The sequence below is a fragment of the Malania oleifera genome, chromosome 5 (assembly GCF_029873635.1).
Source record: "Malania oleifera isolate guangnan ecotype guangnan chromosome 5, ASM2987363v1, whole genome shotgun sequence".
NCBI classification, from domain to species: domain Eukaryota; kingdom Viridiplantae; phylum Streptophyta; class Magnoliopsida; order Santalales; family Ximeniaceae; genus Malania; species Malania oleifera.
Window position 1 is genome coordinate 62,581,150 of NC_080421.1, and position 72,089 is coordinate 62,653,238.

At 35.8% G+C, this 72,089-nt stretch overlaps 2 protein-coding genes across 3 annotated transcripts; both read left to right on the forward strand.

Annotated features, from left to right (window-relative positions):
- The first annotated feature begins 24,010 nt into the window (after positions 1-24,010).
- Positions 24,011-28,910, forward strand: LOC131156749 (peptidyl-prolyl cis-trans isomerase FKBP62-like). Of its 2 annotated transcripts, XM_058110670.1 has the most exons (13): positions 24,023-24,563; positions 24,677-24,763; positions 26,120-26,380; positions 26,480-26,554; positions 26,632-26,712; positions 26,808-27,002; positions 27,100-27,192; positions 27,293-27,468; positions 27,582-27,704; positions 27,799-27,945; positions 28,079-28,206; positions 28,288-28,408; positions 28,624-28,910. In XM_058110670.1, the coding sequence occupies exons 1-13, from the start codon at positions 24,380-24,382 to the stop codon at positions 28,672-28,674; spliced, it is 1,722 nt and encodes a 573-aa protein (XP_057966653.1). In that variant the 5' UTR covers positions 24,023-24,379; the 3' UTR covers positions 28,675-28,910. The 2 variants fall into 2 exon arrangements, with proteins under 2 accessions (XP_057966652.1, XP_057966653.1); XM_058110669.1 differs by having other exon boundaries at positions 24,011-24,563; positions 28,288-28,910.
- A 40,045-nt stretch (positions 28,911-68,955) lies between these two features.
- LOC131155988 (uncharacterized) lies at positions 68,956-70,751 on the forward strand. The gene is made up of 2 exons (XM_058109443.1): positions 68,956-69,110; positions 70,589-70,751. The coding sequence occupies exons 1-2, from the start codon at positions 68,956-68,958 to the stop codon at positions 70,749-70,751; spliced, it is 318 nt and encodes a 105-aa protein (XP_057965426.1).
- Positions 70,752-72,089: the final 1,338 nt, after the last annotated feature.

The window sequence follows — 72,089 nt, forward strand, 5'->3', positions numbered from 1 at the left end:
ACATCATCTCCTTACAGGGCAAGGAAAACCACAATTCAATTTCTAAGTTGAATTGAATCGGTCTCACTTACGGAACTAAGACTCCTCAGTTCAATTCCGGGCTGAACCCAACCGATAAAATAAAAATATTTTTGTACATGTAAATACTTATAAAAATATAAGCAGAAATGTACACATTTAAGCTCAAATGCACTCTCATATGATATGAAATTATATGCTCAATAGAGTAAGGGTGTTTTTCAAAATAAATATTCTAATCTTTGAAGAAAGATATGTATGATAAAATGCTTCAAAGATTTGTACCATAATAAAATATTTCTCCAAAAATATTTTCAATAAGAAGTAAGAGAACGTAGGATTTTGGTTTTTCAAATGACTTTTGCAACATAAAAATTTATCTATAAAAGCATAGATGCAAAAAGACATGCCCAAATGAAATACTCTCTTAAAATGATTTTCAAAGAAAGAATGAAAGAGAGTTGAAGAGATTAAAACATTTTGCCCCAAAGAAAAGATTTTTGCATTAAAAATGGTTTGGGTGAACTTTGATTAATAAAATAATTTGAGAGGATTTTAAAGCTAATCAAAGCTGCTACTCTTGGCTTATGAAGGGGTATATATGGAGTCTGGGAATTTTTTGACCATTGGGGACACGCTAGGTGTTATTAGAAAAGTTTAATTAAATTTTAAACCCATTTTAGCATTTTAAAATACCTCAACCAGAGAGTTTCAGTAGACCAAGCTATAGGTTCGATCGCTCGAACACTTACAAAACAAAAGGTGTGTTTTAAACATTTGGGTGCCTGAAAATATGTTCAGTTGGCTGAACTAGGCGATTTTCAAAATGTCCGAGATTCGGTCGCCCAGACTCAAGTTCAGTTTGCCGAACTTGGACAATCAGTCGCCCAGGGGTACTTTGAACGTGAAGTTCAGGCGCCCAAGTTGGTGGAAAAAGTAAGGGCTTAAGTTCGGTCGACCGTGGACGCTACGGTCATTTGAGTTCGGTAGCCCGAAGTTAGGTCAAATTTTTTACTAGTCAACAGTTCAGTTGACCGAAGTGTTTTCAACGCACAAGTTCAGTCGCCCAAAGCCCTGTCAACTTTGAACCTAGGTCTTGATTCTAAGGTCTATCTATGATATTGTCTGAGCATTCAAAACATATCATGTAGGATGCATGCATTTATTACAACCCAAAATATAAAAATTAAAATGCATATAAAAACATATCTTCTTCTTCTTCCATCTTCATGGAATATGCCAAATAATTTGTTCTTTGAGCTTTGTTTGGCTTCCATCTCAGACCTCTTATGTGTGTGTTAAATTATAACATATTCAACCACTAGAAACATACATAAGTAACTTGTGGTTTGTTATTATCAAAACTAGGGATCGGACTCAAAAAGCCAACAGTCATATTAGACCGAACCACGTAAATATAGTGTTCTTATTTTGGGTGCTTGTTTTTTTTTGTGTGTGTGATTATTGTTCCTAAATCCCTAACAATTGGTATCAGAACCAGATCGGAGCAAAGTCGCCAGATCAGAGCAAAATTTCTAGATTGGAGCAAAGTCACCAAATCGGAGGTCCTAAGAGCTATATTGTGCTCATTACGTGTCTTAGGAAAATTACGCCTGGGAAAATGGAACTTAACGGTCCATTGTAACCCCCCACTTCCCTGAAAATTTACCTGGTGTAATTTAGAACAATCATCACTAGGTCCCACTGTCACGTCATCAGTCAACCCACGCCAACGTGACATCACTATGTCGCGTCAGCAAAATTGAGTCAGCATCTTCATCAGCGCCACGTCAGCGCTGTGTTAGAGCCACATCAGCAGACACGTATCAGCCGCCACATCATCCCTAGGCAACTTGCCACGTCAACATCCACATCATCTCAGGACCCCACCTACCACGTCGAACCATTTGTAAGGTTTTCGACTGATTCAAATTCAACTGTGTTGTTCTTTTGAGCTGATTCCATCTCTAGATTGAAAAATCGAGATGTCGAACGAAAAGAGCTCAAAGATTGAGATGTTTAACAGTACCAACTTCGATTTCTGGAAGATGCAGATTGAGAACTACTTGTTTGGTAAGGAGTTGCACTTACCATTGAAGGGAAAACCAGATTTCATGACAAAGGAAAAGTGGGAGTTGCTTGACTGAAAAGCTCTTGGAGCTATTAGGATGATGCTGGCAAAGTCTGTTGTCTTCAATATCAAGCATATGACAATCACCATGTAGTGACCCAAAAAATAATAATATTTAAATAATAAGAGGGAGAGAAATAGAAACAGAAACAGAAGGAGGCCGTAGACTTAGTCGACGACATTGCATTTTGGGGGATAATAATAATTTCAAGGAAATTGCTAGGACTCGTCGACGATTACAGGGTTTCGTCGACAAGTGCATAAGGAAGTTCATTGACAAATACAGGATTTTGTCGACGAGAAAATACCGAGCGGGGTTTTTGGTTGCTCTGAATTTTGTCAACAAATACAGGATTTCGTCGACAAATTTAATGAAGGACTCGTCGACGAGGTAACGTGTCTCGTTGACGAATCTGGCCCTATAAATAGCTAAAAACCAGATTTTTATTCACTTTTAACGCTCCTCTCTCTCTCTCCTATGTCTCTCTCTCCCTTCTTTCTTCGATTTTGGCCTCGCTGGTCTCCAGATCAAAGATTTGAGGCTACCATGACGCTCCTAGCGAAGTTCTTTACAAGTCTGCCGGAACGGATCGTTGGGGAAACGAAGTTGGATTTCATCCAAATTTTAGGGTAAGACCTTTTAGTCCATTTTTGGCCTTATGATAGTTATAGGAAATGATGTAGCCGGAGAAATACTGATATTATGTTCTGAAAAATATTATTTTCAGGGTGTTTTGTAGGAGGCCCTGCGGGTATTGGGCTAGTATTCCATAAGGGCTTTCTAGTAGTCAGGTACGGGAAATATGCTATGCTAGGTATCTTTAAAATATTATACAGTTTATTAAATGATGGAAATTATGTATTACAATATCGTGGGACTTGTGAATATGAATATAGTACGGAGATATGTTTTACGATATTTCAGTATTCTGATTTTACAATATTTCAGTACCATGATTTCATGAACCTCAGTACCATGATAATACGAATATCAGTATTATGATCATCCAATTTCAGTAATATGATTATGCATATGTCAGTGTTATGATTATACAGTTCTCAGTATTACGTATGAACTCCAGTTACAGTTTATGCAGCATCATGGTTATTTCAGTATTTCAGAATCATGGTAAATTAGATAGATATATATATATATATATATATAGAAATATATTATCTGATATCAGACCCTATTGGACTATGCAGCTACAGAGCACGGTACCGTCACTACAGATATTACGTTACTTTTTGAGTGCAACCTCCTATTTAGATAATACGAGGTAAGGTTGATCACCTAGGCCCTTGAAGAGGTTAGGCTCCCCATCCAGATATGGGTTGAGGTGGGCAGATTGACTAATGGAGTATAGTGATTTATTCCTGGTTGGCCAGCCAGGGTAAATCCCGCCTACGGGCCGCACAACCCTATCATGAGTGGGTAAGTCATGACACACAGATATCCACAGAGAACATTTTCAGTTATTATTACATATGAATAGATTTGCAGAAACAGGGAACATACTTACTTACACTAGAAGTATTTTGAATAATAATCTCCAATACTGTCATGTTAAGCAATAGGGACAGAGGTGGTGGATTTTATCACTTATACTTTATTTATATATTCAGTTATACATGTTTATTTGAAAATAGATTTTTATGATAAAGTAGCTCATTTGCCACACACTAGTAATAGCATATTTCTTCTTACTGAGCATTGACTCACCCTAGTGTTGAATCATTTTTCAGGTGATCCAGGTAGGCGAGCAGACCAGGTTCATAGATAGAGAGGCTTCAACGGTGCCCTGTCAGAGAGTGAGTATGTTTGGGAGTGTTTTTGTATATCCCAACATAGTTGAGGGAATTTTTGGGAAACAGTGATATGTGTACAGTTTGGGAAACATGTAGCACTCTAGTATTATATGGTATGGTATTGTATATATTTACATATGGATATGTTTATTCAGTTTCTGCTTCTTACTGCTTAGGTTTATGGTTGAGTTTACCCCAGTATGGTATCAGAGCATGTAGATTGTGGTTATATATAAAAAAAATAATAAATAAATAAATAAATAAATAACTCAGTTTATTAAGCAGGTCATTACAGAAAGTCTCTTATGGATGCATTCTCCAACATGTATGAGTGATCATTAGCTGCCAATAAGGTACACTTAATGAAGAAGTTATTTACCATGAACATGTCCGCAGGTGAAAGTTTTAGTAGACATCTAAATAATTTTAACGAGCTGTCGGATCAACTCGCCGTTAGAGGAGAGAATTATATAAGCAAGTGTCGATACTAAAATTGCAAGGTTTTACTGAGCTGGTAGATAGGGCAGCTATGGTAGAAGCCGGAGAGCGGTTGAAGGCTGAGGAGCAAAAATAGAGAAAGTGATCCACGCCTTCGAGTTTTCAGCAGGGGTCCAATCGTGGTTTGTGGAAGAGAGGTGGCTACTATAGGGATCAGAGGCAGGAGTTAGAGAATTATGGGTTTCAGGGTATGCAATATTTTCTAGCTTGTCTGACTTGTGGGAAGAAACACTCGGGAGAGTGTCGTGCTTGGCGAGGTATCTGCTACCGATGTGAAGAGCCAAGGTACATGATAAGAGATTGTCAGGCTCAAATAGGAGCTGCTCCTGCTCCCAAACTTGCTTAGGGAGGTTTTCAGGCGCCCCGTGGAGGCCAGCAGAGGAATACAGCTCCAGTAAGAGTTTTCGCCCTAATGCCTGGTGATGCTAAGACAGCCAGTGACGTGGTGATAGGTATGGTTAACATGTTTTCATTTAAAGTTATTATATTATTTGATTCAGAAGCCACGCACTCGTCCATGTCTATCGAGTGTATTAAATTGTGTGGGGTAGAAACGCAGTTGTTAGACACTGAACTGTTAGTAACCACACCAACTGGGTCAGTAATGAGGTGTAGTAGGGTGCTCCGAGGTGTCCAGTTGATGTCTAGGGGAAAATCTTGTCTGCTGATCTAATAGTGCTAAACATGCACGAGTTTGATGTAATATTCGGCATGAATTGATTGACAGCTAACTTTGCCAGTATAGACTGTCATTCAATAGAAGTGATATTCAGACCTTTGGGAAGACCAGAACTTAGATTTATAGGGTCGCGAGTGTAATCCTCACCTTAGTTAGTTTCAGCTATTCAGGCGAGGAGACTACTCCTGAGTGGTTGTCAGGGATTCGTGGCCTTTGTGAAGAAAATGTTAGGGAATGTATTGAAGCTCACTAGTACACTAGTGGTAAAGGAGTTAATAGATGTTTTTTCAGATGAGCTATTAGGCTTGCCACCTGATCGTGAAGTAAATTTTCCTATTGATTTGCTTCCAAGGACAGTGTCAATCTCTAAAGTTCCTTACCGAATGGTGCTAGCAAAGTTGGCAGAATTAAAGAATCAGTTGCAAGATTTACTTGATAAGGGTTTTATACGGCCCAGTGTATTTCCGTGGGGAGCTCCAATGTTATTTGTGAAGAAGAAAGACGGAACCATGAGGATGTATATAGATTATAGGAAAATTAATATGGTGATAATCAAGAATAAGTATCCTCTACCCCATATAGACGACTTATTTGATCAGCTCCAGGGTACATGGATTTATTCTAAGATTGACCTCAGATCAGGTTACCATCAAGTGAAGGTTAGGGCGAAAAATGACTCGAAGATAACCTTTAGAACCAGGTATGGGCATTATGAGTTTCTTGTTAAGCCTTCTGGTCTGACGAATGCTCCTGCAATATTCATGGATTTGATGAATAGAATCTTCCACCAATATTTAGACTAGTTTGTTGTTGTTTTTATTGATGATGTATTGATCTATAGAGAAGCTATGAGGAGTATGAGATGCATTTGAGGCAGGTCTTACAGACGCTCAGGGAAAAGAAGTTGTATGCCAAATTCAGCAAATGTGAATTCTTGCTCGAGAAGGTTGCGTTTTTGTGGCATGTCATCTTAGGGGATGGAATTTCTGTGGATCCTAGTAAAATTGATGCAGTAGTGAATTGGGTTAGACCGAGGAACGTCCAGGAAATCAAAAGTTTCTTGGGGCTGGCTAGTTATCACCGTCATTTTTTTTAGGAATTCTCAACGTTATCAGGGCCTCTAACGCGATGGATTAGAAAGAACGTCATATTTGAATGGAACGATAGCTGTGAGCAAAGCTTCCAGGAATTGAAGCAAAGGCTCGTCACGACACCAATGTTGATCATCCCGTTAGGGGGTGAGGGTTATGTTATTTACAGTGATGCGTCCTTGAAGGGACTTGGCTGTGTATTGATGTAATGTGGTAGGGTGGTAGCATATGCTTCTAAGCAATTGAAAAAGTATGAAAAGAATTACCCTACCCATGATCTGGAATTGGCTGCAGTGGTTCATGCATTGAAGATTTGGAGGCATTACCTGTAAGGTAAGCGATACAAGATATTCTCTGACCACAAAAATTTAAAGTACTTTTTCACTCAGAAGGAACTGAATATGAAACAGAGAAGGTGGTTGGAGCTCATTTAGGATTTTGATTGTACTATCAGTTACCATCCGGGAAAAGCAAACGTGGTAGCTGATGTTCTAAGCAGGAAGTCTGTGAAGCTAGTGCTAGCAACTATGAAGATCTAGTATCCGATTTTGATGGATCTAGAGAGACTCGGCATAGAGTTGGTCAAGAGTGATCCTCAGGCATGTATTTCCAGTTTAGTGGTACAGCCTACTCTACAAGAAAGGATTAAAGCTGCTAAAAAAGAGGATCCAGAATTAGCAGAGGTAATGGTCAGAGTATAAGATAGTCAGGGAGAGGAGTTTAGTATTTCAGATGACGGAGCTTTGCGGTTCCATTCTAGATTATGTGTTCCTGCTGATGTTGATATCAAAAGGACCATCCTAGAAAAGGCTCACATATCTCTATACACAGTTCATCCCGACAGCACACAAATGTATAGAGATCTGCGGGAATTTTACTAGTGGAGAGTTATGAAGAAGGAGATTGCTGAGTATGTAGCACAGTATTTGATGTGCCAGCAGGTAAAGGATGAACACCAGAGGCCGACAAGCTAGTTACAGCCACTTTTTATCCCATAGTGGAAATGGGATCACATATCTATAGATTTTGTTTCAGGTCTGCCATCAGCATTGCATGGCTAGAATGCAATCTGGGTGATTGTAGATTGTTTGACCAAGACTGCCCATTTTCTTCCCATCAAAATCAGCTACCCTATTAACAGAATGGCAGATATTTATATTCAGGAGATAGTCCGTTCTCACAGTATGCCAGTGTCTATAGTGTTAGATCGAGACCCATGTTTCATATCATGATTTTGGAGGAGCATGCAGGAGACTTTAGGGTCTCAGTTATCTTTCAACATGACGTTCCATCCTCAGTCAGATGGCCAGACTGAGAGGACGATTCAAATATTAGAAGATATGCTTCAAGTATGCGTGTTGGATTTTGGGGGTAGTTTGTAATGACCTACTTATATACTCATGTAACAAAAGCAAAGTAAATAAAATAGTCAACCCGAACCCGTGGGTAGCGGGGACACCTGTCATACACAGAGAAACCTAGGCAGCAGTAAATGTAATTCACAAACACATAACCACAAAATATATAATACCAGAGTCAAGTATATCTCAAAATATTGTGTTTATATATAATCTCCCAAAAATACAAAACATCCGTAGGACCTCATACCAAAATCCCATGATCCTAGTCCAACTTACCCTCCTAGCAGGAAAGTACAATTGACTCAACGGCAGACACGCTCCACCGGTCTTTCTGGGTTTCCTAAAAATCATTTAATGTTCAGGGGTGAGACACCTTTCAATAAGGGAAAATAAACTAAATACAATTGTGTGGCAACATGAACATTTAATGCAATTATACATATACGGTACATTTCATATATCTGTAAACATTCATCATAACATACTAAATAATCATATACTTTCGTATTTTATAATAAATCAAACCGTTCATAAAATGTATGTTATAGCTAATAATACTGAAAACATACTAGGATGAATATCTAGTTGGTGTCATGTATTACCCAACATGACGGGTTGTGTAGCCCGAAGGCGGGACCTGACAATGGCTGACCGACCACTGCCGAGTTAAAAATGTTTGTAAGTACGATGGGCTTGCCACACCCTGGTCCGGACTGCCAGGTGGACGTCTACAACTCTACACTGAAAGTCACATCAACTATCCATCTCCCACCCCCTTGTGAGGTGGTTAGCACAAGTCTGAACATAGATATATGATCTATATAGTTACGGTATCGTGCTCTTGAAACTGAACTAAGCTAACATCTGGGTTTTGATAACATACATCTGGGTTCTGATAACATATAGTACATGATAATATAGCATTTAACATAAATGGATTGATAGCATTTCTATACTTTCATAAATACGGCTTTGGGTCGAACATTTTGTAAATATGGCCTTGCGTCGAACGTTTCATAAACACAACCTTGCGCCGAAAACATATAACATACACGGCCTTGCACCGGCTATCAATCCCAACCTTGCGCCGAATATCTCATACATATCATTATGAATAAATAAATCAATTATCATGTATTTTCAAAATCATAATGTATTGTATTATTTCATAATTCTTAAAAACATGCTTTACTCGTAAAATTGTCATATCATAATACTTTTCATGAAAAATAATATTCATGCTACACATAGCTGAGTAAATTCGTACATTTCATTCTAAAATCACATTTTCTCTATAACAGCAGTATTTTCCCAAATATGCATTTTCTCAATAATATTCAAATATAATACATGCTTCTCTGAAAATTAATTTGCTGATAAATAATAATAATACGCGTGGAAAATAACTACTTTAGTTTATTCCCTTACCTGACACTGGAAAGAAACCCCCTAAAAATTTCACTCGTCCTGCACCTGCAGGGTCTCCCGTTCAATACCCTAAATTCAACAACTCTCAAAACTAAATTTCAGTATTTTCACGTGAATATCATTTCCTATAACTATGAAAAGACCAAATTTGGCATAAAAAGTCTTACCTCAACTCAGGGATGAATTTCAACTCACTTCCACCAACGATCCACTCCGGCAGATTTGGAGAGAACTTCCCCAAAAGCGTCGTGGTGGCCTTAAATCGTCGATCTGGCGAACGATGGAGTCAAAATCAAAGAGAGAGGAGAGAGAAACCGTAGGGAGGGAAAGAGTGAAAATTTTCTAATTTTTTTGTGTTAAAATCCAAGTTTTAGGCTATTTATAAAGCCGGATTCATCAACAAGACACATCACCTCATCGATGAGTCTTGTGCAAAGTTCGTCGACAAAACAGTGTGCACTCTATCTATCACCTCTGCTAATTCTGGGTCTTCCTTCTGAGTAGCTCTAATTCTTTCCTACAGAGTAGGTTGTACCACTAAACTGGCGATACATACTAGAAGATCACTCTTTACAAACTCTATGCCGAGTTTCTCCAGATCCATCATAATCGGATACTAGATCTCCATAGCTACTAACACTGGTCTCGCATACTTTCTGCTTAACGCATCAGCTACCACCTTTGCTTTCCCTGGGTGGTAACTAATGGTACAATTAAAATCTTTAATTAGCTCCAACCATCTTCTCTGTCTCATATTCAATTCCTTTTGAGTAAAGAAATACTTCAAACTCTTATGGTCGAAGAAAATCTCACACCGCCCACCATACAGGTAATGCCTCCAAATCTTCAATGCATGTACCACTGAAACTAATTCAAGATCATGGGTAGGGTAGTTCTTCTCATACTCTTTCAACTGTCTGGGCACATACACCACCACTCTGCCATGCTGCATTAATACACAATCAAGTCCCTTCAAGGACGCATCACTGTAGATAGTATAACCCTCACCCCTTGATGGGATGATTAGTGCTGGTGTTGTGACTAGCATCTGCTTCAATTCCTGAAAATTCTGCTCACGGTTGTCGTCCCATTCAAATGTGTCATTCTGCCTAATTAGTTGTGTCAAAGGCCCTGATAAAGCTGAGAACCCCTCGACAAAACAATGGTAATATCCAACTAACCCCAAGAAACTCCTGATCTCCTGGACGTTCCTCGGTCTAGCCTAATTCACCACCGCCTTAATCTTACTAGGATCCACAGAAATTTCGTCTCTTAAGATAACATGCCCCAAAAACACAACTTTCTCGAGCTAGAAGTCACATTTACTGAATTTGGCATACAACTTATTCTCCTTAAGCATCTGCAAGACTTGCCTCAAATGTATCTCATGCTCCTCATAGCTCCTTGAATAGACCAGCACATCATCAATAAAAACAACAATAAACTGGTCTAAATATGGATGGAAGATCCTATTCATCAAATCCATAAATATAACAAGAGCATTCGTCAGATCAAACGGCATAACAAGAAACTCGTAATGCCCATACCTGGTCCTGAAAGTTGTTTTCGATACATCTTTTGCTTTTACCTTTACTTGATGGTAGCCTAACCTGAGATCGATCTTGGAATACACCCGGATACCCTGGAGCTGATTGAACAAGTCATCGATACGAGGTAGAGGATACTTGTTCTTAATTGTCATTTTATTAATCTCCCTGTAATCTATGCACATCCTCATAAACCCGCCCTTTTTCTTCACAAATAGTACTAGAGCTCCCCACAGAGATACACTAGGTCGTATGAAACTCTTATAAAGTAAATCCTGTAACTGATCTTTTAATTCTGTCAACTCTGTCGGTGCCATTCGATATAGTACTTTAGAGATCGGCGTTGTACCTGGAAGTAGATCAATGGAAAAATCTACCTCACGATCAGGTGGCAAACCTGGCAATTCATCTGGAAATACATCTATAAATTCTTTCACTACTGGCGTGTTAATAAGCTTTAATTCATTCTCCAACATTTCTTTCACGAAGACTACAAATCCCTGACAACCACACAAGAGTAGTCTCCTCGCCTGAACAGTTGAGACCATCTGAGGTAGAGATTGCACTCGTGACCCTGTAAATTTGAATTCTGGTCTTCCTGGTGGTCTGAATATCACTTCTCTTGGACGACAATCTATACTGGCAAAGTTAGCTACTAGCCAACTGGAAAAGTTAACTGCTAGCCAATCTATGCCGAAAATGATATCAAACCCATACATGTTTAGCACTACCAAATTAACAGATAGAATCCTCCCTTAAATATCAACTGGACAACCCCGGAGCATCCTGCTACATCTCACCGCTGACCGGTCAGTGTAGCCACTAGTAATTCAACATCTAGTGATTGTGTTTCAGCCCCACATAATTTAACACACCCCCCCAGAAACAAACGAGTGTGTGGCCCCTGAGTCAAAAAGTGCAATAACTTTAAATGAAATCATATTAACTGTACCTATCACCACGTTGCCGGCTGTCTCAGCATCACCCGGCGTCAGAGCAAAAACCCTAGTTGGAGCCATATTCCTCTATTGGCCTCCACGTGGCGCCTAGTAGCCTCTTCGAGTAGGTCTAGGAGTAGAAGCAGCACCAATCTAAGCCTGACAATCCCTCATAACATTCCTTGGCTCCCCACACTGGTAGCAAACACCTCACCCGACATGACACTCCCCCATGTGTCTCTTTCCATAAGTCGGGCAAGCTGGAAGTGGCTGCATACCCTAGAAACCACAAGTCCCTGTCTCCTGCCTTCGGTCTCTGTAATAGCCACCTCTCTTCCAAGAACCGCGACCGACTCCCTGCTGGGAACTAGAAGGTGCAGATTTCTTCTTCTGCCTCTGCTCCTCAGCCTCTAATCACTAATCTCTGCTACAGTGGCTCTATCCACCAGCTCAGAAAAGTCTTGCAACTTCAGTATCGATAACTACTTATATATTTCTCTCCTCATACCTCTTTCAAATTGTCGTACCTTTTTCACCTCATTTGGAATAATGTACGGGGTGAAGCGATATAATTTGATGAAGCTTGCCGCGTACTGTTGCACGGTCTGCTATCTGTAATGTCCCTCATTTTCTAAATATAAAATGTCACATAATAGATAAAATGATCAACCCGAACCCGTGGGTAGCGGGGATATCTGTCAAACACAGGGGAAAACCTAGCAGCAGTAAACATAAAATCTCAACATCCAATCATAAAACATAATACCAGAGTTTACTATATCTCCAAATACTGTACTTATATATACAACCATCAAAATATCAAAACGACCCTAGCATCATACAACAAAATCTACTGATCCTAGTACAAAGCTTACCCTTCTAGTAGGGAAGCTCCACTCACTTAACGGCGGCCTTGACCCACTAGTTTCTCTGGGTTTCCTAAAAAATTAAGTAAGTTTGGGGGTGAGACACTTCGCAGTGAGGGAAAATAAACTAAATACAGCTGTGTGGCAACATGAACATCTAATGCAATCATATATATACAGTACAATTCATATTTTCGTACACATTCATCGTCGTAAAATAAATCATTATATACTTTCATATTTACTAGTAAATCATATCATAAGTAATGCATCTGTTATACTGATAATACTGAAAATATTGAAAACTTACCCAGGATGAATAGTTAGCTAATGTCATGTATTACCCTCTATGACGGGTTGTGCAGCCCGAAGGCGGGACCCGACAATGGCTAGCCAACCACTACTGAATCAAATATGTTTGTAAGTACGATGGGTCCGCCACACCCTGCTTCGGACTTCCAGGTGGACGTCCATACTCTACTAAAAGCCACATCGACTATCCATCTCCCATCCCCTCGTGGGATGGTTAGCACAAGTCTGATGTAGATATTTGATCTACACATATAGCTACGGTACCGAGCCCTGAACTGAACTAAACTAACATCCTGGTTGTAATAACATATAATACATGAACATACATAACATCATCACGACCTCGTACCGAAAATATAGATACTGCCTCCCGCCGAAATCATAAATACGGTCTCGTGCCGATAGCATAAATACATGGCCTCACGCCAAAATCGTAAATACAGCCTCGTGCAGATAATATAAATACATGGCCTCGCGCCAACATCATAAATACGGCCTCGTGCCGATAATATAAATATGGCCTCGCTCCAGATACGTTTCAGGTATTTACATTCTGAAAATAACTCATTTATCATATATTCGTCAAACTCAATATATAGCATAACTCGTCTTTCAAAATACCTGAAAATATGCGTTGATCGTAAAATCCTTTATATCATGATTCACTTCACATAAAAATAATGTTCATGCCACACATATGCCATTTAAAGTCATGCTTCATATTCTAAAATCATCATTTCTGACATCTCATACATACATTTACATTTTCATCATAATAGCAGTATTTCCAAACATACATTTCATATGCAATATACGAAGATAGCATAGGCTTTTCTGAAAATAAATGTGCTTATAATTAATAATAACATGCATGGAAAATAACAGTTTTAGTTTATTCCCTTACCTGACTACTGAGAAATTCGTTAGGACCCAAATCCTATGCCCTTAGCGCCCGAAATTCAACTCATGAAATTTACATTTTCCCAAGATTAATTATTTATTTCTCCAAAATAATACTCATCTAGCCTTCCTTAGGCTCCATATACCTCAAATTAATATTTAAACTATTATTTAACATCCCCACTTAATTTTTCAAATTTTGCCTGCGGGTCCCAAAATTACACCTGCGGCGCTCACCCAGACTCTAAATTTCAGAAATCCTACTTCAGTCCCAGATGCTCAATATTTTAGCATTTCTAAATTAATGCTAATTAATTAAAAATAAGCCCCTTAATAACTGCCGCACCCCAAATTTGGAGTTTTGGGCCCGACACCCCCACAAGAATTTCGTCCCACTAGACTTGTAGAGAATCATTCCTAAATTCTCGTGGTGGTGTCCGTTCGTCAATTGGGCCTATATTTTGCAAGAAATTAAAGAAAAAGGAAAAAATGGCTTACCCCAGGGAATACGCCTACACCGCTCCTACCACCGATCCGCTCCGATAGAAATGACGGTAGTGGCGAATGGAGTCCAGTGGTATCTTCGGATTTTCGATCGGGCAAAAATCCGTCACAAAATCGAGGAGAGAGGGAGAGAGAACGTGAGGAGAGAGAGAGAGAGAGAGAGTTCACAGAGTTGCAGAGAAAAGAAAAGAAAAGAAATGAAATGAAGAAGAAGAAGAAGAAGAAGAATAAGGGGGGGGCGCCTGCCAATTTGGAATCTACCTGAAGCTTCAGGTAGTTTAATAATAATAATAATAATAATAATAATAATAATAATAATATATTTAATTACTAATAATAATATATTATTAATAAATATAAAAAATTAATTTTAATTAATTTTTTAATTTTTTTCTTTTTCTTTTTAATTCATTTAATTAATTAATATTTATTTATTTATTTATTATTTTATTTTATTTTATTTTTGGGAAATTAATCCACTAATCTTTTATATCTTTTTTTTTTTGGGGGGTTTTTACACTGTCCCTACTTCAGATTTAGGAACTCCTCTATCTTAACTTCCCTGGACAAAGCCGGAAAATACCTATCGAAGAATGTTTCCTTAAATCGCTCCCAAGTCATCTCCATAGGTACTGTCCTCTGCTGCTCTAAGAGTTTCACCGTCGTCCACCACCTTTCGGCCTCTCCAGCCAATCTGTAGGTAGCAAATAGCACCCTCTACTCTTCTGAACATTGCAACACTGCAAATATTTTCTCTATCTCCTATACCCAGTTTTCAGTGACTGCAGGATTTGTTCCCCTGAGAAAGCCAGAGGATTCATCTTTATGAATTTCTCTATCGAGCTACTGTGGCTTGCCGACGGACCACCCTGTTCCCTTGAACTCCTTGCAATTTCAGCCGTAACTTGTTGTGCCACGCTGTGTAAGACTACATCCAAATCATCACCCACAGCACCTGAGGGTCTAGCACTCTCATTCCCACTGGCATGGGCACTACTGCCACCAGGGTCCATCCTGAAAAACAAATAACTTAACTTAGAACCCCTTCACTATATATATCACCCAACCAATATAGTATATATTCCTAATTAATTCATCTCTCCTGGTCTCAATTCAAGGTTCAATCCTGCAACCTAGATACCCAACCCGATAATAGTTTACCATGACTTTCCTGAAATCGCCACCCCAGGAAAATCACACAAATCGTCACGGAAGTCCTACATCTAGACTACAAAATCAGACCTCAAATCCCCTTATCCTATACTGTAATGCCCCAAACCCTTAAACCCGGGTCCGGTGCATTATATCTGATAAAATCCCTGATAATCCATAAACTAATATATACACAGCGGAAAACATAAACATAATCTCCATATAACATAATACTAGAGTTCACTAATTCTAACTATAATCTATAATAAATCATCCATCACATGCATTTCCATAAATCTACATAACTCCCAAAACAATTTAGTATTTTCACAATCATTCCTTACTCAATAGCCTTAAAATATAAATATTTACATTTCCCAAAATTAACATAGAAATATACCATTTTCTTTTTCTATTTCCCAATAATGCTATGAAAACCTCAAGCTCTCAAAGCTCGACCTCAAGGATGTCCTGTAAAAGAAATACATTTATATTCGGGTGAGACACATTTCAGTAAGGGAAGAAACAATATATTAAACTCAGCGTATGGTCATCATGAGATTATACATATCATTTTATAATATTTGCAAATCATTAACATAATACTGAAAGTCATTTTTTGAACCTAACAATCACATGCAAAGGTTTACCCACGAGATTATCCAAAGATAGGGGTGATTACCCGCCTACACAAGTAACACCCCTCTGCTCTGATACTTAAATAACCCGAAGGTCACTACTCAAGCATACCAGAGCACTCACCTTACTCAGTAAGCCCTCAAGTGTTAACTTGATCTCGTACTCACGCATTCAACAACAGTTTACCGGGAAAGGCCCTAAGGATAGGAAATTCTACCAGGCCATACAAGTAGTTTCCCTTTGCCCTAGTGCATTATGCAGCTACTGCCACATCTGAAACTACTAGTGCACTCGTTTTACTCAGCAAGCCCTCAGGCAAGAGTGCGCCCCGCCCAAACGTAACATGTTCTACATACATAAATACTTCTAATATCATAATACATCATTCTTTCCATCATTATTCAATCATTCACATTCTTTCATGTTCATAACTTAACATTTCCTTATGTTTCACTTTAAATGACTTTTTCCCATTTATATCATTCACATTTCACATTTTATTTCATTGCATTGTCATTCCTTGTCATTTCATTTCATAACATTTTCATTTCATTCCTTTGTACTACAGCCGCTCTTTAGCCATCATCAGTTAGTCCACATAGAAATGCGTTAGAATCTGCTACAGTTAGTCCACATAGAAATGCGCTAGAATTTGCTGTAATTAGTCCACATAGAAATGCGCTAGAATCTACTAATTCGACTTTCAGCTGTCGTACCTTTACATGGTTGCATTTAACATACACAGGCAACATTGTCCATATCATATTTTATTCTCATTGCTTTACTTACTTAGCCTGCATCTTATACATTTAACATATAATTTGCACAGATTCTCATGCCATACAATCTAATAGTAAAATTCATACATATTTCTCATAAAATAAGCCAACCCACATTTAACATTTATATACCCAAAATACATTTCATTTCTTACATAATTCCTTAGAAAATTCCTTTCACTTTCGTTTGTTTACTTTCACACATACATAACTATATAAACAACCCTAGGCTCAGAAAACATGAATTTCATGGTTGGCATTTTAAATCCACATAAAAAAATATATACATAAATAATACATGATCTTTTTTAATTCATGAAAAACCTGATTTAATATATAATTTTCCTCCTTATCTGATTTCTTGAATTACGCCGACAGGGACTCCAAAAAAAATACCTGCGGCGCTCACCCGGACCCTGAATAAAAAATTCTAATTTTATGTAATTAATCTTGAATAAAATATTATTTTAATATTTCCTAAACTCATAAATTCTAAATAAATAAATATACCCTTAAATATAGTCAAATTACTAAATTTTCCAAATCCCACTCTTACTTAAGAATAGGGCTTAGAAAACCCCAATTGGAAGTTTACCTATGTCAAAATGACGACAACCGTGATTAGGACCACGTGATGGTGTCCGATAGTCGATTTAACCGCATATTTACAAAGAAATTAGGAATATAGGAAAAAATTACCTTTCCCTAGGAGCAGTGCCTAAGCTGATCCCACGACAAATCTGTTCCAGTAGAAATGTCGGCAGCGGAACTAGGAATCAAACGGCATCTTCCGTTTCTCGATCCGCTGCAAATCCACTGAGAAATTGAGAGAGAGAGAGACAGAGACGGAGCGAGCCAGAAGAAATTTCAAGGGGGGTTGGCTGCCTCTGTGTTCTTAAAAAAAAATTGACTTCTTCTTCTTCTTCAGTTACTTTATATATATAAACTTTAACTTATATTTATTATACATATACATATTTATTTATATATTATAATAACTTACCTATATATGTATATATATATATATATATCTCTTATTTCAATTAGTTTTTTTTTTAAATCCAATGTAAAAATGTTTAATTCAATAACTAATTATTTAATTATTTAATTTATCTTAATTTAATTTAATTTCTTTAATTTTAATTTTTTTTAAATTTTTTGTCTTATTTTTCCCACGCCATTCCTTTTATTTATTTATTTGTTATTTTATCTATTTTTTAATTATTTCAATCATTTTAATTTTTTGGCTCTTTACATATACTCTAGCATTATTACTGCTGCATTCTAGAGACTACACAACCTAGTATCCTAGGCTCTGATACTAAAATGTAACGACTTGCTTATATACTTATATAAGAAAAGCAAAATAAATAAAATAGTCAACCCGAACCCGTGGGTAACGGGGACACCTGTCATACACAGCGGAACCTAGGCAGTAGTAAATGTAATTCACAAACACATAACCACAAAATACATAATACCAGAGTCAAGTATATCTCAAAATATTGTGTTTATATACAATCTCCCAAAAATACAAAACATCCCTAGGACCTCATACCAAAATCCCCTGATCCTAGTCCAGCTTACCCTCCTAGCAGGGTAGTACAATCGACTCAACGACGGTCACGCTCCGCCGGTCTTTCTGGGTTTCCTAAAAATCATTTAATGTTCGGGGGTGAGATACCTTTCAGTAAAAGAAAATAAACTAAATACAGTTGTGTGGTAACATGAACATTTAATGCAATTATACATATACAGTACATTTCATGTATCTGTAAACATTCATCATAACATATTGAATAATTATATACTTTCGTATTTTCTAATAAATAATACTATTCATAAAATGTACATTATAGCTGATAATACTGAAAACATACTCAGGATGAATAGCTAGCTGGTGTCATGTATTACCCCACATGACGGGTTGTGCAGCCCGAAAGGAGGACCCGATAATGGCTGGCTGACCACTGCCGAGTCAAAAATATCTGTAAGTACGATGCGCCTGCCACACCCTAGTCCGGAATGCCAGGTGGACGTCTATAACTCTACATTGAAAGCCACATCGACTATCCATCTCCCACCCCCTTGTGAGGTGGTTAACACAAGTCTGAACATAGATATATGATCTATATAGCTACGGTACCGTACTCCTGAAACTGAACAAACTAACATCTGGGTTTTAATAACACATAGTACATGATAATATATCATTTAACATAAATAGATTGATGTAATTTCTATACTTTCATAAATACGGCCTTGCGCCGAACATTTCATAAATATGGCCTTGTGTTGAACGTTTCATAAATACGACCTTGCACCGAAAACATATAACATATACGGCCTTGCGCCGGCTATCGATCCCGGCCTTGCGCTAGCTATCAATCCCGGCCTTGCACCAAATGTCTCATACATTCATTTTGAATAAATAAATCAATTATCATGTATTTTCAAAATCATAATGTACTGTATTATTTCATAATTCCTGAAAACATGTTTTACTAGTAAAATTACCATATCATAATGCTTTTGATGAAAAATAATATTCATGTCACACATAACTGAGTAAATTCGTACATTTCATTCTAAAATCACATTTTCTGTATAACAACAGTATTTTCCCAAATATGCATTTTCTCAATAATATTCAAATATAATACATGCTTCCTTGAAAATTAATTTGCTGATAAATAATAATAATACTCGTGAAAAATAACTCTTTTAGTTTATTCCCTTACTTGACACTGGAAAGAAAGCCCCTAAAAATTTCACTCGTCCTACACCCGCAGGGTCCCCTGTTCAATACCCTGAATTCAACAACTTCCAGAACTAAACTTCAGTATTTTCATGTAAATATCATTTCCTATAACTATGAAAAGACCAAATTTGACATAAAAAGTCTTACCTTAACTCAAGGATGAATTTCAACTCACTTCCACTAACGATCCGTTCCGAAAGATTTGGAGAGAACTTCCCTAGGAGCGTCGTGGTGGCCTCAAATCGTCGATTTGGCGAACGACGAAGCCAAAATCGAAGAAAGAGGAGAGAGAAACCGTAGGGAGGAGTGAGAGTGAAAATTTTCTAATTTTTATGTGTTAAAGTTCGAGTTTTAGGCTATTTATAGAGATAGATTCGTTGACGAGACACATTACCTCGTCGACGAGTCCTTTGGAAAGTTCATCGACGAACCTGCACCCTCGTCAACGAGTTTCAATTTGCCTTAACTCTCTTTTGGTATCTTCTCATTGACGAGACAGGCCTTCGTCGACGAGACCCTAAAGAGCCCTCTTCGATGAAACCCCTGTGTTCGTCGACGAGTTCTGTAAGAATTTCTTGGGTCATTACATAGTTGGACCCAGTTTATGCCGCTGGTAGAATTTGTATACAATAACAATTATTAGGCTAGCATTGACATGACACCGTTTGAGGTGCTTTACGGTAGAAGGTGTCATTCTCTTCTATACTTGGATGAAATGGGAGAATGGCGAGTTGTGAGACTGGAGTTAGTACAACAAGTGTGTGATAAGGTTCAACTCATCAGAGAAATAATCAATGCAGCTCAGAGCCGGTAGAAGAGTTACGCTGATACCCGCCGCATGAAATTGGAGTTTGATATCGGCAATCATGTGTTTTTAAAAATAACTTCTTTAAAAAGGGTTATGAGATTTGGAGTGACAAGTAAACTTAGCCCTAGGTTTATTGGCCCATTCAAGATTCTAGAGAAGGTGGGGTCGGTTGCCTACAAGCTAACTTTACCACTTGTGTTGTCCAGGATACACGACGTATTCCATATCTCCATGTTGAGGAAATATGTCCCGAACCCTTCTCATGTAGTTAGTTATAGTGAATTAGAGTTTAATGATTCACTAGTTTATGAGGAGGTACTAGTACATATTTTGGACAGGAAAGAGTAGGAATTGTGTAATAAAAAGATTCCTCTTGTAAAAGTCCTGTGGAGAAATCAAGCAATAGAAGAAGCTTCTTGGGAGCTTGAGGAACAAATAAGGCATAAATATCCGCATTTGTTCGGTGGGGTTCATTTATAATCAAGAAAAGTGTGAGTGGTTATGAAATGTTTCTTTTGCAGATAGTACATGTAGTAGTTTAGTTAGTAAGTAGTATTTTAGTTTTGGGAGAAATTTATTTTTTATATGTAATCTCCTAAAACTCTGAATGTAACCACGGTATTCCTTCGCCACAAGTGAGGGTACGTAATAAAATAAGTAGACTGTTTGTCTTTAGGGGATGATGAATCATATGCATAGTAAATTTCAAGGACGAAAATTTTATAAGGAGGGAAGAATGTAGAGACCCGGTGAATTATATTAATTAAATAATAGGGGGAGGAGAGAAAAGGAAATTGTAAATTTGGAATTCAATAGGGTCTCATCGACGAGAAGTTACTAAGGGGTTATTTTCAGTTTTGAATTTCGTAGACGAGGAATAAGCGTTTGTCGATGAACTCCTTTTATGGCCTCATCGACGAGGTGATGTGTCTCGTCGACGAGTACAGTAGCCTAAACTCAGTTTTCATCGTAGAATTCACGCAAAGAACTTCTCTCCCTCTCTCCTCTTCTATTCTCCTTCTTTCTTTCTAAGATTTTGGGTTCGTTCTTTGTCGAATCGACGATCTGAAGCCGCCACGCTACTCTTGGGGAAGTTCTCTTCAAGTCTGCTGGAGTAGATCGTTGGTGAAGCTAACTTGGACTCCATTCCAGGTTCAGGGTAATGTTTTTTATTGAGTATTTTGACATTCTTACAATTGTAGAAAAGGTAGCATTTGAAGAAATACTGAAGTTTTTTTTGGGGTAATGTTGTTTTCAGGGTGTTGAGCGGGAAACCCTGCGGGTGCAGGACTAGTCGTTTTAGGGGTTTTCCAATAGTCAGGTAAGGGAGTAAACTAAAGTAGTAATTTTTCATGAAAATTATTATTATTTAATAGCAGATTAATTTTCAGAAAACATGTATTATGTATGAGTATATTTGGGAAAATACTGTTGTACACAGGAATATGTTTTTAGTGTAAAAATGTCGAGAAATGTAATTTCAGAATAGAATTCATGATTTTATTCGGTTTGTATGGCATGAATATTATTTCGTGTATATTGTATTATGTTAAGTTAGATTTACATAAAAGACATGTTTACAGTTATTTTCAGGAATAACATGGATAATACAGGAAATTATGTTTCAGAATATATGATAAACAGTACATATGCTCAGTTCAGTATCTATGATATGTTCGGCGCAAGGTCGTGATTGATAACCGACACAAGGCCGCAGTTATATATGTTATCCGGCGCAAGGCCGTGATTATTTATGTTATGACAAAATTCAGAAAATACTATCAATATATTTATGTTAAAATAGTATATAATCATGTACCATATGTTATTAGAACCCGAATGATAGTTGAGTTCAGTTTTCAGGAGCACGGTACCGTAGTTGTACAGTTTAGTTCAGTTCAAACTTGTGCTAACTACCCCTGCCAATAGAGGGGGTGGGAGATGGATAGTTGATGTAACTTTCAGTATAGAGTTGTAGACGTCCCCCTAACAGTCCAGACCAAGGTGTGGTGGGCCCATCGTACTTACAGATATTTTTGACTCAACAGTGGTTAGCCAGCCATTGTCGGGTCTCGCCTTCAGGCTGCACAACTCGTCATAGGGGGTAATACATGACACCAGCTAGCTATTTCCGTACTACTATTTATAGAAGATGATTTTATGAGCATTGAGATATAGTATGATTTAGTATAACTATGAAATTGTATGTTTATTCAGTTATGATATAATCAGTGTTTTCAGACATGTAATATGTACTATATATTTATTTTAGCATGTAAATATTCATGTTGTCACACAACTGTATTTAGTTTATTTCTCTTATTGAGAGGCGTCTCACCCCAGCTTAAAATTATTTCAGGAAACCTAGAAAGACATGCAGACCGAGCTCCGCTCCATTGAGGCAGTTGTTCTACCTTGTTAATAGGGTGAATTTTGAACTAGGATCAGTAGGTTTTTGATATAAGATCTTAATTTTATCTTTTTCTATTTTTGAGGATTGTATATATACATCTACAGAAATATGGTGGAATGTAAGTAACTCTCGTATTATGTTTTATGGTTGGATGAATGAAATTTATATTTACCGCTGCTTATGTGTCCGTTGCATACGACAGGTATGTCCTCGTTACCCATGAGTTGGTTGACTTTGTTACGTTATAAGTTATTTAATGTAGTTGATTATATAGTAAAATAAGCAGGTCGTTACAACCTTTGTCCTCAAAGATTTAGTGATGCTAACGATGATAAGTAAAGGGGCATCCTCGTAGGGGGGACATTTGCTTGGGGATGGTTATCTTGCTAGAATTAGCAAGTAGTGAGTGATGACATGGGAAACATTGTTTGACCAAACCCTTTTGTTGAAGTTCATGGAGTTGGAAGAAAAAAAATAATTTGAAGAAAATTGAAATGACATTAGTGCCAAAGTACAATTGTTTAATAACCAAGTTATATCTATCTAATTTTGAAATCTTCACATTTCAGTAGGCTAAAGGTGCAGAGGATGATGACCCTTTACACCCCATATAGGAAACGAGTCATGTCTAAGGAGAAGAAAGGAAAATAAAAAAGAAATGTATTTTTTATTGTATTTTCTCTCTACATCAAATAATATTAAAAATAAAAATGTATTCTAACATGATTAAGACTTAATCAAAGTCAAATGTTAATCATGCGCAAAATCAAAATTTTATTTATTAAATTGTGCATATTTTATTTTCCTTCTCACTTTTCTTGATAACCAAACATGAAAATTAGATTTTTTTTATATTTTCCTTTCATTTCTCTCTTATTTTTAAAATTTTGAATAAAGTCTTAGGACGTGTTTGAATTGAAGATTTTATTTGTGGAAAAAAAGAAAAAAAAGGAAATTTATCTTGTATTATATATATTTTTTCTTTATATCAAATATACTATAAAAGGTAAAAATTTTGTTCTAATATTATTAGATATTAAGAAAAATCAAATGTTGATAATATATTAAATCAAGTTTTTGTTCGTTCATATATTTTATATTTTTAAAATTTTTTATAACCAAATATAAAAAAGTATAATTTTAATATATTTTTATTTAAAATTTTTCAAATTTCAAATGTTACTTCATTACAAATTACAAAAAATATTTACACAAACATATCCTGTCTTCAAAATTTTAAAAAATGAAAATGTTATCACAGCCTCTTTGGAAATTTGAAAAACTTTACGATCTAATATCAGCCGTCCGATTGAATGAACTGCGCGAACGAGGAGTTGACAATCTTCTGCTTTACGACGTCGTGAGAAGTACCAAATCAGGTACTACCTGATACGATCTTAACCCGTCAACGCGATCTCTCTAGAACCATCCTGCCCCTCCGCTCACTCTCTCGCCTCTCTCCCCGCTCTAACCTCCAGCCCAGCCTCTTTCTCCCTCAAAACCCTTTTTTAGAACTCTCTGGAATCCCACCTCTCCCTCTCCCTCTCCCCATATAAACCCTCATTCTATCTGCGTTTTCAGTGTACCAAGCCTGCGAAAGCTACCATCTCAGTTTCCTTCCAAGACAGCCCTGTTTCCTTCGCTTTATCGTCTCCATAGATTCTTCTTCTGCCTTTCGCTGTTTCTCTCGCTAAGCTTCGCCGGCTTAGTCTGTAGGTTGTCTTCGTTGTAGAATTTAGAGGAAGATGGAAGAGGATTTTGATATGCCGCCACCTGAGGAGATGATGAATGAAGACTTGGATCTCCCGGACGAGAGCCCGATCTTGAAGGTTGGTGAGGAAAAGGAGATCGGGAAGCAGGGGCTGAAGAAGAAGCTGGTAAAGGAAGGTGAAGGCTGGGACTTCCCTGAAAATGGAGATGAAGTTGAAGGTTAGGGTCGTATTTCTTTTTCGTTTTTTTTTTTTTTTTTTTTTGTTTGTCTGCGTTCAAAATTTTCGATATCTTTGGTTCTGTTCTGATTCCGCTGATGGTTCGGCTTCCAGTGCATTATACTGGGACTTTGCTTGATGGAACTCAGTTCGATTCAAGCCGGGACCGAGGTACTCCGTTCAAGTTCACGCTTGGACAAGGTAAGATTTTTGTTTATATATATATAGTTCTTTTTTTCTTTCGCGACCTATTTTGGCATTGTATGATTCGTGGAAAGGATGTTATTAAATCATTTATGTTTGTTTATTTTTGGTGTGGCCCCATCGGGAATCGCCAGATATTTAGCTTATTTTAAAATGATCAATATCGTATGACCCGTATTTAATGACAACCTTCATGTTCAACCTGATTTTAGCACAAATGTATGAGAGAGTTCTTTCATAACTTTTAACTATTTTTAAAGCTTAAGCTCAAAGATTGTTGGTCAACAGTGAAAATCAAATTGTATTTATTTCGTTCATTTCAGAACTGTGGTTTTAAGATTTTAGTATTGCTTTGGGGGGAAGCTATGGAGTCTATGCTGCTGCAGGGAATGTTGTCTTAAGCTTTCAAAAGATTGTAATGCTGTTCATTTCTTCAATGATTACACAGCCATGTATTTCATTATTAAGTAATGGTGACGTTCATGTGCAACATTATTTAGGCATGAATTTTGTAGCTTTTCTGTGAAGGTCTATAAAATTTTTTAGATCACGTATTAACAAATAATTTTTATACGTCTTGTGTCTGCTTTGCACTGTTACATGGTTCCTAGGGAATAAGGTGTTAAAAGTTTTAGATGCTCTTGGAGAAAATTGAATGGTAAATGCTCTTGGAGAGCCTCCGTGTGACAGTGGGTTTAATATCATGCCTAGTCATTCTTGGAGCCCAAAGATTTATGTTGCTGTATTGTTAGCCAACAATGTAAAATAATGGCTTTGATTTCATATTAAGTTGATTGTCAAGGCCCGAAAATTTTTGAGTTACATGGTAAGTCAACGATGTAAATTAAGTACTGAATCTATAATTTCTTTCATTGAACTCTTTGCTCTGAAGCATGCTGCAATGTGGAATGAAATTTTAAATACAATGGAACTTTTGGACAGCTGTTTGCTGTAGACACTTGTAGTACGTTTCTTTCTTTTAACATGTTGGGCATTTTGGCAATCTGCTAGTTAATGAAGAATTTTAGCATTTCGTTTTGCTAAGATGCTAGCTTGTTGCTTTTTATGGCGAGGATGAAGCTTCGAATATGTGGAAATCTAGTGACTGCTGGTGTAATAGATGATTCAATGTGTTATTTCACAGTATATGGAATTTTCAGGCATATGAAAAGATTGTCTGTTTTGTGATGATCTGCTTAAGAAAAGAACCATAAAGAAGTTCTAGGTTCTTGGAGTATGTTTGGAAAATAATAAGTTGATTGAAGCAGTAGTATATGTGCCGTGAGGATATGTTCTGTGTTTGTGGCATATGTGTTATCTGCTAGTGACAATCTATTTCTGTTGTGATAATAGGGCAAGTAATCAAGGGATGGGACCAAGGTATCAAAACAATGAAGAAGGGTGAAAATGCCATTTTCACCATTCCTCCTGAGCTGGCATATGGGGAGAATGGTTCCTCTCCAACAATTCCACCCAGTGCCACTCTCCAGTTCGATGTTGAATTGCTATCTTGGACCAGTGTCAAGGACATCTGTAAGGATGGTGGAATATTTAAGAAGATAATTAAAGAAGGTGAAAAATGGGAAAATCCAAAAGACCTTGATGAAGTATTAGGTATGTTACTTGCTATCATTTGCATTATAATTTTTATTTGTGTTGGTAATTGATGATTTATGTGCATCAAGTGCATTCCTTGTTTTACTGTGTATGCAGTCAAGTATGAGGCTCAACTTGAGGATGGAACAGTGGTAGCAAAATCTGATGGGGTGGAGTTTACTGTTAAAGAAGGTTGGTTTCTGGGAGTCTCTTGCAATTAAATGTTCAGTGTTGTCCAAATTGAGGATCTGATATCTGTTTTTGAACAGGCTGTTTCTGCCCTGCACTGTCGAAAGCTGTTAAAACAATGAAGAAGGGAGAAAAAGTTATTCTAACCGTGAAGCCACATTGTGAGTGGTTTACTAATAAACTTGTGTGCTTTAAAATTTTAAAGCAATGCCCTCAATGGTGCATTCACTTGCATGCTGTTTATTTTTGGATGCAGACGGATTTGGGGAGAAGGGCAAGCCTGCCTCTGGTGATGAAGATGCAGTTCCACCAAATGCTACTCTTCAGATAACTCTTGAATTGGTTTCGTGGAAAACTGTAACAGAGGTGACAGATGATAAGAAGGTTGTCAAGAAGGTTTTGAAGGAAGGCGAGGGATATGAACGCCCAAATGAGGGAGCTGTTGTTAGATGTTAGTAGTGAACACAGAATTGTGCTATAGACTTGGCTATTCTCCAAAATATGGCCAAATTTTGACAATTTGTGCTTTTTAAATTTTTTTTTGGCAGTGAAATTGGTTGGAAAACTTCAAGATGGTACATTTTTCGTGAAGAAAGGCCATGATGAAGGGGAGGATCTTTTTGAGTTCAAGACCGACGAGGGTAATGTTGCTTTTGTAGGTCTGGTTTGTGGTTTGACATGTTGCATTGCACTTTGTAAGTTGATTGAACTGAGGATCTGTTCATACTTATTGTTGACCAGAGCAAGTTATTTGTGGGCTTGATAGAGCTGTTATGAACATGAAGAAGGGTGAAGTGGCCCTTTTGACCATTGCACCGGAGTATGCTTTTGGTTCGTCTGAGTCCCAACAAGAGTTGGCTGTGGTTCCCCCCAACTCAACTGTGTACTATGAAGTTGAGCTTGTATCATTCGACAAGGTAGGCAAATAAGTGTTTACTTTTTTTCCCCCTCTTGTGGCGTATTCTCCTTTGCTTGAGCGAGGGCAAATGGAAATTGTGATCTCAAGTATTTGATTTTTATTTGTCTTTAGGAGAAGGAGTCTTGGGATATGAGCACTCAGGAGAAGATTGAAGCTGCTGGTAGAAAAAAAGAAGAGGGAAATGCATTGTTTAAGGCTGGTAAATATCTTAGAGCTTCAAAGCGATATGAAAAGGTATGTTTGCCCAACTGAATTTCATGAGGATGAAGATGATATTTAGTCATTCTGGTAATGTTCTAACTTCATTTGGAAATTTTCTGAAATGCAGGCTGCCAAGTTCATTGAGTACGATACCTCATTTGATGAGGAACAGAAGAAACAGTCCAAAACACTAAAGGTTACTTGCAATCTTAACAATGCAGCTTGTAAATTGAAGCTGAAGGATTATAAGGAGGCAGAGAAGTTGTGCACTAAGGTCTTGTCCGATGAATTGAAATTTTCTTTGATTCTTCCTTTTAATGTTTTTTCTCCTCTTGGGGACTCAATGAGGTGTCATTATGAGCTGAAGCATGGGGTTTCTTTTTTGGTGGTTCAAAATGCTTATGCAGGTGTTAGATATTGAAGGTAAAAATGTGAAGGCACTTTACAGAAGAGCTCAAGCATATATTCAGTTAGTAGATCTTGATTTGGCGGAGCTAGATATTAAGAAAGCTCTTGAAATCGATCCTGACAACAGGTATTTGCTGTGTTGCCAGAGTTAAAAAGCTTTATCTAAGGAAATATAATTGTTTGTTGTTTTGCTGTTGATTGAAAATAGGGATGTAAAGCTGGAGTACAGAACCTTGAAGGAAAAGGTCAGAGAGTACAACAAGAAGGATGCCAAATTTTATGGCAACATGTTTGCGAAGATGAATAAGATTGAGGTGGTCGAGTCCAAGGTAAGTAACCAACGGCCATCAACTTGTGTTGACATTGGACTAATGATGTGGCAGCTCCTTAGCAAAATTCTTGGGTTAATTTTAAGAATTGAAATGTGGAAGTGGGCGCTCACGTCCCATGAACTCTGTTGTCCCTCTTATATGTTGTTTAGAACGGATTACAATTTTGTTGGCTCTCTGATGAGATTTTGGGACTTGTGTTTTGGTGCCTGCAGAAGGATTTGGTGAAGGAGGCAGAGCCAATGAGCATTGACAGCAAGGCCTAAGAGGCTGGTTACAGTCTACAAAAAGAGCCTTCCGAGCGTAGAAGAGTTTTTATCTTTGTACGTTGTCTACTTCAATGGTATTTGCCCCTGGTTTCTGTTTTTGATTGTCGGACTTGTGGTCTTTGGCAAAGGAAGAAATTGTGATGGATCTTTCTGTTGGGGATTGACGGCATGAAAACAATAATTTTTATAGACAAAATTTGTCCCAAATCAATGCTAGTGTTCCTTTCCTATTACAGGCTCGACGTTCTGATGTATTCCATGAAATATGAATTTGCTTTGGCTCCTCCGCCCCCACTCGCCCCTCGTATTTTTTAAAATCTTTAAATTGGTATTTACTAAGCTGGGGGTCCGCTCTCTTTCCTGCTTGCATGGTAGGTAATTAAGGTTACCTGTCTGACATGGACTCTAAAATTAACTGGGGCCGCCCTGTGAAAGAGGCAAGTATGCAGAGATCCATCCCTGCCAATTGGTCTAAGGATCTCGCCCTCTATCGTTTCAATGATGCATCTGTTCATTGTTCCATGTTCATTAACGTGGGTGTGTGCATGCATTTGTAATGTTCATCCTTTAGGTGGATGTTGATATAGGAACGGCTCCGGCTCTTCATTTAAACAAGAATTCTTAATATTTTTTTTAATTTTTATTATTATTTAAAAATAATTTTTTTAAATATAAAATTAATAATTAAAGTTTTATATTTAAGATTATTAAGTATTTTTTTTTTTATTGATAATATAGCCGATCTATTTAATTTTTCTTATGACATAGTTGATCATAAATAATTTTTTATTAGTTTAAGTTTTGAAAATTTTTTTTCTGCAGAAGTTATTGTCACAGGTATCGTTAATAAAATTTTATAAGCAATAAATGTATTAGGAAAACAATCTATCTTTTTTATAAAGTTTAATATTTCAATTGGTATACTTCTTTTGAACTTTTTTTAAAAATTCTTAATTTTGAAAATAAATTAAAATTATTAATATTTGAATATGTTCCACATTTATATTCTCAAGTGTCAAATATTATTCTCATATAATGATTTTAATATTTTTAAATCATGTAAAAAATTAAAAATATTCTCGTATGTTTAAAATTGTTCAAATGTACTTTCAAATGAAATAATAGTTTGATTTATTATGTATAAGAAAAAATTAATCTTAAAAGATTCTTCAGTTAAGTGTATTGTATCATCATTAGCATTCTCATCAAATTGTTTTTTTTTTATTAATTACATATTTTTTACGAAATATAGGTTCAATATTCATTTCAAGTGCAATTTCTTTTGCTGAAATCATAGAAGATATAAATTTATTCTCCTTATAATTTTTTTAGAAAAATAACAAGACCTTTTAATTGATTAATGGCGACATCAATACACATATATTTTGATTGTAAATTTTTACTAAAACAATTAACAGCAAATAGTAAGTCATACCAAATAATTATTCCTAATAAGAATTCAAAATTTTTCATTTCATAAGTTGTTATACAATAAAATTCACTTTTTGTTTTTGGATTATTACTAGTTTTTTCTAATTGAAGTAAAGCATCTCTAATTTGAGAAACTTGAAATCTTATTGCTTTAACACTATCTATTTGACTTTTCCAACGTGTTTGTGATAATAATTTTACAGTTAAATTTGGTACATATTCGGTTAAAATTTTTCATTGTTTCGTAGAAGAAGAAAATAATGTATTATATTGGTTGTACTACTCCAAAAAAAGTTATAACTTTAAAACAACAATTGGCCATATCACAAAATACTAAATTAAGATTATGACAACCACAACGAGTATAAAATGCTCTAGGATTTATATCTAATAGTCTCTTTTGTACACCTTATTGTTTTCCTTTCATATTAGATCCATTATCATATCCTTGCCCTCTTATATTTTCAATACCAAGTTCAAATTTTTGTATGACATTTATTAATTCATTAAAGAGTCCTTCTCCTGACGTAACATCTACTTTTAAAAATTCTATAAAATGTTCTTCTATTTTAATTAGACTTGTAGAAAGATTCAAATATCGTATTATTAAAGACATTTGTTCTTGATGACTTACATGCGGAGTGCAATCGAGTATGATTGAATAATATTTTGTTTCATTGATTTGCTTTATAATTTTTTTTTAATATTAAAAGTTAATAAATTTATCAATTCATTTTGCATATTATGACCAAGATAATGATTATGAATTTCATCATGTTGAAAACGTCGAATGTGTTCTTTCATTATTGGATCAAATTCTGCAATCATTTCAATTAAATTTAAAAAAATTTCATTATTCTCTTGATAAATTCGTTCATTTTTCCCACGAAATGTCAAATTATTTTTAGCAAGAGTTTTCACAATAGAAATATTTCTCAATAATACTTTTTTCCAGTGTTCTTTTTCTTTGTTAATTTGTTCTTCTATATTTTTATCAATTGTTGTATTTTTTAACAATCTTAACTCTAAATCAGTTCATTTACTCATATTGAAAATATGTTTTTCACTAATTTCATAACTTTTAAGTTTAGTACTAAGATTTTTCCAATTTTTACACTCTTCATTAGCTAGTTGTTGATTATTTAATTTTAGGCCAAATAACTTACAACAAAAACAAAATACTTTATCTAAATCTTTAGAATATATAAGCCATTTTCTATCATGTTTCTCTCCATTTAATAATTTTCGAATATAATATATATTTGAAAAATGTCTTGAATTTTCATCTTTTGGAAAAATTAAAATCATTATCCCTAATAGGACCTTTTTCAACTAGTAAATTTCGCAATTTGGTATCTATATTTTCCTAATATTTTGGATCATAAATATTATCATCATTATTTATTTATTTTTCTTCTATATTATTAAAATGTCTTTCAAAAGAAATATCAGTAGTGAACATTTCCTATATATCAATGTTATCTTTATCACTATTATTATTATTATTATTATTATTATTATTATTATTATATTCTAATTCCATCTCTGGAATTGATTGCTCGTTTCTTGGAGGATTTTCATCTTACTCATTTATATTTTATTTAGAATTAAAAATAAATTTATCAAGAGATCCCTTTTGAGATGATACTAATTCTTATATATATTTTTTTCTTTGTTTTTCATATCCGGATTCATATTTTCTCGTTGACATAGTTAATTTTTAAAATTAACACTATAAATTGACAAATTATGTAAACGAATAAAAATAAATTTAATAAATCTATAAAACTAGAAGATTGAAACAATATAATCTGATTATTATTATTATTGCAAATCGATCGGCGAGCAAGACTTTAAAGATATCGGATTCTTGTCGGATACAACGCTCTAACCTCAAAGCTTCCAAAATCTAAGAAAAAATAGAAAAAAAAAATTCAGAGTGAAAATAATAGAAAAATAATATACGAACATTGAAATCAAAATTAGAGTTAAAAAAAATTACAGAGAATCGGAGGCTCGAAAATGATGAACACAATAGTTGGAGCAAAAATCATAGAGAGACCAGGAGATGAGAGTGAGAGAATGTGAGAGATGAAAATTTTTTTTAGAGAGACTAAGAGAGAGAGATGAGAGTAATAGATAATTTGAAATACAATAAAGTTGTTAGTTGAGAAGTATAAGACTTGAAAAAAAAAAGAATTAAATTGTATTGATTTTATATTTTAAAATATAATTTCATTTATTTGTTAGTTGGGAAGTCAATTATGGGAATAGATCATAATAAATAATAATAAAAAATTTTGAGGCCCAAAAAGTATATTATTATATTAAAAAAAATGAAGAGCCCAACAATTTTGAGGCCCTAAGCGGGTGCCTTAATGGCCTAAAGGCAGAGCCGCCTCTGCGTTCATATGCTTATTTTATGCATCAAGTTTGAGGACAGGCTTGTGAGTGTCAATTCTTTTGGATGGATTATGGGGATGGAGGATGACAATGATAATGATCACCATGTGAGAGGTGTCTTTCATTATATGTTTTTAGATTCCTTATACTATTATTTGGGTGCTAAGTAGGGGTGTTTTCGGATACGAATTGAGAAGGAAGGGATACTGCTAAGAGAGGGGAGGGTGAATTGAGATTTTAAATATTTTTTTATAATTTTATAATTATTTTTTTCAAATTTTTATTTTTTCATTAATCACATAAGTATAGTTAATTTGAATTTCAATCACAAGTTTAGTTGCTAATTAATTCAGTTATAAATTTTTATGAATGAGAGTACCAAATTGAATATTTGGAAGGTTCTTCAAGATTTTATCCACTATTTTATATTATATCAATTTCAGCAACGATTCCAGCCTTTGAATATAACAACCCACTCAATAAGTTGGAAAGAAATAAAAAATTTCCCAAACTTTCAAAACTCAAAAATTAAATAAATCACTTTCAATATTAATGAGCTTTGATATTTATCAAATTACAGATTAATGAGTCTTAGGTGTTAATCAATCAATGTATTCTCTTACGGTTTTCGTAATATGTATAGATCAACTAATGTATTCTTTTTTGGTTTCTACAATTTTCAAAAGCAAATTAATTTTCAGCAATTTAATATTCAATCCACGCAATTTAAGTGTGCAGAAAATTAAATAGAGTAGGGAAGAGAGTGACATCGATAGTTTATGAGGTTCGACTATCTCCGCTTACGTCATTGCCTTAGGTTACACACCTAAGGATTTCAGTATACCACTCTTTTATGGGTGGAGTAAACCTTTACAAACACTCCTTCAATAGGATAGAGTTTTCCTCTCCAAGCGACCCCACGCTCAATGTAACGATTCAACAATCCCGAACCATTAACAAAAACAACAAGAGAATTTGTGTACAAAGAAATCAAAATATCAAATATAGATAATTTGAAACTTTAGATATCTATCACCGTGAACTTCTTTCTTTGATTGAAAGATTTAGAATATGTGCGCAAAGATCGGTGAGAAAATATCAACAAGACTTAGTAGGAACTTCAGCAAGTATGTGAGTAAGAGAGCTTTTGAAAATTGTGTGCAGTAAGACTTGATTGCTGATTTTAATTCTTGGTGTTTGAAATCCTTCGTCTTGGTGGGTATTTATAGAGTTTAGAAAGTATATTTTGTATTTTCCAAGCGACTTGGAGTGTTTCCCAAGTTTTCATAACGTTTAGAATTCAAAATTTTGGAAATTTTCCGTTACTTTTAAAAATTTGAATTTCGAAGGGTTAGTCAACTGGACTTGAGATGTCAGCTGCGTGGGTTTTTAAAATTAGTGAAATTTCAAAGTCAGTGTAGGGTCATTCGACTGGGCTCACTAGGGTCAGTCGATTGGGCCTTTACTGTATGCCCATTTTATTTTGCATGAAAGTTCAGTCGACTGGGTGAACAAGGATCAGTCACCTGAATAGTTAAAAAAACTGTCTTTCAAATTGTTTCCAAAATCTTTTGTGTTCTCTTATACTTGTCAAAATATTTTGAGACTCTTGAAAATGTTTTCCAGGATTTTTCAAAATATGGTCTCTAAGTCAATGATTTATCCTAATAAGCTTCAAAGAATCCATATTGACTTTTGAATGAAGTACTTACATAAATACTTTCTTAAGACTTAAAAATGTTCTAAGTTTGGAGTTTTTATGTTTGTCATTTGTTGAGCCCATCTTCACTTTGACCTTCAATACTCTTTTAAGCTTTTATCTTTCAACTTTGAATCCATGCTTTCATACTCTTTAAGCTTTCATTTTTTCAACTTTTCCTTGGAATGTAATCTTTCAATAAGGCTTATGATTACTTAATCTTGAAGTCATATGCTTGATTCCTGAAATATCATCACTTTAACCAAAACATGTTAAATACCCTTGATTTGTTATCATCAAAATAAGATTCGTAAGCCATGTTAAGCCAATAATCTCCCATTTTTTGATGATGACAAATAAGGAGTAAAAAAAATCGAGTGAACCTTAATAAGGCTTACTCTTACAATAAGCATACTTTTAACAATATTTGGAAAGTACGACAATTCTGTTGCAAACTTCATGTAAGTTCATTTTTCAAGGTCAAACAACATTATGTGTCTTAGTTGTGCCATATTCATATATCTCACTTTTGCTCAATAATTCTCCCCTTTTTGACATCAATCAAAAAGAAATGAAGCAATAAGCATAGGCATACTAAGACAAAGATGAGAATTAAGCATAGAAATAGAGAATACCATGTGCTATGTAAGAGTCACTACATCCTAAATATAACAACATGACATATCAATAACATGCTTCAAAGATTTACGCAATACGAGCGATAAGCATAGAAAAACAAAATAAGTCACAAAGCTGTTTTTAATACAAATTCACAATAGTCAAATAAATCTAAGCATTCCCAGCATCATCATCAGACTCATCATCTTCTCCTTCTTCTTCATCTCCTTTTTCACTTTCATCAGAATCAGCTTCAATTGGAGCCTTTTTGCGTGAAGAGGAAGTGTCGGTCATATGCTGCTCAATCCGGCCAAGTCTCTAGTTTAGAGAAGCATAGTTTGCCTGAAAAGTGTTGTAGTTAGCATACATTTCTGTACTAAAGGATGTGAACTGCTGATGATAAGACATAAACCACGAAGGCGCATCAAGTAAAGGAGTTAGTTGCTGAACATGAGGTGGAACTGGTTCAACAGCTAGTCTCGGTGGTGTCCTTCCTCTCAGAAACCAACCTTGCTCGTGTTTCTTGTATCCCATTTGTTTTAGAGTTGTGGAGCCAAAAAGATCATATCTAGTCCTTTTGATGAATAACTCAGTGGGAGTGGTGACATCAAGATAAGCAAATAGCTAGTTAAAAATACCACCATATGGAAGAGTAACTTGTCGAGAGTCCAATCTTGTCCATATCCATTTTAGAATCAAAATTAACAAGTCAAGTTTCTTTCCTTTCAATAAGCACCACATGATGAAGCAATCGATGTAAGACATGTAATCATGTGATCCGGCTTGGGGTAAAAAGTTGTATGTAATAATTTTCTAAAGAATTTGCGCTTAGAGGTTCAAATTTTTATATGGAGGAGGAGTCCTGAATTGGTCTGGTGCTTCAATCATAATTAATGGTAGGAATTCCTCGGGGGTAAAACCTTGTTCCATGATCCAATTCTGTGCAAATGTAGGACACTCGAAGTCTCCTTGGCCAATATTGAGAATGGGGGCCAATGTTTGTGGAGTTAAGCCAATTTTCTTTCCTCTAACTTCGGTAGTGAGTACCGATTGTCCTTGAACCATGTTTGCATAAAAGAGTTTTAATAAGATTAGGATATAGACCTTTTGCTTGATATACCACAAAATTCTTCCAACCTATCTCCCTAAACATAGGTAGGATGTTTGGAAATTCAGAATCAAAGAAAGTTGTATCAATGATCTTACCAAGTATTGGTTTGGTGGTGCGAAGATGATTTCGATATCGTTGTTTGGCTTGAGAAGCAACGAGCCATTGATCAATATTTTCGTCTTACTTTTCAGAAGTAGCTCCATGTTTTGCCATATTCTTTGTTTGTGGCATTTTGATAAAGGAATGATTGAAGAAAACCATAGAAATCCGTAGGTAGGAGATGTGGGAATAGGATTTCCACACTTTGATTGGAGGATTTTTGGTTTAGAATCAAGGGATCAAAGAGAAATGAGTTCGACTGAGTTGATGGAACAGGGTCAGTTGACTAGAATAAAGAAAGTTAGGGTTTTGCACTAGGAATATTTAAAGTCCCGTAAGTCCAGTTGATTGGGGTCATTGAGTTCAGTCGCCTGACGTTTAGAGAAATAGAATTTCTGCAAGTCAGTGGATGGTCAGTCGACTGGGGTCTTGAGCTCAGTCGCCTGACCTAACCAAAATTTCCAATTTATCTCCTTTCACTCATATTTGCATCCTATTGGCCTAGTTAGGCTTACAAACTCTTGGTTTTGATGATAACAAAGTAAAGTTATTTAATGAATTTTCAAGTGATATGATTACAGGCAAAGATGATTTGCTCAAATTACATATACCCTAACATGAAAAGCCTATAGGATCAAGGAACAAGGAAAGTCACATGTGCATACCAAAAATCCACAATGAAAGCTCATAGAAGTTTGAAAGATTGAAGAACATCATTAAAAGGACTCGAAGCAAATGTCAAATCAACTTAAGACAAAGTTTTTGTAAGTACTTCAAAGTGTATTCAAATATGACTTTTTCATTTTGAAGCTCATTAGGCAAAGAGACTTAGAGACCTTAGTATAAAACTTGGAACAAATTTTTCAAAGTTAAACAAGTTCATATTCCAAGATTATTTAAGCAAAGAAGAGAGAACTCAAAAACATATTGAAATGAGGAAAATCCTGCTAACAGACGACTGTCTATTTAGTGACAGATGACTGACATGTTTTTGAAGTGTTTTTAACACAAGTCAGAAGACTGTCAAGTAATGGACAGACGACTGCCAGTGATCAGTGAGCCGTCTGTGAGTGTTCTGCCAGACGACTATCAACCTTCTGTGTATATTAAAAAAACTGATTTGTTTATGGACAGATGACTGACACCATATGGAGAGACGACTGCCACCCTACTGAATTGTTTTAAACCTAAATTATTCTGGTGACATACGACTGCCAATATGGGGACAGCTGACTGCCACCTCTTTGCCTATGAATTTTATAGTAATAATATATGGACAAACAACTACCAGGACTTCTCAGTGGTCTGGGTTGCGGCAATTTTCAAATTTCCAATGGATAATTTTTTTGAAATTCAAATTATTTGAAGTTTAAATAAATTTAAAACTTGGAAACTACTCTAAGTGAACGTGGGGAACAAGTAAGAAGTCTTTCTACCTCTATAAATACCCTCAAGGATCATTGTTTTAGACACCAAGAAATCAATTCAGCTCTCATACTCTCTCAAAGCCTACTGAAATTCTAAAAGTGTGCTATTGCTCTCATTAACTCACAAAAATCTCTGAAAGCTTTGCTGAGTTTCTCACTGAGTTTGTGCATCAAGTTGTTGATTCTTTCATTCATTGAAAGATACTTACGGTGATAAATTTTTAAGAGTTTCATTCTGAAATTCATGTTTAGAATTTACTGTAGTACATAGTATTTCAATTTGTACTAATCAGCTATTTGAGGAGTAAGTTCTTGTACGCCTTGTTTTATATCTTTGTAACAGGTTAATTGACGGTTCGAGTGCTGAATTGTTAGACCAAATAAGGGGTATTGTTTGGAGAAGACATACTCTAGCCTTACCCAAGGAGTGTTTGTAACTGGTATTGTTCCGCCTGGTAAAGGAACGATAATAGTGAATCCTTTGAAGGTTTTGTTAAAGGCGAGGACGTAGACAGTGTTGAAGCCGAACCTCGTGAAAAACTATGTGTTCTTCTTTCTCTACTCCACTCTTTATTTTTTCGCAAAAGATATAATCTGCGTGGTTGCTTTAAAATTCAATTCTGAATGTTTGGTTGTTAAATAGACTGGAAGGTAATTTGTTTTGGATTGATCAACATTGATTGCGGAAACCAAAAGGGACTACGTTCGTTGATCATCCTTGACTTATTAATCTGAAAGTTTATTTAAAAGCTGAACATTAGGAAGGAGAATAATTGTGATATAGGGCTTATAACAAGTTCAGCAAATTTTCATATTCGTACAGGGCTATTATTACAAAGATTGAGTGATTGATCTTATTGTTTTGATTGTGATTGTGTTTAAGTTTTGATTACTGTTATAACTCAAAAAAACCAAGACTAAGGGGAATAAAATTTTTAAATCCCAATTCACCCCCCTCTTGGGAAGCTATTCCAATTTCAATTGGTATCAGAGCCTAGTTATAGTAATTCCTAACAAGAAACTATAAAAAGATCAAATGACAAATATAGGAGTAGCACCCTTTGGTGAAGGCCAATCCTCAAAACATCCACCAATCTTTTGTGGACATAATTATATGTTTTAGAAAAAGAGAATGCAAATCTATCTCCAACACACGGATTGGAAAGCACGGGAAGTAGTTCTGGATGGAGACCTTATTTCCACTAAAATAGTAGATGGAAACAGATTCCAAAAGAGAAAAAGGCTAAGATCGATTCAGATTATAAAATGCTTCAAATCAATTCAAGCGCTATAAATGCTTTATACTGTGCCTTAGATGCTAATGAATTTAATAGGGCCATGACCTACAAGATAATTAAAGAAATATGGGACAAATTAGAAGTGACATATGAAGGCACTATAGATGTTAGGGACAATAGGATAGATATGTTGACAAGCGAATATGAAGCATTCAATATGAATCCAGATGAAACAATATCGAGCATGTACACCAGATTTACCCATATAATCAATTCCTTAAGTGCCTTAGGAAAAATTTATACTACCTATGAAATGATTAGAAAAATTCTAAGAGGCCTTCCCTCCATATGGGAACCAAAGGCTACAACTATCACAGAAGGTAGAAACCTTAAGAACACCTCTCTAGATGAACTCATTGGTTCACTAATCACTTATGAGATGACTCTAAAGGAAAGGAATCCTGAACCCAAACATAAAAGATGCATTGCATTAAAAGCCTCTAGTAATAGTTCGAGTGAAGAGGAAAGTGAATCAAGCGACTTAGATCAAGATGAATTAGCATTCATCACTAAGAGATTAGGCAAGTTCTATAGGAAAAATAAGAGGTTTCCTAGAAAATTTAAAAAAAAGAAATCTGAAAAAGGAGAGATAAGTAGAAAAGAAAATAAAGGTAAGAATGAACCTCCTATATGCTATCACTTCAAGAAACTAGGGCATATCAAGCCGGACTGCCGTTGTTCAAGAAAGACAAGAAGAAAAAGAAGGAAGCTATGAAAGCTACGTGAGATGATTCAAGCTCCAGCGAGATGGAAAATGAATCAAGAGGACAAGATATGGCAAACATATGCTTCATGGCTAATGGCAAAGAGGTAAACTCCTACTATTCCTCTACAGAATCTTACAATGAGTCGTGTGATGAGTCATGTGACAGCATGCCTTCCTATAAGGAATTGCAAGCTGAATTGTTTTCTTTACATAAGAGTTTCATAAAAATCTCCAAGAGAAATATAACCTTGAAGATCAAAATAAAGAATTAATGAAGCAACTTGAATCCTTCAAAACCATTGAAAAAGAAAAAGACTCTTGTATTAAAAAGTTAGAAGAGGAAGTAAATGAAATAATTCAAGAGTTAAGCAAAACTCATGTAGATGATTTGAATAAAAAGAATTTAGATATAAATGAACTTAAGAAATCAGTAGAGGATAAGGAGAAAATTATATATAATTTCACTAAAGGAAAAGAAAATTTTGAAAAAATGATTGGACAACAAAGACTACATGGAAATAAAGAAGGAATAAACTATAATGGTAAAACAAATAAAAAAAGTAAAAAATTATACATGGGATACTTTATCAAAGAAGCCAAGCACTATGCTAGTACTTCTTCAAACAATAAACATGAACGCCCCACTTGCTACATGTGCAAGACTAAAGGTCATGTAATGTTCACCTGCCCTCTAAAAAGAAAGTATGTTAAAGTTCAAGGAGGATGGAAAGTCAATAATGGAACTAAAAATAACACAAAGAAAATTAAAAGAATTTGGGTTCCAAAGACTAACATAATGAATCCCTCATTGTAGGTATGCTTTAGGACTACACCATCAACGAATAAATGGTACTTGGACTGTGGATGTTCAAGGCACATGACCGGTGATAAGACCAAGTTCACTACATTGAAACAAAAGGATGGGGGATACGTCACCTTCGGAGACAATGCCAAAGGTAAAATTATTGGCATCGGGAAAATAGGTAAAAAACCTTCTCTTACCATTGATAATGTGTTATTGGTAGTGTAACATCCTCAATTTTTTTTTTAAACAAAGTACTCTAATACTTGAATATAGTAGGCACCCCTATGCAGCAGAAAACATAAATCACATAACCACATATACATGCATATACAATACCAGAATTCAATATTTTCAACCATAGCTACATAATACATCTCTCTCTCCAGTGTCAACTACCCAAAAATACAAAACCTTACACAAAACTTACCCTATAACTAGGGTGACCAAGTGATCTCTATCCGTGAGCCTGATCTGCTCGCCTAACTGGCTCACCTAAAAAATGTTAAAGTAATGGGGTGAGTCAACGCTCAGTAAGTGGAAATATGTTATTACTGGTGTGTGGCAACTAAGTTGCATACTGTTAAAATAACAACTGAACTGTAATGAAATAGTAAATTTGTAAAGCATGTCCATCATTTTCACAATTTAAAATATAACTGTATCATCTGTATTTTCTACTTTTCATACTGTTAATATCATACTATACTCATAAGATACTGTAAAACTGTATACATATACATAGCTGTGCTTTATCCCTAGAACTCTGTATGTTATGATTTGACCCCTCATGACAGGGTTGTGCGGCCCGTAGGCGAGACTTAATCTGGTCGGCCCTCCAGATAAGTCAATTTATTCTACACTACCTCAGTTCGGCCAAATTGCATACTCTCCTAGGCGCAGGACTGGCTGCTACCTCGTCAAACCGGCCCCCTCAACCCAGCGAACTGGGGAGCTGCATAGTCTCCGAGTATGGCTGACGGTACCCACACACTATCTGAGATATGTGGTTGCACTCTATTTATATCTAGCAACGGTACTGTGCTCTATATTTTTATCTTTGTACTGTATCTTTCTGTACTCTTTACACAGGGATCTGATACTATATATGCACATACTATACTCTTTATACTGTTTTCATTATATTTCCAAAATAACCATAACACTATATTGCTGTACTATAAATACTGTAATATCTGTAGCATCCTGATGCTATAACTGTGTAATATGTCCGTACTTTCTTTCTATATAAACAGTCTATACTTCCTTTCTGTATCAACTAAGTGTTATGACATTTAGGAAAACATAATTTTCTATATACACTGTATATATTGTTCTAAATAAATATCTGTATACTGATATATATATATATATATATATATATATATATATATAATTGTCTATATAATCATCTGAAATAAACTGTGTATGTATACATATTCTGTCTGTATAAAATCTGCAAATATCTATCTATAGCTGCATAACTTGAAATACTAAAAAACTACATAAAACTCCATATCAATATCATGTACTCAGGCCACACATACTTTGAAAATACACATTCTGTATAATATTTGGTATACATGCATCTATATATATATATATATATATATATAAAATTTCTGATAACATAAATAAACCTCCTAGCATAGCATATTTCCCTTACCTTAACTCTGAAAAGCCCCTTATAAAATTCTGGTTCTATACCCGCAGGGTTCCTAACTCAACATCCTAAAAACAATATTTCTCAGAACAAAATATCAGTATTTTCTTACCTACAACATTTCTCATAACTACAAGGAAGGCATAATTTGAACAAAATACCTTACCCTGGATTTGGGATGAATTTCAAATCAACTTTCCCCATGATCAGCTCCGACAGACTTGCAGAGAACTTTGCTAGGAGCATCGTGGTGGCCTCGGATCTTCAATCCGGCGAGAAATGGGGCCAAGATCGAAGAGAGAAGGGAAGGGAGTCATAGGAGAGAGAGAGAGAGAGAGGAGGGTTTTGCGCTGAAATTTGATAAAAAAAAATTCGAGTTTCAGCTATTTATAGGGCTGGATTCGTCGACAAGACACGTCACCTCGTCGACGAGTCCTTCAGTAATTTTGTCGATGAACTTCCTCCCTCGTCGACGAATTTCAGACTGTCCCAAAAACCCTTCTCGATATCTTCTCGTCGACGAGGCATGTCTTCATCGACGAGGTCCCCTATGCACTCGTCGACGAATTCCCTGTGTTCGTCGACGAGGCCCTGTGTAAGAATCCCAGGTTGTTACAGGTAGAATGATTAAAACACAACCTTTTAAGCATAAGCCAATTAAGCGACAAAGGGTTCGAAATAACTTTTAAAAATCTTAGGAACAATGAAACCTTGTTTATAGCCCATAGGATAAATAATGTTTATTGTATAAACCTTGAGAATCTAGTAAATCAAAACGTAACTTGTTTAGCAGCAATGAATGAAATAAGTTGGCTATGGCATAGAAAATTAGGACATGCTAGCATGGACCTTTTATCCAAATTATCTAAGAAAAATCTTGTAAAAGGATTACCAAGTACTAAATTCATAAAAGACAAGATATGTGATGCATGCCAAAAGGGAAAGCAAGTTAAAACAAGTTTCAAAAAGAAAAAAATACATATCTACTAAAAGCCCCTAGAACTACTGCACCTAGACTTATTTGGTCCAATGAGAACCTTAAGCCTAGGAAGTAAACAATATACTTTTGTAATAGTGGATGATTATTCAAGATTCACTTGGGTATTATTTTTAGCAAACAAAGATGAAGCCTGTGACATGCTAATCACTTTATGTAAGAAATTACAAAATGAAATGAGCTATAATGTAACAAACTTTAGAAGTGATCAAGGTAGGGAGTTTAAAAACAAAAATATTAAAAAATTCTATAATGAACATGGAATAAATCATAATTTTTCAGCACCTAGGACTTCATAACAAAATGGAGTTGTAGAAAGAAAAAATAGAACCTTACAAGAAATGACAAGAACTATGTAAAACAAAAATAGTCTACCTAAATACTTTTGGACAGAAACTGTGAATACAACTTGTTACATTATAAATAGAGTATCCATAAGATCTAGTATAAACAAAACACCATATGAATTATGGAAAGGAAGAAAACCCAGTATTTCCTACTTTCATGTATTCGGGTGCAAATGCTTTATCCTTAATACTAAAGATGATATAGGAAAGTTCGATGCAAAATATGATGAAGGAACTTTCTTAGGTTACTCAACAAATAGCAAAGCTTATAGGGTTTACAATAAAAGAACTCTTATAATTATTGAGTCAATACACATAACGTTTGATGAATCAAATGATCATGACAACAAAATTAAGATTGATGAAAATGAAGATATTTTACAAAAAGTAGAAGAACCTGAAATAAAAGAAGAAAATAATAATGAAGTGTCAAATGAAAACGTCATAGAAAATCTAGAACTACCTAAAGAATGGAGATATGCTAAAAGTTACCTAAAAGACCAAATTCTTGGTGAACCATCAAAAAGAATAACCACTAGAGCCTCATTAAAAAATATTTGTAACCATTATGCTTTCTTGTCTCAAGATGAACCCAAGAATATAGAAGAAGTTTTAAAAGATGATTCTTGGATTATAGCTATGCAGGAGGAACTAAATCAATTTGAAAGAAGTCAAGTATGGGAACTTATACCTAAACCTAAAGATAAGTCAATCATAGGAACTAAATGGGTGTTTATAAATAAAAAGGGTGAAACTAGGGTAGTTGTAAGAAATAAAGTTAGGCTAGTAGCACAAGGTTATAATCAAGAAGAAGGCATCGATTATGAAGAAACCTTTGCTCCTGTAGCAAGGATGGAAGTAATAAGAATGCTTTTTGCCTATGTAACTAATAAAGACTTTAAATTATACCAAATGAATGTAAAAAGTGCATTCCTAAATGGTTATATAAATGAAGAAGTTTACATTAAACAACCTCTTGGTTTTGAAGACTCTAAAAACCCAAATCACGTATTCAAGCTAACTAAAGCCTTATATGGATTGAAACAAGCTCCTAAAGCTTGGTACAATAGACTAAGCAAATTCCTACTCCAAAACAAATTTTCAAGAGGAAAGATAGATAGCACTTTATTTATAAAAACCAAAGATAATGAAATGCTTATAGTACAAATTTATGTTGATGATATTATATTTGGAGCAACTCATGAAGACTTGTGTAATGAATTTGCTACAACTATGCAAAGAGAGTTTGAAATGAGCATGATGGGAGAGTTAAATTACTTTTTAGGATTACAAATCAAACAAGCTAAAAATGGAACTTTCATAAATCAAACCAAGTATATTAAATACATGTTAAAGAAGTTTGATATGGAAGAAAGTAAACCTATAGGAACTCCCGTGAGCACCTCAACTAGTCTTGACAAGGGTGAAAAAGGGAAACAAATAAATACCAAGCATTACCGAGGCATGATAGGAAGCTTGCTTTATTTAACAGCAAGTAGACCAAATATCATGTTTAGTGTGTGTATATGTGCTAGGTTCCAATCGGCTCCTAAGGAATCACATCAAATAGCAATGAAACGAATCCTTAGATATTTGTAAGACACACTAGATCTAGGATTATGATATCCAAAAAGAACTGATTTCGAAATGATAAGTTATTCAGATACAAATTATGCGGGATGCAAAATAGATAGAAAAAGCACTAGTGGGACTTGTCACTTCCTAGGACACTCACTAGTTTCTTGATTTTCAAAGAAAAAAAATTTCATAGCATTATGTACAGCTGAAGCGGAATACATAGCAGTTGGGAGCTGTTGTGCTCAAACTTTATACATGAAACAACAATTAAAGGGCTTCAAAATTCAATACCGAACAATCTGCATAAAATGTGATAATACAAGCACGATAAATATTTTAAAGAATCCAGTATCACATTCAAGAACTAAACATATTGATATACGTCATCATTTTTTAAGAGATAATGTGGATAAGAAAGAAATAGTACTTGAATTTGTTAATACCCACGATCAATTGGCTGATATTTTTACAAAACCATTAGCTGAAGATCAATTTGTATTTGTCTAACAGGAATTAAGCATGTTACATATAAGAGAAGTTAACTAAAAGAAAAGAAGAACAACTGTTCAGGGCAGACGATTGCTAGATATCTTGCAGGCGACTAGCAAGCTACTGTCTATGTAAAAAGACTGTGGACAGACGACTATCAACTTAGTGACAGACGACTGTCTCGTGGCGGGTCGTGTTCATTTCACATAAAAACACTATTTTAAAACCCCCCAGACGTTTGTCCATTCGTCTCCCCTTCTTTAAATCAACTCTTCTTTAGTCTCTTCAAAGTTCCTTCTCTCCTAAACTCCTCCCAACGACCATCCATCATAACCCTAAACCATTCACACTTAGGGTTTCCTAAATTTCAGCTTCATCAAAATGGCTCGTACCAAAACAGTGGGGAAAAAGGACAAAGCATCCTCGTCTTCTTCAAAGCCTATAAGCAATGATGACATAGAAAAATGGCTGGTTTCATCACATGCGAAAGCATTGTATCAAAATCACATCTCGACAATCGATCCTATGTTCTGTAAGGTATTAGATGTCACTTTCTTTGAAGAAAACTTTCCTGAAATTCTTGAAATGTTAAAAAATATAGGATGGGATAAGTTCATTCTTTACCAAGTTAAGGGGTATTATCTAGATCAGATTAAGATTTTTTATTTAAACTTGGTAAAGAAAGAAGTTGGAATTGCTATTGAAATTTATGGCCAGAAGATAACTTTTACCCCACACTCTTTACGAAAAATTCTTCGCATCAAGCATGGAAATTTTGAGTGTACTCCAGTAGAAAAATAGTGGACTATGGAGCAAGGTTTTTCACCACAAGAATTTTTGCCTCTTGTGATGAACGATGCACCCGTTTATTTTGGACATCCTCCACCATATAAATAGCTCAATCTCCAAGCACAAATCCTACACAAGATCATTGCGGATAATATAATTTCGAGGTCTAGATCCTTTGATCATGTGTCGTTCTTCGGTTGTTTCATAATGTGGTGCTTATTAAAAAGGAAGAAATTAGACTTAGCTAGCATCATACTAAAATGGATGGTTATGAAGCTCGAATCTCCTAGAATTGGGCTTGTGTATGGCGGCATTCTTTCCTTGATCTTCGCTCATTTTCAAGTCCTCTCTCCATCTTCAAAAATAGTGAAGCAAACCCATTATCATGTCTTCTCCACTACTACATTAAAAAGAATGGGTTACAAAAAGTATACTGAGGGATGGATGTTTAGGGGCAATAGACCAACAGACCTACACAAGAAGAGAGGAATCCAGCTCCTGAAGAAGCTGATATGCCACCTTGGCTTGTTCCATTTTATCAAAATTATACTAGCTTCAATTCTGAAATGCAGGAAAATTTTGCTTCTCTTCAGGATAAGTTCTCAAACATTGATGACAAATACACTTTGCTGGATAATCACATTGCCAAAATAGAACACCATGTCACACAAAATCAAGAGAGAAATGAAAATGATGAAGAAGAAGAAGTAGCAAGTGAAGAAGGAGAAGATGAAGGAGAAGCTGAAGGAAAAAAGGGGCAGATGCAGGAGATGATGAAGAAGAAGAAGAAGAAGAAGGTTCACTGCAATCCAAAGGCAAAGGAATTGCTGTAGATAGTGACACTGATTCTACGACATAGACTTTTGATGTTGTTTTTGTATGCTACACATACTTTGTTTATACTTGTATGCCTTTTTGTTGATGACAAAAGGGGGAGTATGTGTGTGTGAGCAAAGTCTATGAACTTATGTATTTTCTTATGTATGTATTTGCTTATGTATTTCCAGGTATTTCTAGTTTTGAAATTTGAACATGTGTTTGTATTTTCAGTCTGATGTACGATCTCTATGAAGAGCTTTATGAAATATATAGCCTTAATCTTGGAACTTTCAAATCTTCTGAACTTATGTCTTAATAAGTTTTAAACCTATGCTTATTAATAGGGGGAGCATTAAGTTTAATTTTATATCTTTGCTTGTTCTTTGTCATCATCAAAAAGGGGAGATAGTTGGCCTAGTTAGGCTTACAAATTCTTGGTTTGGATGATAAATGAGTAAAGTTATTTAATGAATTTTCAAGTGATATGATTACAGGCAAAGATGATTTGCTCAAATTACATATACCCTGACATGAAAAGCCAATAGGATCAAAGTACAAGGAAAGTCACATGTGCATACCAAAGATCCACAATGAAAGCTCATAAAAGTTTGAAAGATTGAAGAACAACATTGAAAGGACTCGAAGCAAATGTCAAATCAACTTAGGACAACGTTTTTGTAAGTACTTCTAAGTGTATTCAAATATGAATTTTTCATTTTGAAACTCATTAGGCAAAGAGACTTAGAGACCTTAGTATAAAACTTGGAACAAGTTTTTCAAAGTTAAACAAGTTCATATCCAAGATTATTTGAGCAAAGAAGAGAGAACTCAAAAACATGTTAAAATGAGCAAAATCTTGCTGACAGACGACTTTCTGTTTAGTGACAGACGACTGACATGTTTTTGAAGTGTTTTTATCACAAGTCAGAAGACTGATAGACGATTGTCAAGTAATGGACAGACGACTGCCAGTGATCAGTGAGCCGTCTGTGAGTGTTCTGCCAGAAAACTATCAACCTTCTGTGTATATTAAAAAAACGGATTTGTTTATGGACAAATGACTGACACCATATGGACAGACGACTGCCACCCTACTGAGTTGTTTTAAACCTAAATTATTCTGGTGATAGACGACTGCCAATCTGGGGACAGACGACTGCCACCTCTCTGCCTATGAATTTTATAGTTATAATATATGGACAGATGACTGCCAGGACTTCTTAGTCATTTGGCTCGCGGTAGTTTTCAAATTTCCAACGGATAAATTTTTTGAAATTCAAATTATTTGAAGCTTAAATAAATTTAAAACTTGGAAACTACTCTAAGAAAACTTGGGGAACAAGAAAGAAGTCTTTCTACCTATATAAATACCCTCAAGGATCATTGTTTTAGATACCAAGAAATCAATTCAGCTCTGAAAGTGTGCTATTGCTCTCATCAACTCACAAAAATCTCTGAAAGCTTTGCTGAGTTTCTCACTAAGTTTGTGCATCAAGTTGTTGATTCTTTCATTCATTGAAAGATACTTACGGTGATAAATTTCTAAGAGCTTCATTTTGAAATTCATGTTATGAATTTACTGAAGTACATAGTGTTTCAATTTGTACTAATCAGCTCTTTGAGAAGCAAGTTCTTGTGCGCCTTGTTTTATATCTTTGTAACAGGTTAATTAACGGTTCGAGTGCTAAATCGTTGGACCAAACAAGGGGATATTGTTTGGAGAACACAGACTCTAGCCTTACCCAAGGAGTGCTTGTAACTGGTATTGTTCTGCCTCGTAAAGGAATGGTAATAGTGAATCCTTTGGTGGTTTTGCCAAGGGCGAGGACGTAGGCTGTGTTGAAGCCAAACCTCGTAAAAAACCCTGTGTTCTTCTTTCTCTACTCTACTCTTTATTTTTCCGCAAAAGATATAATTTGTGGGGTTGCTTTAAAATTCAATTCTGAATGTTTGGTTGTTAAATAGACTGGAAGGTAATTTGTTTTGGATTGATCAACATTGATTGCGGAAACCGAAAGGGACTACATTGGTTGATCATCCTTGACTTATTAATCTGAAAGTTTATTTAAAAGTTGAACATTAGGAAGAAGAATAATTGTGATAAAGGGTTTATAACAAGTTCAGCAAATTTTCATATTTATACAGGGCTAGTGTTACAAAGATTGAGTGATTGATTTTATTATTTTGATTGTAATTGTGTTTAAGTTTTGATTACTGTTATAACTCAAAAGAACTAAGACTGAGGGGAATAAAATTTTTAAATCCCAATTCACCCCCATCTTGGGAAGCTATTCCAATTTCACATCATTCCTAAATGTATAGACCCGAAAAATTTAATTAATGAAAGTAATAAAAGAAAAGAAATGAAAGAGAAGGGAAAAGGAAAAAAAAGGGGATTAGCAGGGATTCATCGACGAACCTAGAGTCTTTGTCGACGAATGTCCTTATAGGTTTTGTCGACGAAGTACACATGTCTTGTTGACGAGAAGATACTGAGAGTTAGGAGATTTCAAGGAATTTCAAGTTCGTCGACGAATCAGCCTCCTCGTCAACGAAGTGCCTTCATGGGCTCATTGACGAATCACTTGAACTCATCAACGAACGCCAACCTATAAATAGGCAAACCCTCATTTTCAGTGAGTATTTTCTCTCTCCTATCACTCTCTCTCTCTCTCTCTCTCTCTCTCTCTCTCTCTTCGATTTAGCCTTCGTTATAGCCCAGATTAACGAGTGGGAACCACCACGAAGTTCGTGGGAAGATTCTCTACAACTTAACCGGAGCAGATTGTTGGTTTAGAATACTTGGTACCACTCGAAAATCAGGGTAAGTAAGTTATTTTTGGGTTTTATGGGCTATTTGAAGTATTCAGAACCTGGGAAGTGTTAAATAAGAATTATTCTGGGAGATGAGTTGATTAGTCTGGGGAAAAATGTGATTTTTAGGATTTTGAGTTTCGGATGCTACGAGTGTAGGATTTGACCTTTTAATGGACCTCTCAATAAGTTAGGTGAGGGGAATAAATTATAACAGTATTTTAGAAACTATGGGTTGACTAAATATGTGAAACTGGTAATATGATATTTTAACTCTGTATATTATGATATGAAAAACAGACGAAACTGTGTGGCATATGAGTTATACTGAGAATGTAGAGACCCAAAGAATTATAGCAATTAAATAATAAAAGAAGGAAAGAAAAGGGAATTTTCTAAAAGGATTTCAATAGGGTCTCGTCGACAAGTGAAGAAATGCTCGTCAACGAGTAGGGTTCTTGGGCTCATCGACGAGAAATTAGTGAAAGGACTATTTCTAGACCTTGAAACTCATTGACAAGGAGAAGGTGTTCATCGACGAGCTCCCTTCATTGACTCGTCGACGAGGAAATGTGACTCGTCGACGAGGCCACATGGACAAGCTTTTTATATAAGCCCAAAAACCCATTTTTCAGTGGGGAAAGTTACAAAAATTCTCTCTCTTTCTCTCCAATGACCTCTCTCTCCTTCTCTATTTGATTCCGGCCCTGTTCTTCGCCGGTTCAATGATTGGAAGCCGCCGCGTCACTCTTGGAAAGATTCTCTACAAATCTGCTTCAGTGATTCATCAGTTAGGCTAACTTGAGAACCATCTCAAAATTTGGCTAAGTTGATTATTTTAATATTTATTAAGGTATTTGGTATTTCTGGGTTGAGGAAGGTGTTACATGAGTTTATACTGAGGTTTTGCTAGGGGGAAATGCAACTTCAGGGTGTTGAGCTGGGGACCACACATGTGTGATTTTGGGAGTAATTCGTAGGTTTTTTCATAAGTCAGGTAAGGGGATAAACTAAGTCAACTTTCTTATGAAAATATATTTATTATTTTACAGCATTTAAATCAGGTAAATATGTATATTGTAGAATTATGTTGAAAATAATGTTGTTGATCAAAAAATATGATTTTCATGTATAATATCAGAAATATGATTTTAGAACAGATTTCACATTCTGAATATTATCCCTTTTGTGTGGCATGAGTAACATTTACCATGGAGAATATGATGCTGAAATATTGTGTTTTCTCAAAATATTATGTTTTCAAAATTAGCATGTTACCACTATTTTTAGGAAGGTATTAAAACGATAAGAGAACTATGTTTTAAGTGTGGTATTGAAACAGTACAGAAGTTTCAAACTAAGTATGTTCAAATATATGTCGGCGTATGGGTCATGAATTTTCATGATATGATATGCCGTCGTAAGGGCCGTGGTTTAATATGACATGTTGGCGTAAGAGTTGTGATTTCTATATGATATGTTATGCCAGCATAAGGGTCGGGGATTTCATGTTTTACTATGGCGGCGTAAGGGCCGTGATTTATAAGATACAAATTACCGGCGTAAGGGCCGTGTTTTATATGTTATGATATGCAAAATTCATGAAAATATTATCTTGAATGATATTATTATGAAATAGCTATGTATTATTATTTGAGATTTGCTATATGTTATCAGAACCTGACTGGCTTGGTTTAGGCTTTCACGAAGTACGATACCGTAGCTATATGATCACGATCATGTATATGTTAGTGCTACCGCTTGCCGTAAGGGGTAGTGGGAGATCGGAAGTTGATGTGATTTTATGGTAGTGCAGGCATCCCTCTGGTGTTCGGAACAAGAGGGGCAGACCCATTGTACTTACAGACTTATGTTGATCTAGCATGGTTGGCTAGCCATTGTTAGGTACCGCCTTCGGGCCACACAATCTAGTCATGTAGGGGTAAGACATGACACTAGCCAGCTATACATCCAGAGTGTATTTCATGTACAAATATATATATGATTTCATGTATGGAAACTCAATATATTATGTCATGTTATAATAAATTATGTTTTAAACAAATATGAATCAGACGGTTTGACTAGATATGAATTATGTACTGTTATATATGTATAACACGAAAATACTCATGTTGCCACACACTGATGTTAGTTTATTTCCTTTACTGAGAGATGTCTCACCCCAACTATATAAACATTTTAGGAGCCCGAGATAGAAGAGCGGATAAAGCTCCGTAATGCTAGAGTTTAATTGTTCTACCTTGTCTGAAGGGTAAGTCATCTAGCTAGGGTCTGACAGATTTTTGAGTGGTGACCCTAGGCCACTTTTGGATACTTTGGGACGTGTATATGTATATGATAGTTATAGTAAAACTCTGGTATTGTGTTGGATGGATGATTTGATATGTATATGATTTTACGTTTCCTGCTGCTTAGGTATCAGTGTTGTATTTCAGGTACCTATGAGTCCGGGTTGATTATGTTTTGTCAGGTTTATTTTTTTTATTATGGATAAAAAATTAATTATGGTAAAATAGGTTGGTTGTTATAGAGAACATGTTTGAAATTGGGTTGTGTGAACTGCATGGTGAATTATGAGAATATAAAGTAAACATATATTGAAATGTTTTTGTGCAGAAAAGAATATAAGAGAAACCCAGTGATGTTTTGGGATTTGAAAGTTATGAAATGATGAATTATGTTTTATTGAGATAAGTTGAAATATGCGAAATGTGAAATATACTATTATGAGAATGGAATTTGTATTGAAACGATGAGAAAGAAACAAAAAATGATGAGAACATTGAAATGTGATATATACCATTATGAGATGAGATATGAATATTGAAATCTGAATATGAAAATGTGAATATTGCAATGTGAATACTGCAATGAGAATGTTGAAATGTGAACACTGAAATGTAAACACTGAAATGTAAATATGAAAATATGAATATTGTAATGTGAATACTGCAATGTGAAATGTGAATACTGGAATATGAATATTGCAATGTGAATACTGCAATGTGAATGTGGAAATGTAAATATTGCAATGAGAATACTGCAATGTGAATAATGAAATGTGATAATGAGAACCTCGATGGACGATTGTTGATAATGAGCACGGTACCGATGCTAGCGGATGATAAGGGCAACCACACTATCTCATGGGGAGTATGGCGTGGCAGTCAAATGAGCTAGTGAGAAAGGTAATTTTTCCCCTGGGGTCCGAACCAGGGTTAGGTAGGCCATTTGTACTATAGATGGTATATGGATTGTTTATTTTGATCTAACCGGGTCGGCCAACTGCGATTTAGATCCAGCCTTCGAGCTACACAACCTTGACCATGGGGGGAAGCATGGCATGGAGAATATCTTCAGGGCAGCCATGAGTTACAGATGCGCATGTATTGGTTACCGAGGACACTCATGTGCTAGATGATGAAATGGAAATGAAAGAGAAAAGAAAAAGTGTGAGTATAATGATATAAATAAATAAGGCAAAGTGAAACTCTCCATCTGAGGGCTTATTGAGTAAGGTGAGTGCCCTGATAAGTATCAGTTGTAGCCATACCTGAGTTAATCGCGCAGGATTACAAATGATATCAGAGCAAAGGGGAGCCACATGCATGGGCATGTAACCTCCCTTATCCTCAGGAACTTTCACTTATAAACATGGTTGCATGTGGATGAGTTAAAAAATGGAATTAAAGCTTTTAAAAGCTTTTGTTTTATATCTATTTGATTATGAATTTAAATGGTATATTTTTCTTAGATGGTATTATCACTGAAATGAGAATATTATGATATAATGAAACTCTTATTACCACACACCATAAATAATTTATTTCGTCTTACTGAGATGTGTCTCATCCAAATATCTAAATATTTCAGGGAATTGAGAAAGATCAGGTGGTAGAGTTCCGAGATAGAGGGGAGTTGGTACCCTGATAGACAGGGTGAGTGGTTTGAGCTAGGGATGTGTGATTCCCCTAGAGTTTATGGTTGATTTTTTAGAATTAGACATGTATATATATATGGGTGTTTAGTACTCTGGGTATTTGTATTCTGAATGGTTATAAATATTGACTTCCACTGTTAGGGTTGTTTGTATGACTGTTTACCCGATATCCCACTTCAGGTCGAGTTATGTTTAAATGGTATTAGAGTTTTGATGTGGCCAATGTTTGGGTATGTTTGATTATTAATTATTAAAAAAAATGGTATGAAAATCGGGGCGTCACACTAAATCACTTTCTTACTATATAATAGGCCAAGTTCTCCTCTTATTGATATAAACCTATCTTCTGGAAGAGGTTTGGTAAAAGTATCTGCCCATTGGTCACTTGTATTCACGAATTCAAGTAAGATATCTTCTTTGTTCACATGGTCTCTTTGAAAATGATGTCTTATGTCTATATGCTTGGTTCTTGAGTGTGATATCGAATTTTTGGAAATGTTTATTGCACTGGTATTATCACACTTTATAGGTATAGCAGAGTATTCTAAATTAAAGACTTTTAATTGTTGTTTCATATATAGTGTTTGTGCACAAAAACTACCTTCAGTCACATACTCAGTTTCAGTAGTAGATAAAGCTATAGAGTTTTATTTCTTAGAGAACCAAGATACAAAAGATTGTCCTCGAAAAAGACATGCCTTGTACTTTTCCTATCAATCTTACATATAACGTAATCAGCATCTGAATAACTAATCATCTCAAATCCAGTGTCGTTAGGATACCAAAGTCCTAAGTCAATAGTACCTATTAAGTATCTTAATATCCTTTTTACGACTATTTGATGAGACTCCTTAGGAACTGACTGAAATCGTGCGCACATGCATACGCTAAACATTATATCCGATATACTAGCTGTCAAGTATAACAAACTTCCTATCATGTCTCGACAGTATTTCATATCAACTTATTTTCCTTTTTCATCCTTATCAAGACTTATGAAAGTACTCATTGGAGTTCCTATAGGCTTGCTACTTTCCATGTCAAACTTTTTAAGCATGTCCTTTATATACTTTGACTGATTTATGAAAGTTCAATTTTTAACTTACTTAATTTCTAAAAAGGGAATAACTAATCCTAATATCTTTGGAGTCCTTAGTTTGTGAACTAGGCTTTTTATCTAGGTACCTATACTTTCTTGGGTCCGGATGGTTTAACAAGAGTTGATTCTTTTATTCTCCAAACTTGTTTGATTTTTGCACCCTTTCTTTTTAATGAACATTCAAACTTAATGTGTTCTTTCTCCTTACATAGAAAACATTAGGTATGTGTGTAAGCATTTGAGGAGGTGCTAGCATAATCTTTGGAGGCTTTTGCGAAGTACCCCATGCAGAAGTTCTTTTTCCTTGTATTGTCAATTCCATTGAATCCTATACCTTCTTTATTCAAGGACATTCTTTGTGCGCCAATCATTTTATCAAAGTTATCATTTCCTTTAATGGAATTGTAGATGATTTTGGCTTGATCCTCAATTTTACTTTTAAGATAACAGATTTCTGAGTCTTGTGTATTTTTACCCTTTTCTTACAACTTTACTTGATCTTGAGACATCTTATTGATTTTTTTTTTTCTAGTTCAAAAATATATAGATCTTTCTTATTATCAATGGAAGTTTGGGATCTTAAATATTCTAATTCTTTTATCACCTTTTCATTTTTACTTTCTAATCTCTTGATTTTTAAATTTTTTCTCTTTCAGCAAGTTTTTGAGATTCCAGTTATTTCATTACAACTTCATTCTTATTTTTCAATGATGTGTATCATTTAGTTACTTTAACTAGAATCTTATGAACTTTGAATAATTTTATTTGTAGTTCTTCATAAGATGACATACTCTTATCATTGGATTCATTAGATGAACTAGATTTATTGCATGATTCATTAAATGATTTTGATGAAGAACTTTGCATATCATCATCATCCCATGCCATAAGACAACCATTTTCAATCTCTTGATCACTTGATTCATTCTCTAAAATATTGGAACTTATATTGTCCCATGTAGTGGCCTTCGTTGACTTTTTCTTTTTTTTTTCTTAAAATCCTTCTTGAGCTGTGGACAATCTGGTTTTATGTGGCCTACTTTCTTACAATTATAACACGTTAGAAGTTCAGCCTTTGTTTTCTTCTTACTGATTTCTCCTTCATTTGATTTTGAGTCTATGAATTTTTTTGTAAATTTATTCTTCTTTCTAAGGATTTTTGAAAGTCTCTTGGTTATGAGGGCTACATCATTTACATCCATTGTCTCTTCATCTTCATCGCCAGAGCTTTCACTTGAAGCTTTGAAAGCAATGGATTCCTTGGTTTTAGATTTTCCTTTAGTTCTTTCGTTTATTGCCATCTCATAAGTAAGAAGAGATCCAATTATTCATCTAGGGAGGTGTTTTTCAAGTTTCTTCCTTTCGTAATGGTAGTAACCTTAGGTTCCCAAATTGGTGGTAGTCCTTTATGGATTTTTCGGATCATTTCATAAGTTGAGTAATTTTTCCCTAAGGCATTAAGGGAGTTTATTATGTGAGTGAACCTAGTGTACATACTAGTGATGGTTTCATCCAGGTTCATCTTAAAAGCCTCATAATCGCTTGTGAGCATGTCGATTCTACTATCTTTAACATCAATTGTTCCTTCATAGGTTACCTCTAATTTATCCCATATTTCTTTGGCTGATTTACATGCCATGATTCTATTGAATACATTTACATCAAGAGCACAATATAGTGCATTCATTGCACTAGAGTTTATTTGCAGCATCTTAAGGTCTTTATCAATCATCTCTTTTTCTTCCTTAGGTATATCTTTGTTGTCTATGTTTTTAGTAGGGACAAGGTCACCATGTGTGACAACTTTCCAAACTTTCCAATCCATGGTTTGCAGGTATATCCTCATTCATTGTTTCTAAAAAGTATAGTTGACACCGCAGAAGAGGGGTGGTCTATAAGAGGATTGACCCTTGGCAAACGGAGATACACCTAGGTGTGTCATAGAGATCTTTATATAGCTTCTAGTTAAGATTTGCTATAACCCCGCTCTGATACCATTGAAAAGGAAGGTGTACTCCCAAGAGGTGGGAAGTGAATTGGGATTTTTAAATTTTTCTTTATAACCTTATTTATTAATTCTTTCTTAATTCTTTTTAATTTCAGCAATCACATATGTATAGTTGATTTGAATTTCAATCACAAGTTTAGTTAAGAATTAATTCAGTTATAAATCTTTATAAATGAGAATACCAAATTGAATACTTTGTAGGTTTTCCAAGACTTTTTCCACTACTTTGAATTAACTCCTAATAAACCAATTATGAGCTTAACAATATGAAACAATATATCAATTTCAGCAATGCTTCCAATATTCAGCCTTTGAATATAACAATCCACTCAACAAGATAAGCTAGAAAGAAATAAAGAATTCAACCAAGCTTCCAAAACTCAAAAATTAAATAAACCACTTTAAATATTAATGAGCTTTGGTATCTATCAATTAATAGATTAATGATTCTTGGGTGTTAATCAATCAACGTACTCCCTTAAGGTTTCCGCAATATGTATTGATCAACAACCATACTCCCTTTTAGTTTCCGTAATTCCCAAAAGCAAAATAATTTTCAGCAATTTAATATTCAATCCACGCAGTTTAAGTGTGCAAAAAATTAAATAGAGTAGGGAAGAGAGTGACATTGAGAGTTTATGAGGTTCGGTTATCCCCGCCTACGTCCTCGCCTCAGACAACACACCTAAGGATTCCATTATACAACTCCTTTATAAGCGGAGCAAAACTTTATAAACACTCCTTCAATGGGATAGAGTCTCCCCCTCCAAGCAATACCCAATACTTGGTACAACGATTCAACAATCTTGAATTGTCAAAAAAAAACAATAAGAGAATTTGTGTACCAAGACACTCTCAACAAGAGCTGATTAGTACAAGTTTAAATCACAGCTATTTACTTCAAATCAAAATATCAAATATAGAGAATTTGAAGCTTTAGATATCTATCACTGTGAACTTCTTTCTTTGATTGAAAGATTCAAAATTTGTGCACAAATATCGATGAGAAAATATCACCAAGACTCAGTAGGAACTTCAGCAAGTGTGTGTGCAAGAGAGCTTTTGAAGATTGTGAGCAATAGGGCTTGATTGCTAATTTTAATTCTTGGTATTTGAAATCCTTTGTCTTGGGGGGTATTTATAGAGTTTAGAAAGTGTATTTTGTGTTCTTTTAAAATCAATGAACTTTCAAAGTTAGTGTAGGGTCAGTCGACTAGACTCACCAGGGTCAGTCGACTGGGCCTTTACTGTCTACCTATTTTATTCTGCATAAAAGTTCAGTCGACCGGGCCAACAAAGGTCAGTCGCCTGGACACTTAAAAAAACTAATTTTCAAATTGTTTCCAAAATCTTTTGTGTTCTCTTATACTTGTCAAAACACTTTGAGACTCTTGAAAATATTTTTTTGGTTTTTCAAAATGTGGTCTCTAAGTCAATGATTTATCCTAATAAGTTTCAAAGAATCCATATTGACTTTTGAATGAAGTACTTACATAAAGACTTTCTTATAACTTAAAAACGTTCTAAGCTTGAAGTCTTCATGTTTGTCATTTGTTGAGTCCATCTTCACTTTGAGCTTTAACACTCTTTTAAGCTTTCATCTTTCAACTTTGAATACTTGCTTTCATACTCTTTAAGCTTTCATTTTTCATCTTGTCCTTGGAATGTAATCTTTCAATAAGGCTTGTGATTACTTAATCTCAAACTCATTTACTTGATTCTTGAAACATGATCACTTTAACCAAAACATGTTAAATACCCTTGATTTGTTATCATCAAAATAAAGATTCGTAAGCCATGTTAGACCAATATTGTAGTTTCAAACTTGCATCTGTGAAGCAAAGACATATATCTGATGAACCCCTCAGATATCTTAGAATCCACTTGATTGCTTCCCAATGCTGCTTTCCTGGCCTACTCATGAATCTGCTCATAACTCCCATTGCATATGCAATGTTTGGCCTTGTACACACCATAACATACATCAAGCTACCAATAGTTGAGACATAGGGCACCTTGCTCATATGATCCCTTTCTTCTTTTGTTTTCGGTGAATGTTCTTTGCTTAGTTTGAAATGACTCCCAAGGGTGTGCTCATTGGTTTAGCTTCATTCATGTTGAACCTGCTAAGAATTTTCTTCACATACTTTGACTGTGAAAGTTTCAATGCACCATTAGCCTTGTCTTTAATGATTCTCATATCAAGGATTTGCTTTGCAGCTCCCAAATCCTTCATTGCAAACTGTTTTGACAATTGTTTCTTTATATTATTAATCTCTTTAATGCTAGAACCCTGTAATGAGCATATCATCTACATACAATAGTAAAATGATGTAAGAATTTCCAAAGAACTTAACATAACAACAATGATCAGCTTCACATCTCTTGAACTCAATTCTATGCATAAAATTGTCAAATTTCTTGTACTTCTATCTTGGAGCTTGTTTTAGGCCATACAAGCTCTTTCTTAGTTTGCAAACTAGATTCTCTTGTTTCTGAACAGTGAACCCTTCTGGCTGAATAATGTAAATGTCTTCCTCCCAGTCACCATGAAGGAATGTCGTCTTCATATCTAACTGCTCAAGATGTAGGTTTTTTGTAGCCACTATTCCCAGTACCAGTCTGATTGTTGACATCTTCACAATTGGAGAAAATATTTCTGAGTAGTCAATGCCCTTCTTCTACTGGAACCCTTTGACAACTAATCTGGCCTTATAACGCTTGCTACCATCATGCTCATTCTTTATTCTGTATACCAACTTGTTGTGCAAAGCCTTCTTCCTTACTAACAATTGAGTAAGTTCCCATGTCTAATTCACTAACAAAAAATCCATCTCATCCTTCATGGCTAACTCCCACTTGTTTGAATTTTCATCTTGCATGGCTTCATCATAACACTCTGGCACACTACTATCAGTCAACATGAGATAATGTAGAGGGTGTGAATAACAGTGTGGAGGTCTAATGGTCCTAGAAGATCTACGGACTTCAGTTATAGGTGTACTCTGATCTACATGTGATTCTACATTCCCCTTATCTTCTTCACCCCTTTCCTGGACAATACTTTTAGTTAATTCATCTAAGTTGACAAACTCATGTTTCTTCTAATCTATCTCTATGACATCTAGCACTATAGTTAAAACCAATAGCCAAATTTCTCATCACCATAGCTAATGAAAAAACATATTTTAGACTTTGCATCAAGTTTACTACGAGCATCAGAATCAATATGGACATAAAAAACAGAACCAAAAACTTTTAAATTGGAAAAATTTACCTCTTTATTGCTCCAAACCTCTTCAGGAAGTTTGAACTTCATGGGAACTGAAGGTCCTCGGTTTATCAGGTAAGCTGCAGTACTAACAACATCAGTGTAGAAAGTTTTTAGTAGTCCAGCATGCAATCTCATACTCCTAGCACGCTCATTGAGAGTTCTGTTCATGCGCTCAGCCACACCATTTTGCTGTGGTGTCCAAAGAATGGTCTTCTCCATCCTGATTCCATGTGTAATACAATACTCATTAAACCATCCATCTATGTACTCTCCTCCATTGTCTGACCTTAAACATTTTGCTTTCAAACCTGTTTCTGTCTCAATCATAGTCTTCCACTTCTTAAAAGTCTCAAATACAACAGATTTACTTTTTTTTTTCAAAAAATTTTGGAATTGGTGCATTCCCGAGAGGGGGGGGGGGTGAATTGGAAATTTAAAAATGTTTTCTCTTAGGTCAAATTAACTAGCAGCAGTAATACACACTCTAGGGTCTGTCTAAGTATTTCCTAATATCACAAACAATCTACTGAGTAGATATTTAAATATATAAAGCAAACTCAGTATATAAATCAATCAGAGCAATAAATAATAACATACATGTGCAGTAAATAAAGTGCAAAAATTAAAAAGTATGCGCAAGATATGTTATCGGGGTTCGACCAATATTGCCTACGTCCCTGCCTTAAGTTGCAGCTCAAGGATTCCACTAGTTGCTCACTTCACGGGTGGAGCAACACGTTTACAATACCTTACCAAGATGGTGCACCTAGTTCTCCTAACCGAGTTTTAACCAATTTGGTGCTCTCCTAACTACGTTTGAGTAAGTCCGGGACTATTCATAGGGCTAGTCTCCCTCTTCCGACAACCCGTCGAGAATACAACAGATAATCAATAATTTTTTGTGTACAAGGAAATGCTTCTACTACAAGCAGATGTTTATAAAAATAAGTACAAATGCACACACGTATGATATGCAAATAAGCTCAAGGTGAGAATGAAATTTTCTCAAAAATAACTTTTACAATCTTTGAGTAAGGTATATATATATGTATGTATGTATGATAATGACTCAAAGATTTAACCCTAATAAAATATTTTTCTCCAAAAATATATTTCAAATGGAGTGTAGGAAAATCTAGGGTTTATGACTCAAAGATATTTTCGCAAGCACAAGTCAATGAGCCTTTGAATCTTGCAATGGATGTGCAAGATTCATAAGCAAATAATATTAACTCTCAAGAATATTTATCAAATGAAATATGTGGAAGAAATTAAAATAATACTCTCAAAATAAGATATAAGAAATATATGCAAGATGAGAGTAAAAATAATATGATTTAAAAGCAAATGCCTAATATATATAAACACTCTCTTTAGAAATTGATTTTTCAAGGTAATGTTAAAGAGAGGATGAAAAATAGGCTTAGAAAGATGAAAATATGATATGAAAATTTGAGTGAATTTTCTAACTAATCATCTTACTAATTTTGAGTTATGAGGGGGTATATATAGACTTGAGTGAAAATATGATTGTTGGGGATACAAGGGGCATTTTTGAAAACGTTTAATTATGTTTAATGAAAAATTACCTTGTTTAACCACGATAAAAAATTTGCCAACCCGAGAGGTTCGGTCAATCATATTCAAGGTTTGGTCAACTGTATTGCTATGTTTGGTTGACCGTAACACTTTTGAATTGCAGATATGGTCGACGGTTTCGAGGTGAATTTGAACCCTTTATAGGTTCGGTCGACTATGGCTAAGGTTCGGTTGACCGCTCATATGGTTTGGTCGATCGTGATCAATTTGAACTTCATAAATGGTTGGCTAAATAGTTAGGGTGTCAGACACGTGTTGCTTCAGTCGACCGAGGGCGGTGTGTTCAAAACAGAACGGTTGATCGAGCGAAATCAACATGTTGACTTCTGACCTGTTTGGTCGACCGAGGCATTTATACTACTAAGGGTTTAGTCGACCGAGGCTTAGTCTTTTCAGCTAATAACGTGTTTGGTCGACCAAGCTAGTTATTACCAGAATGGTTTAGTTGACCGGGCTATATAAAAATACAATTTAAGCCCTAATTATGACCCAAAAAATCTAACGTCCGTTGACCGAAGTTTGGTTTGGTTCCCTACGGTCAGTCTATGGTCATATTGAGCTTACATCCACATCATGCATGTTATGCATTATATAATACATACCAAATTATAAACTGAATACAATACAATGAAATTTAAATGTCTTCTTCTTGATCTTTTGCTCTTCACTTCATGCAGTATGCCAGGTATGTGTGCATTAAGATCCGTCCTGGAATCGATTTCCCTTAATCCTAATGTGTGTGCTGAAATATAAACCTGTTCACAAACTAAATACAAACATAAGATACATATGTTTTTTCAGTATCAAAATAGGGATCAAACTCAAAAAGTCAACAATCTCCCCCTTTTTGATGATGATAAGTGCATCAGAGCAAAATGGGATAAGCCTGAAAAGGTTCCCCCTAAGAATATGTATGAATTAAATTTAAGCAATATAACACACGCATATTAACGAAAGCAGATAATTCAAAATATTTGCATTTAGTTTTAGCAACAAGGCACAAATACAGACATGCATGCAACTCAGATGATTACCCCATTTAGAATATTTTTCTTAAAAAAATTCCCCTTTTGGTTAAACATTTTGCTCATAAAAATTCTCCCCCTTTTGGCATCAGCAAAAATGGCTAAGTATAGAAAAAAAATGGTCATTTAAAACAAACTTAGTGAAAGAGAACTCCCCTTTTTTGAAAAAACACACCCCTTTTTACCATTTAAGTGCAGAAAAAAATCTCTCTCTTTATCATAGATCATTTGGGCATATAAAAATTTAAATTGTTTTTAAGATATAACATTTAAGCACATAAGCAAGAAACAAAATGTAATTTATGTAAAACCATTTCTTGCTAGATAAAATTATAAATATGTATGTATATATATATATATATATATGTATATATATAAATATATATCTCCCTTATGATATTATCAAGAAGTATTGAGGGTGATGCATTCCTAAAAAAGAAACTATAAAAGAAGTCACCAGCAAGCATCAATATTCTGGTCTATCATTTAAGCACACACCAAAATATAACTAGAAAGGACAACCATATAGATCCTAAAAATTTATCAATCACATGCAAGATCATATGGCAAATTCAAAAACTATGTGCCAAGTATTATATTTTTCACTTAAGGTATTCAATAAATAAATAAATAAAATAACAATCAAGCACGTGCCACAATATGTTTCAATGCACATCTAAGCCTAAAAATATTGGTGAGCACAAACAAGATAGAAAGTTTATTTCAAGAGCTCCCCCTATCAATTTGAAATCTAGCTTAGATGAAGTAAACTTCTCATACTAGTTAGAGATTTGTTTCATTATGCCTAGTAGTATAAGCACACATCTTAAATATTTTATCATAACTATACAAGATATTGGTTGTGTTAGACCTAGGGTTAAGGGTTTTTCATTCCAGTTATGTTTTGATGACAACAACCCATTAGCAGTTCTTAAGAGTTACTAACTGTTTCCTCTAAGTCCAGCTCAGTTACACAGAACGGCTCAAAAGCAAGCAAGTTTCAAACCAGCCAAAAGCAACACATGACATGACCAGAACTCGACCACTCAAATCAAAGCATTCATTGATCCTACATAGCAAGCACATGTTCTAAGTTGAGTGTAAGAGTTAGAGAGATTGATTATGTAATCCTTTGTGTATGGTGCGACTCAAAAGAACAAGCAAGAAATGGGAAAATCACATACATATCACTAGAACACAGGCACAATCCCATATATATAACAAGTCAAGTAAAAATGCACAAGATGTCTAAAACCCTCAAAAATATTTTATTAAACCTAAGACATCTTGAAATAGATCAAAGATCATTTCTAAAATAAAGATAAGGACCTTTTTTACGTCGACACAAACATGGTTGAAATGAATTTTTGAAAAAGTAAAAGGGGCCTCGTTGATGAACACAGGGTCTCATCAACGAGAACAAAACAGACCCTCGTCGACATACACAAGGTACTTGTCAACGAGAAGATGCCGAGAACACCAAAAAAGTTCATAGCACCTTTGTCGACGAATACAAGGGATTCGGCGACAAAGTCTGCACACATTTCGTCGACGTACACAGGGTACTTGTCGATGTACACAGGGTACTTGTCGACGAAAAGAAATTGATGCCTACCAAAATTTAGAACTAGTGACTCGTCGATGAACACAGGGCTTCGTCGACAAATAAGCTAAAGGACTCGTCAATGAACGTCGGGCTGCAGGCTTCATTTAATGCGGTAGAACGACTAGTTTTCTTCTTGTCTCATATCAATAAATGGCCAACGACTCTCTAGTGCCCAGCTCGCCCCTTTGGTGTTTAAAATAGGTCTTTTGCATTAACTTCAATGTAGTGAAGCTCATTAGTTGTTGAAATCATTCATTGTGCATTTACTCTAGGGTTTCATTGTGCAACCACTTGCCCTCTTGCTCTTGCTTTTGTTTACACTCCATTGAAAAAGAGGAAATAATGTGAGGATTACATTGTGATATTCAGCTCAAGAGGAGCATTTAAGATTGTATCTACCTCTCTTCCAACTACTTGTATTGTAAGGCTCTTTGTGAGCCATTGTAAGGTGTCTTTAGGTGAGCACCATTGTAAGATATCTTTGTAAGAAACTGATTGTGTAGGCTTCTCCGCCAGAAGGAGGATCACATAGTGGATTTGGGGAATCCTTGAGTTGGTCTCAAGGTGTGGACGTAGGCGTGGTGCCAAACCACGTTAATATCGTTGTGTTAAGTTTCTTTTCTCTTCTCTCTCTTGTGTTGCTTTGCCATTACCATTTGCTTGATTTATACACTGCGATATAATACTCTTGTTCTTGTCAAGAAATTTGTGTGATTGCATAAAATCTTGCATATTCGTGAAAAACGTCTATTCATCCCCCCTCTAGACACATATCCGAGCCAACAGATTGATTCTTGCAACCAGTATAATTATCCTTATAATTCACATATGCATAAAAAAAAGTGATATTAAGGTATGATATGATGCTCATAAACTAAGGACAGTCCATATCAAATCATGAAGCTTTAAGTGTTGGATATAATGTTCAAGGTTTTTCAGAAGAGCCTCAATATTTCAAAAGGCGAAATGATGCATATGAGTCATTTATGCTCTCTCTCTATGATAGGAGCTCAGCTCCCCTTAAGTATGTGATTGTAGAGACCTAAACCAGGAAAATAAGGAAATTAAATAAGAAAAGGAAAAAGGGGATTTCAGCATGCTTCATCGATGGGGTCTATGTTCTCGTCGATGAAGACCCTTATGTGACTTGTCGTTGAAATTTAGAGCTTCGTCGACGAAGAGATCTAGAACGTTCGAAAAATATCAGACTAAGGGTTCATCGATGGGCCAATGAGGCCCTTCTTTCATTGTCGAATGACTTTATGTAGTTCGTCGACGAAGGTGTCATTTCGCCGACGAATTTAACCAGGTCAAAGGGTTTAAAAATATATTTTCAATTGCTTCATGGTTAAGAAATCAAAATATCTCTCCCTCTCTCTTTAGAACCTGCGTCCACTCACTCTCTCTCTTCGATCTTCGTTGCCTGTTTGAACAATCGAAAGTTACCACGAGGATCAAAGAGCAAATATCTACAAATCTAGCGGAGTGGATTCTTGATTTCAGGAAAAAGCTAAGGTTTGGTTTTAAAGTGTCTCGGGTGTTTTTCAGGAAATAGGTAAGGGGATTATATTATGTCAGCTATGTTTATGGGTTCTAACGGAATGAAATGTTAAAACGGTTTTTAGATAAACAATTACGACTTTTCAGGGTTTTCGGGCCTAGGTTCGGCTAACTGACTTTATTTCCAAAACCAACCGTGTAAATTTAAATATAATATTTTTAAATTATAGTATTGTTCTTTCTAAACGTTTTTACTGGTTGGAAGATTGTTATTTCAAACCATAGACTTGTTTTAAAACCAACCAAAGACGGTAAGGTTGATTATCTCCGTCTTTCCCGTATTTAGTTATATACCTATATTTAGTAAAATAACGACCCAGAGATATTCATACCCCCATTTTAGCTGTAGTATGTATATTCTAAAGCAGATGAGTTATGTATGAGTTACCAGATGAAAATTGTGTGGCATGAGTATAGTTTTTAATTGGCATTAAATGAGTAGGTTTTGTGTAATACTAAAATATAACGACTATAAGTCGAGAGATGAGATGTGATGGCTATATGCCAAGAGATGAGATGAGATGAGATGAGATGTGATGGCTAAATGCCGAGTTTATGATACGCCGGTTTTTACCGAGTCAGTATCGAGTAGATGTTTTCATAGAAGTATGTATAGAGTATGTTATATTATAGTTTTATATGATGTAAATTGTCATATATGATAGTAGAGCCCTGTTATGATGTTCTCATGGTTAAGCATGGTACCGTTACTATATGTATGTAGGGGTGCAACCACGCTACTCAAATAGAGTGTGGATGGGAAAGGCGACTGGTGGTCTGGGTAAAGTACTCCCCAAAGGAGTGATTCCGGAACCCCATCCGACGGAGTATTCCGGATGACTCAGCCTTTGGGCGGCCTTCGGGTATAGATTGAGTAGGCGCCATCGTACTGCTTTATGTTTGACTTAGCATTAGTTGGCCGGCTATTTGCTAGGTCCAGCCTCAAGGCCGTATAACTCATCATGGGGGGAAGCACGTTACACGTGTATGTGATGGCGTGACGATGCTAGTCCTACAGACCAGGTTGTATCTTTTAGGCATATATGGGCATAATTACTATAGAAAAGGCTATATTGAACCAGTAGTACGTATTTTCAGATTTACAAAGCAGCAGCATAGATTTTCAATTGTCATTTAAATGTATTTAAATGTTAGCAGTATATGTACACATGAAATCTCATGCTAACCACACACTGATAATAATATAATCCGTCTTACTGAGAGGTGTCTCACCCTAGTATAGAAATGTTGTTTCAGGTCCTCAGAGGGATCGAGCCTAGCCTATTGCCAGGCAAAGTTAGATAGTAGATAGTCCTTGTCAAAGCTGGTGAGATTTTATGTAGTGTTTGTCTTTTGGGATTGTAATAGCAGATTATGTTTTCAATTATGTATGGATGTGTATGCGAAATAGTTAGAGACTCGGGTAAGTAATAGATGATGTATGTTTTTTGCTGTGTATGTTTATGCAGTTCAGTATAGAACACCTGATTTCCCTTTTTGGGTGGGTTGTGTATGTATGGTATCAGAGAGATGTATGTATCTATGTATGTTTAGTGGCACTCAAAGCCCACCGAGAGGGTTGGGGTGCTACAGTTGGTATCATAGCTAACCAAGTTGTTAGGTCTTGTAGACTTGGTTAGACGAGATTAAGAGATATTACCAGAGTATAGGAGTCAGAGTAAGATAAGGATAGGAATGGGTATGATAGGACTTTCAGGTTTAGCTTCGTAAGCCTGGAGATAGAAATTCATTGGCGAACTTCTGTGTTTTTCTAAATCAGTCGACGGGTTCAGAAAATCACAGCAATCCATTGACAGTTTTGTTTTCGAGTGGTGGGGAGAAACTCGAGCTAGAATAAGAGTACCAAGTTAGTAGAGTATGTTGTTTTTAGGGACGTTAAGTCATTGAAATGAGTCTTATAGTATTGTAGTAGTAGTAGTAGATATGTAGGGTACCAAGATTCTAAACAAATTTCTCAATTGTCTCTTTAGGATGGAGTCTAGGGATAATACTGCGAACGCTGGTGGCTGTAGTAGTGAGGGGGTTGGGCATGATGTTGGTAGTGATATTATGGTGGCACTTCATGACTTTTCCCAACAGTTTATTGTAGAGGTCATGCGGAGTTCTTGGGGGCAGGACCGTCCCACGGCTGAGCTGGGAGGTTCTATTGATCAGTTTACCCGATTGAAGCCTCCTATCTTCGCAGGGAGTACAGACCCGATCCGAGTAGAGAAATGGATTCGGGAGATCAAGAAGATCTTGGTTGTTCTACATTGCACAGATGAGTAGAAGGTGCTTTATGCGACGTTTAAGTTGACTGGAGAAGCTGAGAGACGGTTGGAATCGGTAAGGATGCTGGAGGAGTAGAGACCGGTACAGGTGGCGATGACATGGGGCCATTTCAGGGAGGTGTTCTTTGAGCAGTACTTTCCATCCACTGTCAGGAACGTGAAGATGGAGGAGTTCATGGTCCTGACTCAAGGGCAGTAGTCATATGTAGTAGGGTGAGTCGGGATTTCTCCATAGAGATTCAAGGGAGAGTATTACTAGTCAGTTTGATTGTGTTTGATATGCACGACTTCGATATCATTTTGGGGATGGACTAGCTAGCCGCTAGTTATGCCAGCATGGATTGCCGTAGGAGGGAGGTGGTATTCGGGCCTCCCGCGGAGTAGGAATTCAAGTTTGTAGTTTCGTGTGTGTATTTTGAACCACGTATCCTTTTAGCTATTCAGGCTAGGAGGTTACCTTTGGAGGGATGTCAGGGGTACTTGGCGGTTATGAAAGAAACGCCGAGAGAAGAACTTCAGCTGGAGGAGATTTCCACAATAAGTGAGTTCACTATAGAGTTTACTCTAGGAACAACATCGGTATTGAAAGATCTGTATTGTATGGCTCCCATAAAACTAAAGGAATTGAAGGAGCAACTACAGGAGCTACTAAATAAGGGCTATATCCAATCGAGTGTTTCACCCTTGGGAGCACTGGTGCTGTTTGTGAAGAAGAAGGATGGGTCGATGAGGATGTGCATCGACTATAGAGAGATTAACAAGATGACAGTGAAGAATAGATACCCATTACCTAGAATTGATAAGCTATTTGACCAGCTACAGGGCACACATGTCTTCTCTAAGATCGATATGCGATATGGGTATCATCAGCTGAAGGTGAAATTGGAAGATGTACTGAAGACTGCATTCCAGAGTAGGTATGACCACTATGAATTTCTAGTTATGCCTTTCGGATTGACCAATGCTCCTGTAACATTAATGTACTTGATGAACAGGGTGTTCCATGAATCTGTAAATCAATTTGTGGTCTTTTTCATTGGCGACATCTTGGTTTATTCGAGGAGTCCTGAGGAGCATGCAGTTCATTTGAGGTTGGTACTTCAGGTACTCAGGGAGAAGAAGATGTTTGTGAAATTTAAGAAATGTGAGTTTTGGTTAGAGCAAGTGGCATTCCTGGGGCAAGTAGTGTCCAGGGAAGGGGTATCAGTGGACCCAAGTAAGATAGAAGTGGTAGTGGGATGGGCAAGACCGAAGAATGTTCAGGAGGTTAGGAGTTTTCAAGGTCTTAGAGGATACTACCGATGACTCGTAGCAAGGTTTTCCAAACTATCAGGTCCATTGACATGACTCACATGGAAGAACATAAAGTTTGAATGGACTACTGAGTGCGAGCAGATTTTTAGGAACTAAAGCAGCAGCTGGTTATTGCTCCAGTTCTGACCATTCCGTCAGGGGATGGTGGATTTGTTATCTACAGTGATGCCTTTGAGAAGGGTCTCAAGTGTGTTCTAATGCAACAGGGAAAGGAAATTTCTTATGCTTCTCGTCAACTCAAGGAGTACGAGAAGAACTACTCGACACACAATATGGAATTAGTAGCTGTAGTGTATGGATTGAAAATCTAGAGGCACTACCTGTACGGTGAAAGGTGTGAGATTTTTACCGATCATAAAAGTCTTAAGTATTTTTTCACCCAGAAGGAGCTGAACATGAGGCAGAAGAGATGGTTGGAATTGATAAAGGACTACGACTGTATCATTAGTTACCATCCAGGAAAAGCTAATGTGATAGCTGATGCTCTGATTCGGAAGTTAGTAGGTGTGTCGATTTCAGTAGTTGTCGTACAACATCAAATCATGATGGACCTGGAAAGGTTAGGCGTAGAGTTAGTGGAAGGAAATCACCAGGTGCTCATTTCTAGCCTGGTAGTGTAGCCGACTTTACGTGAAAGGATCAACACAACTTAAAAGGAAGACATAGAGCTAGTGGAGGTTATGGAAGGGGTTCAGGATGGTTTAAAGCCGAATTTCAACATCTTAGATGATGGGGTATTAAGATTCTATACTAGGATCTGGGTATCGAATGATGTCGATATTAAGCGGGTCATTCTAGAGGAGGCACATCGTTCGCTTTACATAGTACATCCAGGAAGTACGAAGATGTGCAAGGATTTTCGAGAATATTTCTGGTGGTCTAACATGAAAAGAGAGATCACCCATTTTGTAGAGCAATACCTGATATGTCAGTAGGTGAAGGCTGAGCATCAAAAGCCAACGGGACCGTTGCAACCACTTCTTATTCCTAAATGGAAGTGGGAGCACATTTCCCTGGATTTTGTCACGGGATTGCCATCAACACTTTACGGACATAATGCGATTTGTGTTGTGGTTGACAGGTTGATGAAGATAGCCCATTTAATCCCAATAAAAGTTAGTCATTCCGTGGATAAGTTGGTAGAGTTATATGTTCAAGAGATAGTTAGATTGCACGAAATGCCGATGTCAATTGTCTTAGATAGAGATCAACAGTTTACTTTCTGGATCTGGAAGAGTCTTTAAGAAGCGTCGGGATCTCAACTTATGTTCATTACTACGTTCGACCCAAAAATTTATGGTCGGTTAGAGAGGTCCATTTAGATTTTAGAGGATATGCTAAGGGCGTGTGTATTGGATTTTGGGGGTAGTTCGATTAGTATCTGCCATTAGTTGAGTTTGCCTACAACAACAGTTATCAGGCCAGTATTGGGATAGCACCATATGAGGCACTGTATGGTCAGAGGTATCGATCTTCATTATACTGGGATGAGATTGGTGAGCGTCAAATTTTAGGGCCAGAAGTGGTCTAGCAGACTTTAGAAATGGTCAAGCTCATCAGGGAACAGATTAAAGTAGCTTAGAGTCGGCAAAAGAGCTACACAGATACACGTCGACGAGAGTTAGAGTTCAAGGTGGGTGATGCTATTTTTTTGAGAATTACTCTGATGAAAGGAGTGATGAGGTTTGGTAGGAAGAGCAAGTTGAGCCCTAGGTACGTCAAACCGTTCAAGATTTTGGAGAGAGTCAGTTTGGTGGCGTACAAGATAGCATTACCACCCGCATTGTCTAAGATTCACGATGTGTTCCACGTGTCCATGCTTAGGAGGAATGTTCCAGATCCTTCGCATGTGATCAATTAATAATCGTTAGAGCTCGAGGACACGTTAGCATATGAGGAAATACTAGTTCAGAGTTAGACAGGTAAACATAATGGTAAGTAAGTGGTATGGATGTATTATAGTTAGAGTAAGTTTCTTTATGGTTTATAGTATGTTTTGGGTTTCGGGAGAGTTGTGTTTGGATATTGTAATCTCTCAAGACATTATGTGTAACCACGGTATTCCTTCGTCATAAGTGAGGGCAGGTAATAAATTTGGGACGAGGCTGCTATATGGGTGGCTGCTGACTCTTCTTAGAGTTAGAGTAGTGACGGGTTAGATGGTATGATAGAAAACAGTTAGAAAATTTCGAGGACAAAATTTTATAAGGAGGGGAGATTGTAGAGACCCGAACCAGGAAAGTAAGGAAATTAAATAAGAAAAAGGAAAAGGGGATTTCAGTAGGCTTCGTAAATGAGGTCCATGTTCTCGTCGACAAAGGTCCTTATGTGACTCGTTGCTGAAATTTAGAGCTTCGTCAACAAAGAGATCTAGAATTTCCAAAAAATATCAAGCTTAGGGTTCGTTGACGAGGCCCTTCTTTCATCGACGAACGACCTTATGTGGTTCGTCGACGAAGGCGTCATTTCGTTGTCGAATTTGACTAGGTGAAGGGGTCTATAAATAGATTTTCAATTGCTTTATGGTTAAGAAATCAAAATATCTCTCCCTCACTCTCTAGAATCTACACCCACACACTCTC

Excerpts from the sequence above, each read along its gene's own strand:
- LOC131156749 (XM_058110669.1), top strand. The coding sequence starts at position 24,380 with ATGGAAGAGGATTTTGATATGCCGCCACCTGAGGAGATGATGAATGAA. Across the intron at positions 27,003-27,099 it reads TGAGGGAGCTGTTGTTAGAT|TGAAATTGGTTGGAAAACTT; the intron begins GTTAGTAGTGAA and ends TTTTTTTGGCAG. Across the intron at positions 27,705-27,798 it reads CTTCAAAGCGATATGAAAAG|GCTGCCAAGTTCATTGAGTA; the intron begins GTATGTTTGCCC and ends TCTGAAATGCAG.
- LOC131155988 (XM_058109443.1), top strand. The coding sequence starts at position 68,956 with ATGACAGTGAAGAATAGATACCCATTACCTAGAATTGATAAGCTATTT. Across the intron at positions 69,111-70,588 it reads AAGACTGCATTCCAGAGTAG|GTTGATGAAGATAGCCCATT; the intron begins GTATGACCACTA and ends TGTGGTTGACAG.